At 38.7% G+C, this 51,985-nt stretch overlaps 2 protein-coding genes across 2 annotated transcripts; one reads left to right on the forward strand and one right to left on the reverse strand.

Annotated features, from left to right (window-relative positions):
- Positions 1 to 13,294: 13,294 nt before the first annotated feature.
- LOC108682079 lies at positions 13,295 to 23,803 on the forward strand. Its single transcript, XM_018171192.2, has 8 exons — positions 13,295 to 13,554; positions 14,367 to 14,567; positions 15,678 to 15,824; positions 16,462 to 16,541; positions 17,128 to 17,230; positions 17,764 to 17,985; positions 18,420 to 18,963; positions 19,910 to 23,803. Exons 1-8 carry the CDS (start codon positions 13,453 to 13,455, stop codon positions 23,560 to 23,562), a joined length of 5,052 nt encoding a protein of 1,683 aa, XP_018026681.1. The 5' UTR covers positions 13,295 to 13,452; the 3' UTR covers positions 23,563 to 23,803.
- An 843-nt stretch (positions 23,804 to 24,646) lies between these two features.
- Positions 24,647 to 36,360, reverse strand: LOC108682081 (nuclear receptor-binding protein; the record flags this gene model as incomplete). The annotated part of the gene is made up of 9 exons (XM_018171193.1): positions 24,647 to 28,803; positions 29,843 to 30,041; positions 31,485 to 31,641; positions 32,082 to 32,381; positions 33,221 to 33,304; positions 34,160 to 34,254; positions 34,832 to 34,962; positions 35,352 to 35,492; positions 36,191 to 36,360. Coding segments are annotated over 9 exons (1,877 nt in total), but the record flags the coding sequence as incomplete, so codon positions are not given.
- Between the last annotated feature and the right edge of the window lie 15,625 nt (positions 36,361 to 51,985).

A 51,985-nucleotide genomic window follows, 5' to 3' on the forward strand; every position in this document is an offset into this window, starting at 1 on the left:
TAAAACGGTATTTAATTGGAGTTTCACACACCGGGCTTTCGTAAATTAACATTACTTAAGATGTAAAATTATTAACCTTACTATACTAATATACCTACGTGCATTATAATATCTCATGTCATCTATCATAACATCTCATGATATTACTATTAGATTGTTGTTATAGACTTATAGTTGAACCGTTACAATCAACATACCAGCATCTATTCCGACGTCGTTCGTCCACTCGACACTATCTACATTTTTTTATATTGTTACAAATTGGAGTAGTTAAACCGATATTAAGTGATATACTTAATCTTTTTATCAATAGCTAATGTAGGAGAAGCACCCTTCGCTCTCACGAGCCCGCCCCGTTTAGGTAGCGCAAAAAGGACTGCAGGATCACATGCTCGTCGAGGTGTTGGTGTCCGAAGGAGTAGCGTGGGAAGTGGAGCAGCAAGGACGGCTAAACTAGGATCCCGTTTCGAGAGTAATTATATGTATGGCCTCGGGTTATTTATTTATTAACAATAAAAAGTTTGGTCAATATGAAAGTAGCAATGACCATTTTTCACGTTGACAGGCTGAAAATTCTATATACTACTTAAGTGGCGAATATCTCCTATTTGCTATTGAGAGTTATAAAACTCTCTGGTCGTGATCCCACTACAATAGTTCCAGATCATTGAGGAGATTGATAATCCCACACGTACAGGTCGAAGATGCCTAAATTAATCGCAAGGAATATGAAACGTGGAAGATTTTAATCCAGTTCTGTAGTTTTATAATTTTACCATACAAGTTTACCCGCAGTATGCATGGAAATTAGCACAGCAAATGCAAAATGCGCCGCTTCACAGCGATGATGCATATCGAGGCAACCATAATAGTCCCGGCTAAATGCTGCATCCACTGCATGCATCAAGACCACTATAATAGTCCCGGCTAAATGTTGCATCCACTGCATGCATCAAGACCAATATATAAGAGACCCGGCTAAATGCTATTTTCTTGAGTGCAACTCCGTCTCCCAGCGACCGCTGTGTTGGCAATGGTTCCCCCAATCGTTTTCACTTTCAATAATGATGGTACATTTTTATCGTTGCTCTAACATATAATAAAAGATAATGGCTGACTTTACACGGTCCTATTCGACAAACAAGTTCTTCTGCAACTTTTTCCCTCAGCTTTGGTCTGCACCGTAGCGGTGACACAATTTATTTTTTTTTTGTTACTGTTCTATTTACATGTGTATCGCATCGTGCATTCTGAGTAAATTTTTACGATTAGCTTAATGGAGCCGCACCTCTAAATTACATCGCAGTATGTGATAGAATCCAACCTATTCAGTTTTATCTCACTTTTCGAATAAATTAAATGCAATAAATACGAAATCAGAGTTCAGTCATGAAAGTGTTGAGTCGAAATTTCTCTCAAATATAAAACCTTAATAGACTATAATAAAATAAAATAAAATAAATAAAATATCAGAATTTTCTTGCAGATGCCCGTGGGCGTCAGCCCCGGATGTGCGATCATGAAAGTAATAAACGATCAAATGTAAGCTGTAAATACACATTAATTATTTCGACACACATCGGTATTATAATACGTGCATATATATAATCATGTTGGTCAGTTCGGATAAATTACTGAAAATTAGCGACTTGCAGGTAACTAAAATGTTGAAATCTTATTGTTGAAAGTTTGAAAGTTGCATCTGTGCAATGATAAGAAGTCTTCACAAAGTATTAGTCGAATATAATACCCTGTATAAAGAATATGGCTCTTTGTTCGGGGGATTGTTCAGAATGAAAACTCGTTGTGGATTGTAACGGTTTCTGAAAACAAAGAAAGAACAATTTGAACCCAAGTTGAGATTATTCGAAATTATAAACAATATAGAGAAAATAATCGAGGTTAACAAGCAATAAAATGATCATAACATAAGTAAATGATAACGTACCAAATTGCTGAACAATCTAGGGCAAGTTTGGATAAAACTTAATTTTGCCTGAGCTCATAAACTCTGGTCCTACCAAAAAGGTGCCAACCTTATGTACACGGGAGAAGTATGTTCAGTAAAAAATTCTTTACACCCTGTATTGAAGTATTATACGTTTACAGTATTAACATATTGGGAAAATTTTAATACAATATCCATCGTTTTATGGGCAATAATTATAGGACGAACGAATTAGATCTCAACGCCAACGATAATTTATTTCTAGGAACAGAGACCGATGGAGGACTTGAAAATCTCTGACGCGTTCTGTTAAGAATGCCCTTAAGAATACCCTTTACGTGCTCTTTAAAATGCGGCCAAATTACAAGCAGGAAATCATATAGTAGGACATCATTTCGACTGCATTATATGGAGCGGCACAGAGCATAAATCTATGGGTCTAGACACGCCAAAGTTCGATTTCGTCCCTGAGTACGTGTTCTACTCGGACCAGCTGGCTTCTTTTTCTCGCTTCATAGCTGAAAAGAACATGCAACGCTTGGCTCGTCTTGTACACTTTTCAATAAGATTGTGCTAGAAGAATGAATAAAAAGTGGTTTGCCTTCCTAAGGCACTCGAGCTTTGAAAATTAGAAAGCTTCTCTGCTACCTGTTGTACCTGTGAACTGTTGTATCGAGCAAGGGTTCAACACTGAGACGGATTGCAGTCAGTATCAACAGATAGCTAGCGAGAAATTCTCAAATCAACAAACAAGTTCAATGGTAGAAGAGCTATAGAGAGAGTGATTACTTTGGGAATATACATAATTGGTCTATCATGAGAACACGACAAATTAAAGTCAACCGTCTTCCGGCAACGCACTCTTTTACATTCACATATGAGACTATAATATTTTAAAACATCTAACGATCTTAATCGGGAAATTTAAGATCAATTTTATACGTATTGGGTTCATATTGAAAACTCAGACATCGCAGTCATGTTTCGTAGGTCAAGTTTCAGGCTTTCAGTGTGCTTCACCATATTTAAGTATTTTATGATAAGCAAGTCAAGTATTGTAGTCGGACTGTAGAGCAATTCTTGCTTCGCAATTAATGAGAATATGCTTCCTCATCGTTAAGTATTTAGTGATGAGACTGTCAGGCTGTGTAGTAGGACTTTAAAGCTTCATGCTTCTCATTTAGCATTTGCTTTACAATCATTAGGCATTCGATGATTAGCAAGTCAGGCATTGCAGTTAGGTAGTAAACCTTCATGCTTCTCACTTAGCATTTGCTTACAATCAATAGTACATTTAATGATCAGCAAGTCAGGCATTACAGTTAGGTAGTAAAGCTTCATGCTTCACACTTTTCATTTGCTTTACAATCATCAGGTAATTGATGACAAGCAAATCAGGCATTGTAGTCAGGTAGTAAAGCTTCATGCTTCTCCCCACAGCTCCCGCAAACACCGAGGTAAGCAAGCCGGCGTGCTCGGTATAGCCACATAAATCTCTGAGGAGAAAGCTACGTTCGTGGCTCGCGAACCGGTAGAGAAAAATAATTATTGATCAACTCTGCCGACTATGATAGGCTAAATTACGAGAGAATTCATCCTTCACTTGAGAGAACATGCAGGAAAATTATATTAGAAACAATAGTAATTATATAACGTTAAAAATTATTATAGTTATTCGTAGATTTTGAAGGTATTTTCCGCGTAGGAAAGGTCCTCCTGCTAGCTTGGCTCATTTTTGGTGATGAGGTTCCATGTAATTAAATGGTTCTGTGATTAAAATTCAAGTACAGTAAAAGGCACGTATCCAATTTAAATAGATTAATATATAGCAGGTATAATGGCGTCTTGAAGATACTTCAAGTTTATATCGGTCAAAATCGTGTTTTTCTGTAACTTGGTGGCCTACAACAAAACCTCCATGAAGGCAAATATATCAGCCTGGATACACCCTCTCTCCGGATCTTTCTGTACGAAAGAAGACCTATTACGAACCACCTCAGAACCCTTCAGCAATATGTACGAATACTATGGCTGATTTACTGTCACATTTTGAGTCATTTCAAAATCTGTAATTGTAACATCAAATATAAGCGATCAATTTAAAATGTGAAAATAATTTTTTATTAATCCACGCTGTAGAGAGAAATTCATTGGTTAAATTAATAGAGCATTCGGAAAATATCCTTTAAATTGAAACGATTTAATCGGTGCCTATGTGTGCCGTTCATTATACAAGTCATCGATGTCCAAAGCGTGATCGAAACCCTAGGTGAAATACAATAGACTTCTTTTCAAATGAACTCATCCGCAAAGGAAATTTCAAACCCAAAGCTATTTGTGCATCGAATAAGCGTGACTCGAGCCAGACACTCGCTTGCTCTCTGCAGCAGAACTCATTTTTCTCAGCGTAAAATCGTTCAAGTGCTGCAGAAAGCGGCCTATATTGCCTCCTTAAGAACGCTTGCTTGCCGTCCACCCGGACCTACATCGGACTCCATACGTTCATGATCTTCTCAATGTTACTAAAGTCGTATAATGATAATGTGTATGAAAATGTGGTGGTTAGTAAAATAAATTGGGCAAAATAAAATGTGGAGCCCTGAACCCGATTATTGCGAGATCTTCTACTGTAATTTGGTGTTAAATTTGTTATTTGGTGAAGACTTGGATTGCATGGTTTTTTATAGTTGCATAACGTTTTCTATAGCTCTTGTCTGAAAGCGATAATTTGTCGAATCTATGAAGAAACTAATCGTTTTTTTTAATTATATCAATGAAGGTTGTATTAACAAATTCAAGCAGATTTACCTCTCATAAATTTCCATGATAATAAAATTAATTGACAAAATGTTCACAAAATGTTATTTATAGAATATAGCGCTATTGAATGCGACTTGAACGTTTAACTCATACTGCACGAAAAACCCCATACATTTTAGTATGTTGCATCATAGCACATCATGTGATGATGTGATTTACGCCTTAATTTTGTTCCGAACCTATTTGATTGCTTCGCTTAAACTTCCGTGTGTCTCTACCTTACTTAATCAAGGGTGCTTGTAATTCTTGCTTGCATTTAAATTATCCCAACGTATAAAATTCTCGCTGTCCCCTCATGTTAGCATAAGACGATCCTTCCCAGATACCGGGGAACACGTTCACACCGAAGATCGATTACACAGGAACTTCACACAGATGAGATGTCGAGACTTCGCAGTAAGTCGTTTTCTACGCAAACTTTTACCTAACGCCCATGGCCTGTACTTTCGAAACTCGCTATGTGAACGTAAGTACTTACGCTCTATTTTCTTGTCTATGATTGGTGAATTTTGCTTGAAAGGCCGTCAATGATTGGCTGATGAACTTACTTTACGATCTCTGAACTTTTTAGCGTATTTCCTCATTATGGAAAAAATGCACTATTGTGCTCGCCATGTCCGTATGTCTGTCTGTCCGTCCGTCCGTCCGTGACCACAAGTTTTCGTCGACGAGAAAATGCACTCTCTGTCACTCACTGCAGTGAGTACTGAGTTATATTTTTTTGAAAGTGTAGTCCCATGTGTGGCCGACGGTTGCTCTGCTATGTGCCTCACGTGATGCGCCGCAGTGAGGCTGTGGCCTGGGATTCGCAACTTTCCCTTGCGGTATCCACGCATCGCACGCCCGGTCATTCATCCGCGAGATGTCATCAGGACTTCAAAGTTTCACTCTCATCCAAATTAGGACTTGGTCACATCCGTTCAAGTTAATAACGCTTGAAATTTTGCCAACACGTAATAGTTTGATTCGAGCTGAAGTGCGAATTACATCATATGCCTTATCTCAAAGATAATTAATGATCGTGTATAAACTATTTGAATATCGGGTATTAGATCAAACTTGTGCAGAAACGCCGGAGTCAGTCTGAATCCAAATTTTTCTAAGTGGCAATAGAGCTTAGTTAGACCCAAAGCGCAGATTAAATTAATCAGTAAATAATTAGCATATCTTAGATATACAATAAGGATCAATCCTTATGAAAAAACTTCCTTTACGAGCCAGAAGTTACCGCTTGATCGAAATTGCATTGTATTACACAATGATTGCCCAATATCCATGCTATCCTATCATCTCACCTACGTTATGATTACAACTGATAAATTTCTTCATTCCCAAAAGGTTGGAAATTCGAAATTTATTCCTTCAGAAATCACGGTTGAAAAATTCTCCCAATCCACTTATGGCTCTAAAATATTCTCATAAGAGGACAAAAGTCAATTACAAATATAACACATTGAAAATAATATCTAAGACTAAAATTACAGGGTAACACTACCATTCAAATCAGAGATGCCTCATCACTTGATTAAATATTCACATAAAGACATGGAAACTTTCTGAAACGAACAACTTATCTGCTTCGTTTTCGTTAACGAATAAGCCTGGCCTCCTAAGTGTTTTAAGGCCAGGCTTGTTAAGTGTTTTCGTTAACGAATTGAACCAAATACGCTGAGACCCGACCAACTTAAAGCCGTTTTAACATTCTGAAACGAAAGAACTCCTTGATGATTTATTGCACACTGCTAAGTTAAATAATTTCTGATTGATTTTTCATGGAAGAATATTATCAACTTAGCATTGATTTTGATGTTATCGTAATCAAAAAAATGCATGTCTGTTTTCGTTCATACTAAGTTTTTAAAAGAGAAGGTCAGTTCAATTTCAACTTTATATTCGACAAAAATAACTTTTACGGGCGATTAAAAACTGCAATATTTGGTTATCTTTCGTTACAGTTGCTCCTCACTCTCACTTCATGAAATTGTTTAGTTTACGTTGATTTATACGAGTGACCCTATTTTTCAAAAGAATCTCACACATTTCATTACCCGCTGGAATGCACGCAGTTTTTGAGCACACGCTTTACACGAACCTCACATGATTTAGGTCACATTTCTTGTGGTGTACTTGAGTTAAGAAGCATTTTGTGAACCCAACTTCCTCATGCGACCAACACCACAAGTTCCTGCCTGGGCCGCTACAATGCAGTTATGAACCTCGGTGCGGTAGAGACCTTCAGCGTATGCTAGTGACTTGTTTCAGCAGAGTCAGTTGAGCAAACAAACTCCTTCAAACGTAAGCTAGTGAGTCAGTTCAGCAGAGTCAGTTGAGCAAACAAACACCTTTAGACGTAAGCTAGTGACTCAGTTCAGCAGAGTCAGTTGAGCAAACAAACACCATCAGACGTATGCTAGTGACTTGGTTCAGCAGAGTCAGTTGAGCAAACAAATACATTCAGACGTATGCTAGTGACTTGGTTCAGCAGAGTCAGTTGAGCAAACCAACACCTTCAGACGTAAGCTAGTGACTTGGTTCAGCAGAGTCAGTTGAGCGAACAAACACCTTCAGACGTAAGCTAGTGACTTGGTTCAGCAGAGTCAGTTGAGCAAACAAACACCTTCATACGTAAGCTAGTGACTTGGTTCAGCAGAGTCAGCTGAGCAAACAATGAGCAGCGGCTTTTAGCACGTCTTGACATGGGAGAATAGGCTGGCTCAAGGAAAGTTAATCACATTAGCAAACATGTTAATCCATCAAAAATGTTCTGCATATGGTAAAATTAAAAAAAAAATAATCCATTGTGCACGTAATTGTGCTCAAACTTTTTTATTCTCTCGTGCAGGTTCTATTGGTGACAAAACAATAAATTTTATAAATTTTTTTAACTGTATCGTAGATACAGTTTTTAATTTTCGACTTGCATTCATGAAAACTGATGTTCGTATCTATGTCATTTCGAAATTTCAATTTTAAGCGTTGATAAACCCTAATCGTGCTTTATATTGGAAATTTTGCCTATTAAATCATGTTAATGTATTAAAATATCTTATGAGATCCTACTTTTTGATCTAACAAAGCTAGCGAAAAACAGAGTTCGACTCCTTTCAAAACGAACTATAAATCGTAAACATATGTATCTGTCAGAGTTAGTGAGTGTATTTGAAGGTTATGGGGTGTAACCATGATATATACCGTTTCAGGATTTTACTTTGACCTGTAATTTCATTCGTGGTGGAGGATTGATAGTTCAAAGTAAAGAATTGATAAAAATGGAGGAACGTATTTGATAAAAGTAAAAATTTGATTTTTGCAACAGACAATAATATGTTTATTTTGGTAAATGCGAAGTAGTTTTTCAAGTTGGTGTTTGAGTAAGTCATCATTTAAACAAATTACATAAGCTTAATTATTACCAAAAGATCAATTAATACGAGTGTGTCCGGATTTGCGATAATAGCAGGTTACCAATGTCGCAAGATCCGACACCTCGCATGAATAACCAAGCTCGAGCAACGCCGTGGTAGTTGTTAATTGTTAATTGCGTGCATTTTCTACACTTCAATAAAACTTCCACCAATGAACCACTTCTTTCAAACTAAGCAAATATATCGTATGTGCAATTTTTATTGATGAAAAATAATAAAAGTTCTCAGTAAAGAGTGCGCTATACATTCAAATTAAGTTTCACACGTTGAGACAATCATCGTTATTTGGATTAAAAATTTCAAATAAAGCCAACATATACTCATATATGATATAGCTACACACAATAGCCAATTACATTCGATCAATTCCACTCACAATTGATTTTTTTTCCGCGCTGCCAGAAAACTGACGCGGCAGTTCAAAAAATTATCCGTATTTGAATTTGTGTTCATTGTTTTTATAAAATAGGTAATAATAATAGCGGTTTCAGCGTTTAGTAGGCCGTAGGCCTGTCGCCGAATCTTAACATCGCAGAACATTCACAGCATTTTGAGTTCTCTAACTCGCAACTCACTGCTACAATTCTGCTGTGCTTAACCTCCCGGCCTCCTTGCCGATTCTGAGTTCTGACCAGAAACTGGCGCACAGAGCTGGGATCGAACCCGCGCCTCTCTAGTCAGCAGAGCTGGGCAACGCTACTTGGAAATGTAGCGGCGCTACCGCTACCGCTACATGCTCTAAATGTAGCGGGCACTACCGCTACCGCTACACCCACTAGATTGTAACGGGCGCTACCGCTACAGTAAAATGTAGCGCGCTACATTAGCCGCTACAATGGCCAAAATGATTAAAAATCTCTAAATATTTATTGTTCTGCTATTGGGATTTACTCATTAACATTTAATGATAATAAAACATTTTTGAAACATACCAATGCAACTTTATCGCAATCAACCTAACCCATAGTGGCAAACCAGAGCATTTTTAGAATCAGTTCATTTTTAATTTCCTCATTTACTCAAGATTTAAACCAATTTCTTAAGTATGATAATGCTGGTATCCAGGATACTTTACTGGTCTACATATAGGACTCAAAAATGAACTTGAGGGAGAGTCTAAAAAACTCTCTGCTTTGCCACTATGACCTAAGTACCTAACCGAACTTGTATGGGTTACCCCATGGGTTAGAATACCGTTAGATACAGTAAATGTAAATAAAAGTTACAATTATTTTTATGTTTTACCTTCCCTACATATGGATGTGAACTTTATTCTACCAATCTAAGAAATTATCCACATATACATACCTATAAAAATCAGTCTTTTTTGTATATATATGTGGATTATTTCTGAGATTGGTAGATTAAAGTAGACATCCATGTAGGGAAGATGAAACATAAAAATAAATGTGTAAAAATAACTGTAAGCAAACTGAAAGATGAAAAAAAACCTGTAAGTGGTAACTGGTAACAACTTAGCAAGTAACAACTAACATGTTGACACTAGTAACAGGCTGAGGTTGACAACATTACACCGAAATCTTTCGTACAGTTTTATTCTGTAATTTATATTATGTATGTATCATACTTTTTAATAAATATGGCAACATTTTGTGATGTTTCATCGTTGCTGACGCGTAGTGAAGTGTTTTGAGAGTCATGTGAAGGCAACAGAACTTACGTAACGCATACGGTTTTTTTTTATAGTTTTTCATTTCTCGATGCGTCCTTAAAGTGTCGGATTATACCGCGTTTACCCTATACCAAAAGGCAAAATATAAGAGAAGCTAGCAATAGCATTAGCCATAGTGACATTGTCAGACATAGTGGCAAAGCAGAGTCTGCAGAGAGTTTTTTAGACTCTTCTTGCTGCACTACACTCAGCCTCTCAGGAACAGGATGATGTATGTTTTTGGGGAATTTTCCTGCGCATATTGAGTTTTTGGAAGTCAAAGGTTTGCACAAAATCATCTAAATATTTTCTCTTTGCACAGGTGCTGCCGCACTGCTGCGCAACCCTGGCCATCAATTCTACACTGCACAAGACAAGACAAGAGCAGTTTGTTAAGGAACAGACAAAACACTCAGTACAGTATGCCTTTAATTATCCCTCAATAATATATAATTTTTCTTGATATGTAAATTTGGCAAATGAAAAATCTAGAACTTTATTTTAGAAGAAATTTTCTTCAAATTCATGTAGCAACATTCCATCTGTTTACATTCCGTATGTTTAATAGCCACAGTTTGCTTCAACTTTGCAATTAGGCTAAACAAACCATATTCCAACACTTTGAGGATGCAGCAAGAAATGAATGGCTATAAAAAGATCACATCATCACCCACACTCAGGATGATGTATGTTTTCGGTGAATTTTCCCGCACATTTTCACTTTTTTTGAGCTATTGCTGTGCACAGTTGGAGCAATGTAATGAAAATTGATTATCTTCGCGCACGTGTTCGCGCAATCCCGGCCATCAACTCTACGTCGCGCTGCCGCGCACGAGCAGTTTGTGGAGGAACAGACGTAATACCGTCAACCGAGGCAACTCGGGACTGGCAGGGCAACTTGGGACGCACCTCCGACACGGCGTAAAAGTGTTATAGTAGCGAAACTAATTGGAATATTGCAAAACTAAATATAGTGGCGTAAACGTCAACATTTTTCCTATCTATGTAGTATAAAGGCAGTCGAAAAATACGACATTTACTAGCTTTGAAAAATTCCTGAAAAAAATGGTGAAAAACGCTGTTTTGAAAAGTTACTTCTGCTAAGGTGTGCAGCAAAAAAAATATTCACCGTATTAAAAAATTTTACTTACATAAAAGTTGCACCCAGGTGTCGGCTTGAAAACGTAATTGGCAGATTTTGCCTATCTCATTCCAAAAAAAAACTGTTTACATTTCGTATGTATAACAGCCGCAGTTTACGATTACCGTACGTTCCGTATCCGACAAGGCGGACAAGCGGAAGAGTCAGAAGTAACCCGGACATGTCTTACATTTTATTATTGTCAGTTCGACTCGCGTAGTCAATATACTTGCGTATATTGTCGACTAAAATAGTAGAACTATTTTGACTAAAATAGTAGAACTATTTTAGCTTTCTAAAGTACGGTGCACGGCGCATTTTTTTACCAGCATAGTACGGCGCACTGCGCAGGTCGTTAAAATGACAAAATAAATTCCCACGCACCTGGCACATCTTCCTGACCATGGATCATCACCATATGCGCAACTCAAGTTCTGATTGAGTGATTACTTTACATCACTCTCAAAACACCACACTACGAACTATGTGCCACGGTGCCAGCAATGATGAAACATCACAAATTGTTGCCATATTTATTTGAAAGCCTTTAGAATTCAAATCTACAAAATCAGTGAATTCCGACGCTGTGTTTGACTAAATTTGGCATATTGTAAGACAATTCTGACAACGCTTCAAAACTGTAAGTTGTAATTCTGACGCCCTGTGTTGGAATTCCGACACCCTGTGTGAGCTGTATCGGAATATGACACAGCTTGGAACCAGCTGTGTGTGTCTAATTCTGAGCTGTATCGGAATTAGTTTTTATGTGTCTAAAACCATCTCTCAACTTAATCATCTATTAATTTATTTACCACTTAAAATCAGCAAATACAACTTATACAAGTATACATAAAGGATTCCTAATATATTCAAAGACTTATTTAAAAGTCTCAAACCATAATATTCTTTTTACACAAACAGTTTATCACTATTTGGTAGAGCAAGGTCAACTATCATCTTTGACACGTTTTTTGATGTTCTCACTGGGTGACGTGGACTTTTGCTCTGAGGATCTTAACATTTCTTGCCAGACCTAGTGTTTTGCAGAAATGGGACTCAAAATTGAACTTTGGGAAGATTTAAAAAAACTCTATGCTCTGCCACTATGCTTGCACTATTACACCCAGAATGGAATCCTAAAAATGATGGTTCACATATTATTTTCAATCCACCTCTTCCACTTTTTTGGTCCAAAAATCTTACTTAAGATAGGATAAAATAGGAGGGATTAAAGTTGGACTTTGAATAATCAAGAATGAAGGTTACAACACTTTAAGATTAAAGATTTCAATTTGACTAAATAATAGTTCATTTGTAATTTGTCTGTAAGTCAAACACCACAAAATAACATTCATGAATTGATAACAAATCACCCCACCAAGAAGAGTTTAACATGATGCACATGGTGTGCACACCACAAAAGTGACTTGAGGGAATAAACTCACATTGCTGCTTATGTAATGATAGCTCATGCACAATGGAGCTATATCCAAATTCCAGTTGCCAATGCAGAAGAGAATTCCAATACACACTTGCCAACTATCTCATATTAAAAAGATTATTGGTAAATTTAATCCTGAGTGTTGATTGTTTAATTATAAACTAAGTGAGCAGAGCCAATACGAGAAGCCTTGCTCTCATATGTCACTCATATTTAGGCATTACTGGCGATCTCATTGTTTGATGTAGTAATGAACTGGAATGTATGTTGCAGTGTTAGAGCCTTTAATATACTGCATATTCAGTTTAAGTTATTGTTATTTCACTTATTTGCATAATTTCTGATGAAAGTTTGAAATATATTTGGGCCTTTACACCAAGAAATGAATTTTTTCTTACCAGCTGTAGCTATGGAAATGTGTGCCAAAGATAAAGCCGTCAAACCGACCTGAGTGATGGGTAGCCCCAAAAGTGTTGCATTGTTCTGCCTCAGTACGGTACCACTGATTGGTCAATATAACCTTGGCAAACTTTGAACATTAACATTGCAAATACACTCATGAGACTATGGTAAATATTTCTCAAATTTACAATGCCATATATTTTCATCATTAGCTGTCATGCTTCAGCAAGAAATCCATTGAATTTATGTTGCTGTATGAAAATTTCAATAGTTTTCTTGACCTATTAAAAAGCAAATTTGATACCAAGATCTTCAAAGGCATTAAATTTCATTGTAATTTGTTGCCAAATTTATTTAGGAATTCTGACATTTTGTCTCCTGTACTTGAGAGACTTTGTGGTTACTGTTTGTAAGTTAATGCTTAATTTTTCTTACTCTGACAGTTTTTTTCATCATTATTGATTTCTGAGCCCTGCTTATAGGCTTATGCTCATTATATATATACACAAAATATGTTTGTACTTTAAGGGACTGGTTTGAGGTTACTGTTGGATGTAAATTAATTCAAAATTTGTTTTGGTTTCTTGATTCAACTTGCATAAAATGGATATCTCTTCAAGAAAACGTTTGATGCCAACTGAGAAGCAAGTGCAAGAAGCTTTAGCTGAAGAAATCAGAAAGCAGAGAGTCTCCCGAATCCAGCAGGTTGGTATGATGAAAAAGTTATTAGAGGACTTTTTCTGTGAACAAACTATTATTCATTGTGTAATTTTACTTTTAGAGTGTGATTAAGAGCCATACACAAAGGCAGACCTGTTTAATCCAGCAGGTTAACTGACACAAAGGCTGGCAATGGAATTAATGGCAATTAACATGCATCTAGCAGGGCTTCCAAATTGGGCCAAACAGAGAAGTGATGTGACCTGCATTACTTAGTCAGGGCTCCTAAACATGCCTGAATTTTGATCTGTTAGATCAGAGGAAATAAAATAAAAATTTATATTGTAAATTGTAATTAATTTGATTTTAACCCTATGAAGAATCTAATCTGCTTTTATGCTCTACCACTCTCCTAGAAAACATCTGCCTGCATTATATATATACCTATGTATAATCTACATAGTCTTTCCTACATTGATATTGAACAAATTTCTTACATATTGAACAGATTTCTTATACCTAGTCCAACCAATTCATGAAACCTATCTTTTTTGTTTATTCGCACTATCTAATGACTACTCATTCATGCAGTTAGTGTATTCATGGTCAATATATATATTTGCAATAAATATTTATGAGAAATTATAACGTTTATAATTCCATTTTAAAGTACATGATTTTCAAATTTGCCTAAGTCAATACACACCAGTAAATGATAAATTTTTGTCAGAGGAAATGTAAAGGAAACCTCTTTCAGGAGCTGACTTTATTCTTGGTGCTGTTAAATATGAAATAATGTTGTTGTTCCATGTGACAATTGCCACCTGTGAAGGTGTTTAAACATTTAATTTTTCCAGGTACGTCAGCAAGCCAATGAGTTGACAGCATCGCATCGTCAGGCTGTGGAGCAAGCAAGACAAGAAGAAATATCACGTCTGAGGCAAGATGTCATAAAGCAGTGGCAGCAACAACAAAACGAAAAGCTTTTGATACTGCAAAAAGAGCTCGATGAGGCCATTAACAGCATTGGAGAAGCACATCGAGCTGCACAGGAAAAGGCATGTTTAAATTTTTAAAATTAAGTCAGAAAAATGATTGTTTAATGCTCTCAAACTCGGAAAATTTCATGAGGCACTTAATTTTGCTGAGGACTTGAGATGAATGTTGCCTGTTAATTTTGCAGAAATATTTGAAAAAGCTCAAAATTTCAGCTTAAATGTTGTCCTTTTCAAAATGAATTTATTTGCTTTAGATGTGAAATTTAGTCAATTAAATGAAATTCAGAAGTTTAAATTTATAATGGATCTGAAATTAAATCCATTGAATAATTTTATGTAACACTTTAGCTACAGAGATATCAACTGTTTTCAATCCTATTTGTATCTTTAGCCATGGTAACTTGTGCTAATATTAGTAGATTTTAAGGAAAGTAATTGTCATTATTAATTGAATTTCTTACCAATATTTCATTTGAGTTTGATGTATGGCATGCATATCAATATTGATATACGGCATGCATGTCAACATTTTTAGAGAAATAGGGGAATATAGGTATATTCAAGTCTTGCAAATCATTAGATGATGATAACCGTACTTATTTGCCAACACACTCCACTTGAAAATATTTTAATGTGCCCAACCTTGTTCTCTTGCACACTGATTGTGATAAAAAAAACGATCAAACTCTCTGCATCATTCTACATTTATTTACCCTAGGTTTTAAACCTGCACAAAGTGGTTCAGTGTAAATTGTTCCAGGTTTAAGGTTTAACTAAATTCTTGTGGTTCAAGATTTTTTTGCTTATAAGGAAAGTCAGTTCTGGTCAAAAGGTGTCATGATGATAACAGAAATATAGATTTGGCTAAGAAATGAGCTTGGGTTATATTCGCCATGTACAGTAATTTACTAGTTCATCTGATTTTCGGTTGGGAAATGAACAAATGTAAAAATTAGGCTTATTCTACAGTTGGTACTCTAGAACCAATCATGCCTAATCTGGCGCGAATTTAATATGAGCACAAATACAAATTTACTTGCACTAGATGAGGTCAATAACAGAATGTGTATGTGGTGACCTTTGTGATATGTAGTGGTATATAACTGTTATGTGTAGCGAGCGCTTTAATGTACGGTATTCTGGCACAATTATTATCTCGCAGTGTTGCAGGTGGTAGCTGCTGAAGCAGAGGCTGCACACCGGCAGCTACTCCAGCAGCGCGCAGAGGCCCGTGGAGTGAAGGCCCTGCAGGCAGAGCGGTGTCGGCGACAGCAGCTACAGGATGAGCATCAGAAACAAGCCAGGCTCCGTACACAGGTGGACCACTCATCTTTTGTGGGATGTACTACCGCAATAATTCAGTGGGATATTAAAGTACAACAAATTTGTGGTATGTTACTTTATATTCTTCTGAGTTTGATGTCACAGAATTGATCAAGCTCTCAAACTCCAATTCGTTTGTTTCTCATACTTGGATTAGCGTGTTTCTCATACTTGCATTAGCGTGTTTCTCATACTTGGATTAGCGTGTTTTTCATACTTGCATTAGTGTGTTTCTCATACTTGCATTAGTGTGTTTCTCATACTTGCATTAGCGTGTTTCTCATACTTGGATTAGCGTGTTTCTCATACTTGCATTAGCGTGTTTCTCATACTTGCATTAGCGTGTTTTTCATACTTGCATTAGTGTGTTTCTCATACTTGCATTAGACACTGAATAACGCATGAATAAAATCATAGCACTGCATTATCAAGCACTGAATAACGCATGAATAAAATCATGGCACTGCATTATGAGACACTGAATAACGCATGAATAAAATCATGGCACTGCATTATGAGACACTGAATAACGCATGAATAAAATCATATCACTGCATTATCAGGCAGTGAATAACGCATGAATAATCATGGCACTGCATTATGAGACACTGAATAATTTGTTCGTGGGCAGGTGAAGGCGGCCGAACAGCAGCGAGCCCTGCGGGTGGCACGGCTGCCTCTCCCTCCATCTCTTCAGCCACCGCCACCAAGGTAACGAGTTGCTTCTTAGTTTTTTTATGTACATTTGGTTCTGGAGGAAACATTTCTTATTTCTGAAATATTCCAGAAACGCACGTTGTTCTCAATTGATTATCAACAACTTGTGGTTACCAGAAAAGACTTGGAGTTGTGTTCCCAGAAAAGCGCTTGAAGCATTTAAGGCAATCTGAACAATTTTGTATTAATTTTGTATTGTGTTCATGCATTGAACAAGAAGTACAAAATATCCAACTTATAAGAAATGTTTATGCAATTACTGTACGCACATCGAATTTGAAGTAAAAATACCATTAAATTTTCGAACTGATATTTGAGAAATAGATTTTCTCTCATTATTTCTTTTACCTTTTACTTCATTTGTTGTCTATTCTATTGTATAGATATTTTGATTGATTTTATTCTATTAAGTCAAAATTCCTGACACAAGATTCTGTCAAGTCGGTATTTCTACCGAAGTATTGAGGCACAATTCCTGACAAAAGATTCTTTCTTTCAAGTCGGTATTTGTACCGAGGTATTGCGGCACAATGTCTGATGTGTGTATTATGTACATTACTGACATGTGTATTATGTACAGAGTTGCAGCGCCAGAGCCCCCGCCAGTGCTGGTGCAGGAGGCAGGCACGCTCGTCATGTCGCACTACCGCCCCAAGCAGCCGCTCGTCTCACGCCATGCCTGCGTCAGTTGGTGACCGCGACCTGTAACGAACCACTGAATACTTAAAATTATTAACTTATAACAGTATAATTGAATACTAGACTTACAACAGTATTTCTGTTGAGCTTGACTCCTAACATGATATTTGTTCTATCTGACTTAAAATAGATTAGTTTGGTTAGTGATAGCATACATCGGGATACTTGCATACACTTGAATGTTTTAGCCTTTATGCAGTCTAAACTGGCGGTGTTGCTATTAGTTACTACGTATATCATGACGTACGTACTGTTGGCCCAACCTTTCATCACTTGTTGATAAATATGTAGTCACTTGCTCCATAGCCATTAGTACTCGTGAATTTTGTCTACATTTGTTTTGTCACTTTCCCTCGTAATCCCCCTGAAGATGGGAGTTTCATTTTTAATGTCTGAGGAGACTCGAATTATGTTTTGGTTGTCATGTTATGAGTACGGTAGTTGTGCAAACTTTTTTGAAGTCTTTTTCAGTTATTATTTTCCACTGAAATGTCCTGAATACAATGAATGTTAACAGGTTCCTACCGAAGAGGACAACGCGTGGGCGCGTGCTCAAGCTGAACGTGAGCGTGTGGAGCAACAGAGGGAAGAGAAGCAACGCGAAGAAGCAGAGAAAGAGAGAAGAGTTGCAGAGCGAGGGCGGCTTGCAGAGGAGAAGCAGAAGCTGATCGAGATGAGGGAGCGTCTCACCAGACTCATGAACCGTGATGATCTCCATGCTTTCTACAGGGGAGAAGATGTAAGCAACACAAGCTTTAGCGTTGCTAAAGCTTGTGCATGCAGTGCGCACTTGCCTTTCTGGAGCACTCGCTACCATAACAGAAATATTTTGATGTACATTGATTGAAAAGCGGTGTGTAGTGATGAACTCTTGAATAAGCATTGGAAAAATTTTGAAACGTAACATTATAGGAAAATTTGGGGATAATTTGAATTTACAGAAAAGTAAAAGTAATCAATAGTTTCTGGTAAACAAGATTTGTGTTTAAGCCGATGCCATTAACTTTAATTGTCTCATAGCCGTATCGTTTTTGAGATGCATTTAGCTTTGCCCACTATTAACTCTTGTTTTGATAGCAAAATCCAGGCGCGTTTTCAGATCCCACCCATGTTATCATGCGAATATTTGTATCATGTATGCACGAGCAATATAAGGATATTTTTCTCCATCAGGTTATTTGCATCTTGAGTGAAGAATTCCACACGAACAATCGACGCGAACATGAGTCAATTTCCCAGGACAGGCATCTAATATCGTCTGAGCAACAAGCGCCCAGTGCAGCCTCTTCTGGGCCCCAGATGTGCGATATCACTCATATGAACTCAAGGGGAGTTAGTGACGTGGAAAGTGCCACTGGCATCAGTGGCATGGAAAGCGCTAGTGGCATCAGTGGCATGGAAAGTGTCAGTGGTATCAGTGGTATGGAAAGTGCCAATGGAATCAGTGGCATGGAAAGCGCTGGTGGCATCAGTGGCATGGAAAGCGCTGGTGGCATCAATGGGATCATTGTCCCAGAAAACGCCGGCGTCATAAATGGCACAGAAAGCTCAGATTATTCTGGTGGGACCAGACACACGGGAGGCTCCAGTAGTGAAAATAATAACAACGTTGACAACGTCTGTGAGGGTGACAGAGATGGATCGAAGGCTGCAACAACTACAAGCGCCACTGCAGGGACTGAAGTGACATCGAATGCTGCAGTCGGCTCATACGAAGGTAAATTGGCTGAGCTATACCGATTTAACTGTTTTGCAAGCATTTAATTTTCCAAAATTATCAAGTTATTCTAAAATCGTAGTGATTGTTAAGGATTATGTGCTGTAAGTTCGGAAACAACAGAGAATTCAAAACTAAATATTTTATCAAGATATTTACTGTGAATTTTGTGAAATTAGTTGGGGCTGGGGCTCCTTAATTATGGTACGCGCACCGCTATTGGTCACAAGCCTACTTCCCAAAAAGGATACCTGTACGTTGCTAGTGAGCGCAAAATGACCTGCACTGATGGTTGCCGCCAGCTACAACAACTTTAAAATGTTCTCTGCTGCGTACAAACGTCCTCAGGTTGCTACACTCACTAGTTTACATATAATTTAAATTGGAAGTTACCTATCTTCCCGGAGAGTGACATACGACGGTAGGAGGTCAAGAGGTACCTATAAGAAAACTTTTGGGGTCATGAGCAAAATCAAGTTCGCTTTTTTTCACGAAAGTGTTCAGTAGTGAAAGAAAGATAAAATGCATGCGATTTGTAAGAGATTCCTGACGCCCTTACTTGATAACAGCGACCCGCCTTTGAATTCCGAGACTCAAATTAGCGCATTAAGGAAAGTTGAATGCTCACAATGCTGCTATTGTTGGCTAATATGTTGTATTATTAATAAGCGGCGCTACCTGATTGTAGGCAGTAGCAGTATGGAACCTACACGTGCTGCGCGATCACAAAAAAGTTTGAGAGACCCTGAGTTGGGGAGTCAATTATTCCTACTAGCAAACGGTCGAATTTATTAGTTTCATGTTCCAAAATCCTATTCATGCCTTAGGCATTGAAATTTTCTCGCTTCGCTAACCTAAGTATAATTTATTAGGCTTCAAATAGAAATATTCTCCTCAAATATTGTTCAGCTGATCATGCCCATCTGTCTAAAACTCTAATTCTCAGATGGCGGTAGATCTGGCGACTTGCGGAGCCCTGAATTTGACGCAAAGGCAGCCCTGCAGCAAGCCGAAGATCTCATGGCTAGAGTGCGCGAGATGAAGTTGCAGCGAGACCTTATGATTGCTTGGCCACCTCGCAGCAACACCGCCACAAGTAGTGATGAATGTACTATCGACTCGTCTGGTTCTTGGAGAACAGTTGAAGACAGCCCCAGTGAGGGAGATCCTGTGAACACTCATCCTGCGAAGAAAAGCGCATTGAAGTTTACTGATCCTCGAATTAGAGCTGCTCGACAGCAAACCATCCAAAATTTACGCGAACCATCTTTGGATGAAACGAATAACGAGAAAACAAAGAAAAGTTTGGCCGATTCGAGTAGTTTCGATGAACAGTTTCGCGTTTTATTAAAATTTAATGAAGGCTGTGGGACCGTGAGTGACCTGACAACCACGCCTACCTCTGAACACGTTGATGATAATCTCGAAAAATCCTTACACTATATCGAAGAAATGAAAAATTCACTTGGTATAGAACATAGTGTTACCTTCGAGAACAGCGAGTCGACGCACTCGTCTTCACTTATGCAGGACCAAATATCCAGAAACTTGCAATTGCTCAAACGCAATCGGGAAAATATTGACAAGAAGCTTGGGGCTACCATGCGTGCTCGAAACACTCAAGCAAGGAAATTTCAGAATATCAGAAACAGGAAAAGAGGTGATAATGCGGAGCTTCCTCATCCCACTGAACTAAAGCCCGGTAGCTCGACGTCGGATTCCAGTGCTCGTGTACCGTTACATTTACCAGGGCCTTCGTCGAGTGGTATTCTTCGAACAGAACGTCCTCATCCAAACCCTTTTTCAGGCACTGGAACTTGCGGGTCACTTGCAAGTGTCGAAGACTCGCCACCAGTTTCAGAGCCTACCAGTGTATTGTCAGGGAGCGTGTGTTCCGTTACTACTCCGGCACGCATTTACACAGAGAAGCTTAAAAATGACGGTAGTGGTGCACGACCACTCAGGAAACGTGACAAGTTTGAACTACAGAAAAAAATCCTTCTGCATAATTATGTTAAACGTCTACTGGATACGCACCAATCCGACTTCGGTGCCTTATCTTCTACTTCAGTGGAAAGTTCAGGAATAGACTTGAGTTCAGTGAGAGTGCTTGCTCGGCTTGCAGGAAGAAACGTTATCGTTGACAGTCAAAGCAGTTCAAGTGACTCGCATGCCGGTGATCGAGGTATAGGAAGAGTTCCAATAACAGATGAGGCAGGTTCTCCTGCTCTTCCTCGAGAAGAAACCCATCATCTTGGGAGTGATTTCATAGATGAACTGGATCGCGTACCCTCGAGATTGAGCGACATAGAAGAGCTTTCTCGTAGGGACATTAGTGTCCAGGTACCGAGTGCTCGTTCTTCATTCCGTGGTCACAAGAATACTCGTAGCTTGGCAGTGCAATTTCCGTCTTCTGGCAGTCCCCTTTCTAGTGTGGCTGATCAGAGAGCTCATGTTCCTGGTTCTATCTCCACGTCAGGAACTCCGTCAATCCAGTTGTCTCAGGAATTGAAGAATATTCACGAGCAAGTTAATCACGACCATGTTTCTCTCCCGTCCTCAGTGGAACACATTTCTGGATCCCAGACACATGGCAATCTATTTTCTAATTCATCTGTGACTCTCCCTATTTTTCCATCGTCGTCCACTCCCACGATGGGTGTGGGAGGTGGTAAAATAGAAGGTGCAGTGTCCTCCAACGTTTCTCCTATCGTCGCGGACGATGCTATTTCAACCGTTGATCAAGTTTCATCAGATCAGCTTCATTTCGATAATTTAACAGATCGTCCGCAGTCATCATTTGGTGATGCAGGCTTCCAGCGTCAAGAAGCAACTCGGAATTACGATGATGATATCAAGCCTAGCACGAAATCCGATAACCCAACTGGCAGGTCGATACCTCCGGGTAGTCGGGACGTGTCTGCTGCGTCTAAGGATGTCCCAAATTGGAGGACGAGTTACGATTCCAAAGAATCATTTGACACCGACATGCTAAGTTCAAGTGCAATGGGCTCTGAAGAATTCAGTGAGTATAGCAGCGAAGAACTGCAAGTTAGGAAAGAGGTCATCGAGAAGAAAAAAGCAATTTATATGCGCCTTTTAGAGATTAACGAACTTAAGCGACAATACCTCAAGTTACAGCAAGAGAACGAACCTACTCGAAATGACGTTATTTCGGAAACTATGGAACATGCCGAAATTCGTACGAGAGAATACGAAAATTCAAAGTCTGACGAACCCAGCGCACGAACGAAATCGGGAGAATTAGTACAATTAGGGAGTCAAGCATCTGATCGTGACGATATGTTAACACAAAATAACCCGGTGTCTGTTGACTTATCTTCAGGTGCACAGTCAATTCCCAATGAACCTTCGTTTTTTAATGAACTACAAAATCGTCTGGAATGCCTTAACCTTGAACAAGAGCGATTACGTCAGTGTCTCCGTGAACACTATACGCATACGCGAAAAATTCCCAGTCAGAAAGACGAGGGAACTTCTTCCCAGAGCATTAAGGCTGTAAAAAGAACAGAATCGCATAAGAGTGACAATAGAAGAAGGGAGCCATACTATGAAATGAAGTCGAGTGCGTCAAGTACTTCGAAGCGTGACCAATCCGTCCATCCAGTGTCTCGTCGTGTACCAAATGTCAGTCCCGAGGAGTCTTCGCGTGAGTGGGCCACAACTGAGGACTCGCTAGAATTAGCTACGTTGAGTAAAGAAACTTCAGCAGAAAGTCACCAGCTACAACATTCCTCGCCGGCAAGGTTTGGATCTTGTTTGAAGGAGAAAGTTGCTGGGGAGTCGGTGTCTAATTTTACGTCAACTGAGATGTCCGAAGGTCTCATCTCATCCTCGTCAGCGTTTCATCATAGTCGGCTAATACCTGAACTGACACAAGCATCGTCCATGAGTAATGCCGCTGATGCGTCTATTGAAGAAGGTCTTTTATCAAACTCAAAACTATCGGCTTCTTGCGACTTCGATGATTCAAAGCTTGCTGTAAACAAATCGGCTCCTATTAATGAAAGTTCTAGGTCAGTTAATAACGAGTCTTTCAGAAAACTTATGGAAATTGTCGATCTTAGGAAATTGACTGGCTTAAGTAAGCATCCGCTGATTTCTAGAAACGAGTCTCCCGTTGCAGAAATTTCATCAAACATTACACCAGACCACACTGATGGGAGCGTCCCCTTGCTCGACCATGTCACCGAGAGCGCGTCGTCCGTGAATGAAACATCAGACATCGAGTGCTACGATGCGGACCAGTCGAGCCGAGCAACGAGCAGCGTTCACTCTGAGAATGACGCTGTGCCCGTTAGGTTACTGCTGCAGCAGAAGAGATTGGAGGAGTCGCTACGTTCCGCCAGTGCCTCTGCCGCCACCAGCGGTGCGGGTACAACACACTCGTCCAGTAGTGACGCTCTCGGGGCAGAGCTTACTTCGAGGTCAGCATTGCAGGCTCTTGTGGAAGGCGGCTCATCATCGTCGTCTGATTTAGAGGAACTTCTGAAGAAGTTTGGCTGGGCAAGAGGAATGCTAAACAAAATGAATAGGATTGATCTGGGATATTCTTCCTCTACTTCTGCTGATTCCTGACGAACTGTGTGGACTTTTTAATTTAGTAGAAAGTTCTGAAGTTAAAAGAATCGCCTGATAAGCATCACCACCGAAGTGTTTCTTAGAGGACAGTGTTCACAATTGTGCCTTAAAGAACTCAATGCAAAATCTCGTAAGTACTATTGAGTTATAAGATTGTAATCTGTGTTGACTCAGTCTGAGTGCAATTGTAAAATATCGTGGCTTTTGAGCAGAGCATAGTAATAATAATCGTTGATCATTAAGCTTGTGCATTCATTCTTCAAGTTAATAATTGTTTTCCTATAAAGTGCAGTCCATTTGCACGATGAACTTAGCTTTGCTATTAAAGTTAGGAATTGAAAATCTGCGAAGAAGTGGAGTCGCAGTGTTTGAAATATTTTGGAATCACCATAAATTCAGTTTTTAGCTCTTATTTTTTACTTCCTTCCAATTATTAGATTTATTAAATTTTTAGTTCTAAACCTCTGGAAATCTGCACAAAATTCTGACGACAAGCTGTACTTCAGTTCACTTCACTTTAGCCGTTCTTTAAACTTTTGGCGATCTCTATAGAATGTGTTCATCTCTGATAGAAATGTGTTCATCTCTGCAGTTGAGTGTAAGCTATCAACGCTGAACACATTTCAACCCTTCTCTTGAAACGCTTACCTTCACGTGCACTGGTCCTTGTTGCGATGAATCCGAGCGAATAATTTTTAAATACATAACATTCCTTCTCCTAACAGCAATCGAATGTTCAGAATTTTTTTTTAATTGAACCACATTGCTTGGTAACATTAGAATTGAGGCTAATGCCTCAAAACATTGCCCTCCATTGAGACTTTCTTATTACGGCGAGCACCCGAATGTTTGAGGTTCAGCTAGAGTCGAAGTGACGTATTTAAAATAGAAAGAATGGCGACCACATTGTAAACTTCCTCTTCTGCCTTCATCTTGTGGGTCTAGATCGACAATCTAATTTTCCATGCCTTTTTATTTGTAATTTTATGCCTGCAGCTGTTTTGAAGTCTATAATTCGCCATACAATGAGCTCATGGCTTCGCAACACGAAGTTGGATATTGGAGTAAATAAAATATTTGATTAAAAACAAATTTATTAAACAAAGATAATGCTCGTAATGCCTAATAAGAATACAGCTAAACTGAGAACGCAGCAGAGTTTTACAACCACGCTCAGGGGGACGCAACTGTGGTCATAAAGACCTACGCTTAACCGAAGCATAATGGCTAATTGGCGACGAAAAACGAACTGCAGAGCTACAAATAATACCTCATCACTAACAAAGGTTTATTCTTATCCTACATCATTATCGGCATCTGCAAGAAAAAATGGATCGGCGTTCATCTGATTAGATTTAATGCCACGCTCTAATAACAGTAATTTCAACGATTATCGTGCTAAATTAAAAACCCAATAATGATAACGCAGAATCGGAGCAATCTACATCGGCATCCAGAAAATGACCAGTCAGGAAGAAGCAGCCAATGCTCATCCTGGATATGAAAGAAATGAATATCAGTCTGAATGGACATATTTGGTAAAGGCGCTCGAGATCACTCAATGCACACCAGCCCAGTATAGTGCAATGACGTTGTCTGATAAAATGTCGTGCAATAACAGGATAAATATTCGTTGACCCTAAGAACTTAATTGCAAAACAGCAAGAGACGACGCTGCTACATAAGGAAGGGAATCTTATAAAATTATTTTGAGCCATAATGAACAAAAAGATCGTGTAGATAGATTTAAAAATGATTCGATAAATTTAAATGTCATCTCCAAAATTTGTAACGACGAAGAATAGTTTGATGGCGATTCGACGCTACTGCAAACGCGACTCTTGAGAGTAACAAAAATCGCGGAGCGAATCTTGATGCATAAAAGACCACGTATCACAAGGAGAACATCAAGTTAGCACAAATAATTTCCATCTTAAAATGGCCACATGCATTAAGAATCTTGGCTAAGAAACATATCACATAAACTCTTATTCGACCAAAATGAGACCGTCTAAAAATTTTACAAATCAATATCTCAGTTTGATCTACGGCTCCCCCAATGAAAATAGTGGTCGGTGAAGGTAGGTCTCGCCTGAATAAAGTACGTAAGCGGTGAAGTTCGCAAGAGGGAAGATGGTTGCCCACACTCTGCCCCTGAGCACATATAATTAAGAGCAAACATTTCTGGCAGAGACTATAAGGGCGGAGAATTAACACCAACTGATGTCGACGGAAAGTCAAGTTATGAGCTCGAGTATACAAAGAATTTAACTAAAATGCAATAGCGGCTGCAATGCTTCTACATGGACATGAAGCAAATGTAAGAATGTTCTTAAGAAGGCGGCCAACTGGGCGAGGGGAGAATCGCAACGCAAAGAAAAGGAAGCAAAATAGTTTGTATGAAAGCAAGTAAAAAGCGAACGAAATTGAATGAAATATAACGAAGACACGGAACAACTTGTCACAATTAGCCAAAGCTAATCGAACGGGGGAAAGAACACCACAATATGGACATAGATATCCTAATCCACCATAGAGATTTAGACATATTAATACATCTTATGGATATAGGTATCTTAAACCAACTTATGGACAAGATATCTTCGTCCACCACAATTACATAGATATCTTAATCCACTTAATCGCAGTCATCTTAATCAGTTGAGATGAATGAGCGTCAACGTGACGCTTCTGGAAGTCATCAATGGATGGCTGCAACACTTCTCTTCGCATACAAAAACTAAATAAATGTGGCTAATATGGCTCGTCAAAGCAGAACAACCTGCGAGTGCAGGTCATTTGACTAACTAAACATAGCCGGAATGTCTTTCAAGTTGATGGGAATGGTCGACATCATTGATTCGCAAGCACTCCTCGGTCTATTGACGATGCAAGATAAATGGCAAGTTCGCTCTTACTTCATCAAATTTGATCTTCAAAGCACGCAGCAAAATTAAGTAGGATACGCTAAATCATTCTTTAGAATTTAAGGTTCGAGGTTATTACTAGATTTACAATACGTACTTTTTCCTCAGAAATCTAAGTGAATTCAGCCCAACTTTCTATTGAAATAAATGACATCATCAAACATGCGTCATAAGTAATCATGAAAAATCGATTGCAGCTCCGAACATATGCATGTACATGTTGTAAGGCTATAGCACTAACGAATTTAATCATGAAAGTAAAACAATATCGTAAATTAATAACTCCCCAGTGAGTGACCGCATTGGCGCATTGGAAATCCTGAAGCAGAAAAATATAATCCAAATGATCACAGCTTTAAACAGTAGTTCTCAAGATTACATTTCTACGCTGAGCAAACTCGTCATATGATTACGATTAATTGCAACATTGGCAACGAGAAAAGCAGGAGGCAAAATATCCGAATTTCGATGTACTGCATATATTGCTACCTGATTTTAAATATCGAGGACCACAAATTTTTATACCGACGAAATAATTGAGTATTACGCAGCCACTCCAAGGAGTCACTATATAATCTGAAATCGGTAAGAAACTTATCTTCTCATAATATAATGAATAAAGCAAGTATGAGAATGACGCGCTTGGCATTAAAAACCAGATTCGTTTATATCGATTGGATATAGATAGTATACGGGAATCTAAATATAGTAAACACTTGAGACACCCTGTTTTATAACCACCACTCACGCTCCTCTTACCTATGAATATTTTATCTTCTAGGCTAAACTAGAGTAGTATTTATGTACAAGATACTATCGTAGGTCCACTATATCTCGGTCACAGTATTGAAGTTAATCCTAAGACAGCCAAGTACATAGAACTCTCCGCTCTACCGACATCGCCCATAGCATTATTACCTTCAGCTAGCGACAGCATTCATGAGTCGCATCAAACATATTATTGAGACACAATTATGATCGCGACCAAGAGGACTGACTTGAGTCTTAGGCATGCACGAGAGTAACCGATCGACTCGTTACGAGCTAACAACGGTTGCAGTAAATACGACAGTCAAGAAGTTTAATCTTCGTGGAAGGTAGCACTCCAATTTAGCTGGTGCATTTTTAACACAAGCAACTAGAGCACAAGAGATTCAATATGAATCAATTTAGATTAAATACTAAGCACAATGATTAGGTAATTCTCTGACAGCAATGACAAGTTTGATATAAATCAAAGCTATTAGGCAAGCATGAAATATGACCTGCAAGAAAAGATACTGACAATTACATTTCTCCAACTTTCAACAAATCACGTTACTTCTAAAGCTAAATTTGCATAAACAGAAGACTTGGACATAAATTCGAGAAAGGGTTGTCAAATAATTTTGACGCTGGCAAACGATTAGAGCACAGCCAGTCCCACGGACACATATTCACTCCCACAGCTAGAGCACATGAAACATTACATCGAGCTCCACAAACCTCCCAGTACGAACCATGAAGCAGGCACAATAGTTAATGCTTTTCAACATTCTAGAACACTAATAAGTAACCTACTGACGACAGGCATCGCGCCAGCTCGGTAAATCTACTCTACTCTACAGGATTGAGAAGCTCTAAGGTATACAGTAATGTTAACATAGTGACGGTAAGGGGAAGAAGTTCGCTTAGAATAGAAACACCGCCTTAGGTGATGCCATCCTGAGTGTTATCTTGGCACCGAAGAATTGTGTTGCTGGTGCGGTAACTGGCCATGCTGAGGGTTGCCGTGGACTCTACCGTTCACAAGGGCTGTGTTTGAATTATTGTTTGTGGTATGAACAGCAGTAGTGGAAGTCGTACCTGTGGCTGAGCTACGGTGTGGTGACGACCCATTCATGACATTGTGGTGCTGCTGCTGATTACTATTGATGTTAATGCTGCTGTCATCAGCAGGAGTATTCAACTTACTAGTAGTACCATTAATAGTAGCAGCAGCAGAATTTTGATTATTATGCCGGTTATTCAGGTTTAGATTATTAGGGGCATTCTCCACGCCATGGGATTCGGTAAGCCCATTACTCGTAACGGGCGGGTTAATGTTATTGTCGTTGTTGTTGTTAGCGTTGCTGAGGTCGGGGTGGTGAGGCTTCTTGCGGGCGAGGGCAAGCTGCTCCTCAATGAGGCTGCACACGTTCGCGTGGTCGAGCGCAGCGATGAACTCGTGCTGTACGAGCTCGTCTGTCAACACAACGGCGTCGTCCTCTGGCGTCACCAGGCACACCAACTGACGGTTCATCTTCGTGTCCAGCCGCAGCGAGATCGTCAGCTGTCACAAAATACCCAAGAATATAAGTGGTAGCAAAACTGAGCAGGAGAGATAATACCTGAATTAAAATATCACAATGAAGCCAACATATGATACCGTGTACTATTATATATACATCCAAGCGGTGTGCAAATACTTTTTTAATTATGAACGATTTTGATCTAGTAATCTTTAACTTCATATAAAATTCCTAGATGTAATTCAAGACTTTGGATACGTTCTCGATCACGAAAGGTTTGGGTAGCACTGGAATGGTGCAACAAAATAATCGGAAATACAAAATTTTGAATGAATATTGAATAATTAAAAAAGAAATTGAAAGTTAACAAATTGGAAATAAGAAAAAGCATTGCTGTGAAAGGTTCAAGTAACCTTGAAAAAACGGTTTCTTTCTGCCCACTTGAGGTTATCGGCCGGGATATCACGGCCGGGATAACTAAAAATTAAAGTTCAGATACGAATAGTATTACCTGATAAAATTATACAGCTACATCATATAAGTCCTTGAGTTATAAACAAAATCAAAACCTAACGAAATAAACTAGATAAAAATACACGAGCTTGCACAGGCTGACGAGCTAAAAATAACTGGTGATTGATGTTACTAGCATGGATGACGAGCTAAAAATAAATGGTGATTGATGTTACTAACATGGGTAACGAGCTAAAAATAACTGGTGCTTGATGTTACTAACATGGATGACGAGCTAAAAATAACTGGTGCTTGATGTTACTAACATGGATGACGAGCTAAAAATAAATGGTGATTGATGTTACTAACATGGGTAACGAGCTAAAAATAAATGGTGATTGATGTTACTAACATGGGTGACGAGCTAAAAATAACTGTTGGTTGATGTTACTAACATGGGTGACGAGCTAAAAATAACTGTTGATTAATGTTACTAACATGGACGACGAGCTAAAAATAACTGGTGATTGATGTTACTAACATGGGTGACGAGCTAAAAATAACTGGTGATAGACGTTACTAACATGAGTGACAAGCTATAAATAACTGTTGATAGATGTTACTAACATGGAGCTGCTCTCCATCCTCGTGTGGCTTGATATTACACATCATATTCAGGACCCTGGGATCGACATGACCGCTGCCGCTGCCAGGCGCGCCTCCTTCACTGCGCTGTACAGACTCGCACTCGTCGGGTGACGACCCGCGGTCTTCACTTGACCGGCCACAGTCGATGCCAAACGCAGTCAGCGGGTACACGCCGTATCTGAACCGTGGAGATGCATTAATGCTTTTGTCCAATGGTAAAAATTCTAGCAACAGGCGGAAATAAATCTGGCAACAGGCGAAAATAATTTTAGCAACAGGCGAAAATAATTCTGGCAACAGGCGGGAATAATTCTAGCAACAGGCGGAAATAGTTCTAGCAACAGGCGGAAATAGTTCTAGCAACAGGCGGAAATAAATCTGGCAACAGGCGGAAATAAATCTGGCAACAGGCGAAAATAATTTTAGCAACAGGCGAAAATAAATCTGGCAACAGGCGAAAATAATTTTAGCAACAGGCGGAAATAAATCTGGCAACTGGCGGAAATAGTTCTAGCAACAGGCGGAAATAGTTCTAGCAACAGGCGGAAATAGTTCTAGCAACAGGCGGAAATAATTCCAGCAACAGGCGGAAATAAAGTTACACATCTTTAACACAGTTAATCTCTCCTTGGGAAAATGGTTTAGAACACACTCCTCGCTCGGGGTAAACTCAAACAGAATCACGTGTTCTTTGTCATTATCTTAGCTTGTAGAAATCAAATAGATCTTGGATATAATCTTCTTGCAATTTCGAGGAACCTTTCAGTCATCTAAGCCTTTCCAATCAATAAGATAAACAAATGGTTTATAACGAGGAAAAGAACTTTCGACAACCAGCGGTTTTTTTACTTATCCTATGATATGTAAAAAAAAGATGCGTCATTTGAGAGTACTTATAGAGCATGGAGGTTCTCACTGGTGCATCAGCCAAAAAATCAATTTTGCAGTAGAAGTAACAAAATAAAAAAAACTCGGAATCTTTCGACCATTATACATTTCTTAGGTGGAAAATCCAGTCATCACCACAAAGTTTGGAAGGTCTGGAATGATAAACACGTCAACGACCGCAACAAAAGAGTACCGTGAGAATCTCAGAGGCGAACAAATCAACAGAAAAAAAAGAAAATCTAAATCGGACGAGCGACCGCTCGCACAGAAAGTCCTCCATCACAGAGAGGCGAAATATCATAGCTCATCTCACGAGCAGATGCCTGAGCCTGAAGACCTCTCTAGTCATTCAATTTAAACATAAATTAGAATGTATACTGAAATTAAAATATTAAAATTAAAACATAAATTAGGATGTACGGTATTCTTCGTTGTACGGCTACCTATTGAGTTACGGGCATTGGCTTGTTGGTTGGTTTAGATTTAAAACATTACAATTTTGCAAGAGTAAATACATTTTTACAAAAATTCAGACCTAAAAGTAACAGCAGCAACAAAGCCGTTAACCAAAATTCGCCTTATTTCCAATGGCAAAAATGTTTAATTTCGATGCACCCTCCAAAGAGTACATCCATGCCGAGAGCAACGTTTTCCAACATGTATAAAAATATGTATAACTATGATTTAACCTTGAAAACGAATAGATTTAAAATAAACCTACGAGTTCTCTTACCGGACATCTTCCACAAATTTCTCTAGTTGATCCTTGTCGTTTTTAGTGACGCAAGCGATGGTGTACTGCAGGGGAGCCTCTGCATTTCGCTGCCTGACTTCTGCCACCACCTTCTCAGGGCTGTACTGGTGCTGTAGGATCTCTTCTATGCTGTACTCTGCACGAACACCAACACGTCTTAAAATATTGCACGAATATTCACAATCTTAGGGAAACATTCACTGTCACCTCAGGCAAAACGCACCGCTGTTAACGGTAAATAGAGATACAGTGCCCGACACTGAGGGTGACTAGAGGCAAAATGCACGACATAAACGGTAACTAGAGGAACAAAATTGACTCAGGGATACAAGAGGAACAAAATTGACTCAGGGTTAGAAGAAGAATAAAATTGACTCAGGGTTACAAGAATAATGAAATTGACTCAGGGTCACGAGAAGAATAAAATTGGCTCGCACCTACAAAAGAAAAAAAAATTGATTCGCGGTTACAAGATAAACAAAATTGACTAACTGTTACAAGAGGAACAAAATGGACTTACGGTTACAAGAGGAACCAAAATTGTCTTACGATTAAGAAAGGAAGAAATTGACTCACGGTCATTGGTGCCGTTGAGCAGAGAGTGACACGACAGGAGCTTGAGTGAAGGCACCTCGAAGAGTATGGGATGCAGGAGCAGTTGCCGCACGCCGGGACGCTGGTCGGGATCACTGGCCAGACATTGACGTATGAAGTCCTGTTGGTCTTTGTCTTCCAGGCTATCAATGGTGCGCTTGATGAGCTCTTTGCTGATGTTGTGGCCTGAGTCTCCGTTACCTGAGATCTCGAGTGCAGCCATCTCCAGAGCACACATCCCCAGCGCGTACACGTCCACTGATGAGCTCAATGCTCCTCCATCTGCAGTCACACGGCGGGTTGAACACAAGAACGTGAGAATATTTATTGTGCAACAAGAAGACAATATACAAGCTGAATAAAGACTTTTGATTCCTTGTAGTTAATGAGACTGGACAACAACAACAAAAACAACTGCACACATGGAAATTCAATTAATTCGTCGAATCAAGCAGCATATTATTTATCAGAAGGAGTTCGGGTTTATTGGCCTTGGCTTCTACTCGGTATCTAAGCACAACACCGGTCCAATTCAGTCCAACAAAACCCAATGCGTCTCTCGATATAATATCTTAAGTTGTACAAAATTATCTCAGACTTTATCAGATGCAAGTTTATTACGTTGGTTAAATGTTTCTTCTAACATCGAACTTTTAGATTTGCCATAATCACGTAAAAATTCTTCACCACGTGCGCCTTCATATGTGTGCGAATGGCTTCACGTCGTGTGCCCAACATACTTCAAGAAATATAGCCATTCTACCTACAAAATTAAACAAAATAGAGTCAAATTTGTAAAATTGTGGTAAGTTTTCCAGCGCTTCAGGAAAGAGGTCAAATATGAATACTTGACCAATTTTTGGAAATGCTCAGGTGTGTTTGTCGTGAGAAATTCATTGGAATTCACAAAAACCACGCGCATTTTGAAATATATTAGACAACATAACCATTCCAGGGGCTCTACTATCAAAAAGTTTCGAGTTCGTAACTCTAATTTTATGCTAAGATACTTTTGAAAAATATATAAATTCCAGCCGACTAATATTTAAGAGTAGAAGTATTTAACTAAGCTCATTCGAAAATATTATAAGAAGCATAATACAAGAAATGAACTCACTAACCGGCATACTCTGGAGCGATGTAGTGCATGTTCTTCAAGTCGGTCTTGTAAGTCTTGACATGTTTCTGGATGGCGTCGGGGGCAACTGAGGAGATGTGAAAACGTTACAAGAAATCTCAGCAATACGACCAAGGTAACCGTGAGAAATATTAATAGAGGGATTAGCAAAATATCAATATAGCAAAAAAAATCAAATTAGCAAAATATCAATATAGGCATGTTATGTTTCTCAAATGTCTACCTATATGAATATGCTCCTATTTCAACGCGTCTACTTTGTTCGGCGTCAAATAAAGCCTTATTATTAAATAAATTAAATTAAATCATTATTATTAAATAAATACGGCAGGATTGATAACCGAGTTTGAACTAATGGTATAAAATTATTACATCGTAATAGTAAATCTAATTTGTGGCATAAATGATAATTATTATCAAATACATATGCCTATTATGAATGCAGTATTGAGGCGATGTGATCTATTTTACAACAGATAAATCTTGCAAAATCACCAAGTGTACATATTTATATGGTAATTTGAACAATGAAATACGATTTGGTCATGCATTGAGAACTGGTCATGTCCCGTGACGAGAGCCGACGCATGGAGTAGCGGAGAAACCTACAGGGGCTCGACGAGGTGTTAAGTTTGATACTTTGCATGTACAGTGGGGGGAANAGTCAAGAATCAGCTTGATTTAATGACGAGGCCATTTGTATCAAGGATTGGTCAAGCATTTGTGTCAAGGATTGTTTAAGCATTTTTGTCAAAAATTGTTTAAGAATTTGTGTTGACGATTGTTTAAGCATCTTTCCTGGCCAGATCGCTTCACGATCAGCGTCAGAGAGCTGTAGGATTTGTATAAGAGAGAGCTTTAATGATTTGTGAGTTTTCAACAAACAAATATAACATGGGCGGTGACTAGCAGCACGTGTCACCTGATCCTATCTTGATGAGGCCGTTGGACTGGATGAAGATGGTATCTGCAGTCAGGTTACCGTGCACGATGGCGGGAGTGCACGAGTGCAAGTATCTGCCATACCAAAATATAATGGATACTCTGGTGACCATATTTTCTCGTAATAATGTACCAACTATCAATGACTACAAGCATCAGTCGAGTTTAGTTTCAATATATTTAAATATATATAGGTATATACTTAAGCATTAGCAAACAAATTCTACATACAGGACCTTTGATATCGGAATCTAAAATCGATAAAAAAATCTCACAAAGAATTCACACCGCAGTGGATGAAAGCGACTTATGTGTTGCATGGTATGCCCATGCGGGCCTGCGTGCTGCACCGTATGATCAGTTCGTAAGTTACTATTAATAATAATCTGATAAAATGATCGCACGCTAGCTTTCAATTCAATCGTACAAGCTTGTTTCACAAAGGCAAAAATTAAATAACCGTACGAACTTATAAAAGAACTATTCAGGTAGCGAATCCCAAATTCGAAACCAAAGTTCAAAGAAAATGGAGTTAAAAGACGGACAAACCATTTAAAAAGTAACTCAAAGAATTTCATTCATATCTTAATTACTAAATACTAACGGGTGATAAATTTCTGCAAAGTTAGTGTAGGTAGAGCGGAGCACTCACCCCAGCGCGGACAAGATCTGTATACACCACTTCTTCCAAGACGACACGTTCACCTTCTTATCGTTGCGCTTGGTTAACTTCAAGAACTTTCTTAGCGACCCCGACGACATATACTCTGTGATGAACACGATCTGTACGAGACACAACGAGCAGTTATTTTCAAGTGTGCATTATAACCGAGGGTCGTTAGTTACCCTCAGAAGAAAACCCACGGAAGCCCTCAACTGGCATCCGAGAGTACGTTGGTTGCCCTCAGAAAACAACCCATGTAAGCCCTTGACCGGCATCATAACCGAGGCATCATAACTTGTCAGACAACTATAGTACTCCTCAGAAGTCATACCGGAAAAGCCCTTGACTGGTAGTCGAGCCATGTATATACTGCTAACGAATGCAAATGTGCACAATATTTCACAACAAATTTATAAGCAAACAAACTTATTCAGTGAGGAATCATTCCGTTACTTTATCATGCTTGCAGGACACGTTAATGGCAATAAGGAAAGGATTAGAGACTAACCCTGCGTTTATCAGGGTCTGCATCGACCCAATAGCTGTGGAGTTTGACGATGTTAGGATGGTCGAGTTCAGTGAGGTTGTTGAAGGCAGCCTTGATGAGCTCTTCTCTCTCACGCAGAGTGCGGCGCTCGCTGAACCGCACCTTAGTAACAGGAAACACTTGGTCGCGTTTAGCCTGCTTATATCTTATGAGATAATTCTCCACAAATAAATACACGACTTCGATCGATTATTTTTATTAATTTTGACTCATTTCCTAAGAATTTCTTAAATTCAATGATTAAATTTAAACTTAACCAGTTTGAATGTTCTACGAGGAGTAATTAGATCAAACATGCTCGAGGTTCATTCAAAAATTGAAGTTAATCATACAGCTCAACGAGCAAAAATGGTGTTCAATGTACATCTAATTGAAAATAAAATATGATATGGCGGACTTGTGTCTCGCGCACATGAAGCTTCCTACAGTCAACACTGAAGAATTAGAAATGGGACTGAAGAGAACTGCGGTCATGCACGTCTGATCACGTCAACTTGGTTGGCTGATGAATAAAAAATATAACTCAGTACTCACTGCAGTGAGTGACAGAGAGCGCGTTTTCTCGTCGACAAAGACGTGAAGTCACGGACGAGCAGACGGACATGGCGAGCACAATAGTGTATTTTTTTCGTAAATGAGAAAATGCGCTAAGAAGTGAACGCCAAAATTCTCTTTGAGTCTATTTCCTCTTTCGCCGTGCGGGCTAATTACACTGAACACAAAAAGAGGAATTTCGACACGTCAACGTTGCCCTGCAGTCATCGATGAAGCAGCGCGCTTCACACGCCGCTGGAGCTTACCTCGTTCCAGACAACTTCCATGCCCTCCTCGGTGTCCATGGCGAGGTACGCAGCGTCGATACCTGGCACATCTCGCTGCTGCACCTGCAACAACGATGTGTGGTCAGGCGATGTGTGGTCAGGCGATGTGTGGTCAGGTGATGTGTGGTCACTGGTTAGGTAAGAACAACCTGCAGTCAGGCGATGTGTGGTTACTGGTTAGGTAACAACAACCTGCAGTCAGGCGATGTGTGGTTACTGGTTAGGTAAGAACAACCTGCAGTCAGGCGATGTGTGGTCAGGCAACAACAACCTGCAGTCAGGCAACAACCTGTAGTCAGGCGATGTGTGGTCAGGCAGGCAAGTCATGTGACGTAGCTAGGCAAGTCAGACGATAGACACTCAGGCAATGTACAATCAGGCAACAGCAAGGCAGAGCCAACGCCAAGCCCGCAAACTAGCGCGCATAGACAGGACTGGCTAGTATAAGAAGATCAAAATTGTGCGCATCAACAATTGCATAAAAATTTAATAGCATCACTGCACTGCAGCTTAGCGATGATGCCTCGCACCATTCAAGCACCTTGGGTTTAACATTCAAGTTTGACGCACTCATATGAGCAATTGAATTTTTTGTTTTAGAACGCAATTGAGGCACAGATATTTAAACAAAACCTGACTTCGAGTCTGTAACGAAGCTTTAGTTCGGGAAATAATCATATCGGCTCACGTAGAAGACGTAATATATTCCAAGAAAACGCATGATCAAATACTGCAAAATACTATAAATATGCCTGGCAATACGTACACGTCCCTAATTTATTTGGCTATAAAACTACTCGCAGCAGAAGAAAGCATTCAGGAGACAGAGTCATAGTATCGTCAGACATAATCAGGCTTTTCTATATCTTCATTCCGACCCAGAGGTAAGAACTCGTAATCTAATTTGTGGTACGTATAAATGATAATTATTATCAAATACGTCTGCCTATTCTGAATGAAGCATTGAGGAAATTTCAACAGTGAATTGATTGAGTGAAGAAAACACCACATAGGCAATCATTATTATTATTATTATTATTATTATTCTCCGAAGCATTTATCGCGACGTCTGGTTCAAACGAACTTCGAAGGCACGTCATACAAAAGACTAATAGAAAACGAAAAATAAATAGACGCAATAAATGATGGAAATGGATAAAATGACTAAGCACTAGATTCATGGGCTCTACGAAAAAGTTCCCGTCTTTAGGCGTCGACGAAACACCGGCAACAAAGGAACCGAAGTTACGGAAGCCGGCAGACTGTTGATGCGATTAACCAATTAGGCAATCATTTTTAAGTAGAGTACGTGCAATAGTCCCTCCCAAATTCGACAGCACCTTTATTCAGCATTCCTAATAGAATTATTACACCTAATAATAGAATTATTACACCTAATAATAGCATTATTACACCTAATAATAGCATTATTACAGCTAATAAAAGCATTATTACAGCATCGAAGTAAGGCGAAACAGTAGCCACTGCACAGCGCAAGTGAGAATTTGATGTTTTAAGAGAAATTCTTGAGTGTTGCAAGCACACAATCCGACAACACGATTGTGCATGCAGGCTTCAAGGCTGTAAGGAGCAAGAGCTTTGGCGAAAACAAACCAAAGCATTGCGAAAATAAAACATTTTAGTGCGATCCGTAAGTTTAAAATAAAAGGTAAAATAAATACGGTAGTATTGATAACCGAGTTTCAACTGCTGGTATAAACTTATTACATCGTAATATTAACTGAAATAAACAACATGTATAATCGACTGATAATTAGTAAACTATTATTATGAATGCAACGAATATTCTTGGCACTAACATTTGGAGACATGAAATAACGAGAGATCAGATGAGGGGGTAATATACAGGGTGAACCAAAAAAAGTTGCTAAAAGTAAAGGCTTATAACTCGAAAAGTATTAAACGTAGAAAGATGAAATAAAAAATACATGAAAGAGTATAACTTCAAGTTTTATTTGATATCCATGTTACCAAAGTTCTCTATATATTTCATATTTAAAACTCGTTTTTTTTTAAGATCAAGATTCCCCTACAATGCAGCTAAATTCTGGGCAACGAGTTTTCATTGTCGAACAATTTTACCTGAAAACTTCACCAACCAAAATAAAGAGAGGTTTTTCCACCAAATACAGACAAGAAGCTAGTCTCGACACAATCAAGAAGTGGATACGTCAGTGGAAAGATAAAGGTACGATCCTGAATCAAAACAAAGGTCATGCTGGACGGCGAAGAACTAGAAGATCAGAAAAAACATTGCCATGATTGAAGAAAGAATTAATGAATCGCCTTTGGATTTATTCCTATGAAGTTACGTGAAAGAAAAAGTATTCAGTACAAGACCAAGCAGCATTGACAATCTGAAGATAGCAATTCATGAAGCTCTCGCACTTATTGACCAGGATACCTTGTCTGCAGTAACCGCAAATTTTGAAAAACGTATTGAGCTGGTAGTATTCAACATCAAGGTCATTTTGAACATTTATTATAATCTGAATAAAACTTGAAGTTATACTCTTTAGTGTGTTTTTTTATTCAATCTTTCTACGTTTAATACTTTTCGAGTTACAAGCCTTTACTTTCAGCAACATTTTTTGGGGTCACCCTGTATATGTAGCTGCTGGCGCTCAATCGGCTCATATGACTCTGGCCAGCCTACGCATTGCCAATAACTAACAAAACCGAGACTAGGAAAACTATCAGTTTAATGAATTCAAAGGTAGCCGCGGTTGTGTCGTTACGGACGGATAATGTCGCAACTTGCAGTTGGCAACTTCTCGGCAGCGGCGACGCGACATCGACACGCGGCAGCGGCGCTAACACTGCAAAAAATAGCTTGATTTCTTGCAGAACAACGGCGTAGTTCAGGTACACTTACATTCCCTGTTTCTAGTACTAATTCTGTTAATTTACTTTGAAGCAGATGAGCTTGTGACAAGATGAACTTTGCTCTGAACGTAATTCATGCTTAAGAACTAAAAAAATGTAATCAGAGGATTCTAAAAAACCGACTATTCAGTAGCAGCCGTTTACGAAAACGCAAAACCGTTGCGAGAATAGCAATGGCACAATACTATTAATACGCTCTGCCTTGGATGCTACCTTTGATCATATAATATAATCGTTTATATGCAACCGTACAAAGCGTGTGTGTGGACTACATCAAAATTTACGAGCAATTGAAATTCATTTGATAGGTCGACATCATTAATAAGATACCCAGAAACAACTCAACCGGGTGAATAATATTATAAAAATAAAACATTAAAAACGAGAAAATGGCGCTTGAGCAAAATGTCCTAAAATCAATTGGCTTCCACGCATGACATCGCGGGTTTTAAATTAACATCGTCATTACTTTTTGCGCACAGGTTCGGAAACAACTCAACCGGGTGAATAATATTATAAAAATAAAACATTAAAAACGAGAAAATGGCGTTTGAGCAAAATGCCCTAAAATCAATTGGCTTCCACGCATGACATCGCGGGTTTTAAATTAACATCGTCATTACTTTTGCGCACAGGTTCGGTGAAAAACAACCGTCACACATGAGGCAATCGGAGGCAATGGTCGAGGTAAAGCAGAATATTTTGCTGCGCCACAGCTTGAGGAGCGAATCTTCTCATCTGCCACCACACAATGGCGCCTAAAGAAAAGCCCGGCGCGGTCAGCTACTTGCCAAAACAAAAACTCGCGCACTTCTGTTAAAACATGCAATACAATAACACACGCAAGAGCTACAGAAATCGGCGCACGCTTTTTGCGTGAGAGCAGTGCGCCAAAATGACGCCTTACTTAATTAACGAGCAGATAAAAATTACACATACCATACGCAAACCTTTTTTTCCTTCCTTATCACGGATAAAAAAGCTGAAGGAAAATTCAACCAAATTTTTACGTTTTACATGAATAAGCCTTTTCAAGAAAATATGAGATCAGCACAATGAATTATTCAATGGGACTATACAGGATCCCGCCTCAACTGCCATCACAATTTCTATTATTCGGTTTCCAAAGAAGTTACGCGAAATATTCCGTTAAAATAGTAGGAAAGTACTAAGATCCACAAAAAAAATCATCAGTCGCCAGTCTCAGAGCGGGTAAACTGAGCGAGCGCTGCAGGATCACTCATCAGTCGCCAGTCTCAGAGCGGGTAAACTGAGCGAGCGCAGCAGGCGGTTAGTCTAGGATCGAAGCAAAAACGAATCAATGCGTCATGCAAACTTTAAACAGCCGCTTTGAACGAGAAAAATTCATAACAAAATGGTATTTGTATTGTAATTACGAACTAACTATTTGATGAACACTGGAACTAATTGGAGTCAGGAGTAAACAAAAAGCTCGAGGTTTAACAGAGAATCAGTTCACACTATATAGACTAAGATTATGAAAAGTGAAACATTCGTTATGACATTTTTACAATGGAATAATATTTACCATGGATAAAATCCGTTGTACAATATACAATCACTTAGATTCAAAACCTACACAGGCACACACGTCTTAATACATACATATTATGAGAAAATACATCGAAACAAGGCTCTTCATAAACATGGCTCTGCACTACAACCACACAAACGGAGAACGAGCTGCACAGTCGCAACACACAGGCCTGAGGTGAAGCTTGCTCTCTGAAGTGAGCAAAAAATATATGAGAATATGTTGCAGGTTTTTACTTCGAGACAATGTAACTCGGGCTCCGTCTATTATTTTTCCACGATGTGGCAAAACTCTTCAGTGTTTCTAAGCTGAAATATTTGTGTCGCCATGCCTTTCAAGTTACGCGTAGGCTGTAGGGAAGTAAGAGGAAGTTTTTAGTTTTACCGAGAGGAACATGCACTATTGCCTTTAAATAGGAAACCACATAAAACAAACGAAAAAAGTTAGAAGAGATAATGTTAAGTTAATATAATGTTACGTTAACTTAGTTAAGTTAATGTTAAGTACATACTCGAATAGTGCTGGACATATGCTCGTACAGTAAAGGTTCCAGCAAATACCGAGGCTGCTAGTCTCCTCCAGCAAAACATACCAACGGTGTTCCAAGGACATATATATATGATCCAGATCAAAGACAAATACACCGATGTAATTTTTGTACTTTGAACTTGCAGCTGTGCAACATTGCTATCGATGTGAATAGGATACCAACAAGACGAGAATGGTACAATAGGTCTATTCGAATGACTATTATCGTCTTTCAGATAGATAACAATATTGATAATTAAAAATGCATCTATTATGATCCGAAAGTCGTCGTAAAATAAATTTTTTGTGCTAAAATATTGTCCATTACCCACGCCCATAATATTCTAAGAACAAAGGAATTTTTAATGGAGTTAAAATTTCGATTTTTAAAAGTTAACGTTCGTTTTATTACGTCTGGTAGTTTATAGTCACGCCGCATTTTAAGTAATGGTAACAAAAATTTTATAGTAAATTCATAGAAATAAATTGAGTGATAACATTGCGGGTGATGAAGCTACAGGCTCCATTTATCGTTTCAGAGAATCTTTTTAGTGTCATGAATGTGAAACAAGTTTTCGGCATCGGGTGTCTCAATTAAAATATTTTAACCATACGCTGATTTTTTCTCTGATTTATAAAAAACTGCAAAAGCTCTTCAATTCCTTCAAAGGTGTAATACACTCAAAGTTTTTCAGTTTTCTGTGTTAAACATTGCTAAATGAGAAGGTTGACTAAATATGGAGCTGATTTTACACGAAGTTTTTTCCAAAACTAACGAAAACCAAAATGTTAAAAATTGTATAATAATTCCAAGAATGTATGGTGTTATAGATTTTAAAACATGAGGAGCTGTCAACACCGGGTACTTAGAAGGTCCTTCAGAAAAAAAGTGTCTTTTGAGCTTGAAAATTAGCCAATCTTCACTGCAATGGTAGATAGACCATAGACAGAACGACCAGTTCCACACGAGCATGCAATGCTTCTTTCTTTATCCTTTTATTTTGTACGTGACAAGACCAAAGTAAGTCATGATGATATTTTTTAAATCTCTTCTTTACGAACGGCCTGCGTTTGTGGCAACCAAGGAGCCGTCCGTTTAATGGTGATCGACAACCTCGGCAGCCCGCACGACGAGATCACGGCTGGTCTTGGTCAGACAAAGCGAGCCAAAATACGCATCGTGTGCAATAAATACACGTATATATACGTATAAATATATATATGCGTATATATACGTATAAATATATATGCGCATATATACGTATAAATATCGACGAATCGACCCTGAAAATTTAAATTGACGAATTCTCTGGCCATTAACCACCAGTGTTGTATAAATATACGTATATATATCTCCGTACACTGAAGAATTTGTTATAAGAATCATGCAATATTTGATGACGTCGCACAAGAGTCAGCCGAGTTTTCTGCCCGTCCATCCTTTTGTAGGATAATTATTTTTTTACACATATACACCGACCTTCTTCACGCACACACTAATCCAAAAAATATAGGTAACTCAGTACTCACTGCAGTGAGTGACAGAGAGCGCATTTTTTCGTCGACGAAAACGTGAAGTCACGGACAGACAGACGGACATGACGAGCACAATAGCGCCTTTTTTTTCCATAAATGAGAAAATGCGCTAAATAAGGGGAACCTTTAAATATTTAAATTTTTGTTAGCCGAAAATTGAAAAAAATCTTTAAACAAAACAGGTCTCATATTATACCCAATACACTATAGATACTTCAAGATATACTCGTATAAATATATTGAGAAAAAAAGAGTTTTCACAGATATGTAATGATAAAAGTTTCAACTATAAGAACGGATACTTCGTAAATCTCCTTTCATTTAAGATAATTTCAGAACATCATTGCTAAAACATTCCCCTTTTTGAGGAAGCAAGTGCCTTCTGAATATATTCGAAGCATTTGATATATAAATGCATTCGATATGATATATAAACCTCAAAACGTGTGCAATAATTTGCAGTATCGGACTAGCAAGTCTTCCATAAAGGGCAAGTAACAGAAGCTGATGCATGACCAAGTTTAAATATTCATTTCCTTAGAGAGTTTCCCCGCCACACAAAAGAGGACAAAAAAAAAAAACAGGCCGAGTCACCAAAGAAAACCAGTTAAAAATAGCTCCCCAAGCGGTGCTGAAGTCTTCAGCATTTCTGAAAATGAGGTAAGTCATGAACAAGAAGCGGCCACTACAACGTGTGCACTCTCAAACCTCAAGGTATGTTACTAGAATATTTATTACATAACCACGCCGCTTAGTGGGATACACAGTTTGTGTATAATGTACATGCCGCGGTGCCCTGGACCTTCTATGTCGTGGAAAGGAAAGGCTCTACGGTTTTTTCCTCCGCCGGCCTCATCTTTTCATTGCAGCCAAAAGAAAATAATTCAGTTATCGAACTAAAAAAAATACGCTATCGCGAATGCCTTAACTAGGTGTCATAGAATTAAGGATTCTAAAAATATGGCTTTCTGCTTAGAGTTATTTAAAATTAAAACTGCATTAGTTTAGCAAGTCAGAATAAAAAATATCTATGCCTGTCAATGCTGAAAAGAGAGCTAAACGTGAGCAACCGATGGTCGGGTTGCATTTCAATCATTACAGTTCCACAGCAGCTCGAGAAAATGAGAATTTGGTGTCAATTTTCACAAAAAAAAACTAAGTTCCACTAAGACGATATCGTTCCACTAAGTAATCGCTCCAGACAGATGTGTGTGATGGCCATTAACACGACAGGAGACGGGACATATGGTGGCCGGGCGAGGGGAAGGTTTGGTGCGACTCTCTTGCAGCGGACGGGTGGACACGGAGAGATGAGTTCACTGGGTGCACATGACATTACATACCGTATTTGTGTCGGCGCTGAAGAAATAGGCCTATGGCCTGTCACCGATTCTTGTTCGTGACTTGTTCACAATAGATCTAAAAACTGGCCTTTTGACGAGATATTCTCAAACTGACGTTGCTTCATACGTGTATTCGTTACTGGAGGTTAACGTATAAGCATTTCAAGACTCAATATTTACTCCAGCATAACTTTGTCTAGTTTGTTCTTGAATGCTGAACCTGACAAAATCTTCAAGCTGCAAGGCCATTAACTCGTAACTAAAAACTGAAAACTTAGTTGTACATTTAAAACTGCAAATACTTCGAGTAGAAAATATTGAAGGAAAGTAAAACTCAAAACCGCTATTCACGTACAACAGGTCTACCGTGCACTCGAACGGAAGCTGTCGTCGGTTTGTTTATTCATTCGGCCTAACGGTTGGCTGGTCCCAATGTGCTCATCGTGGATATACCAGAATTATTAGTGCTCTCCACAAGGCGTGAGTGCCCGGGCGTCCGTACACAGGCCACATCAAACCACTTTTTTAGAAGGAGGTATTCGCAGGATCTATTGAGACAAACGCAGTTTAATATAACCATAATTATAAAATCATCCAGGTCACTGTTAGTTCAGACAAATTTTCGAATGACTATCTGGGGGCGATGACACAGTTTTAGTGTTTAACTTTTGTTAAATTTCGCGAGCAATTACGAAGAAATTAACAAAAAATTCATGATGCACACTGAAAAAAATGAAGCAGCCTCGAAATAATTAAGGGTTTAATTCAAAAGTTTCGTGTATTCTACACAATTAATTGGCAGAATGGAGTAAATATTTCTCCATGAAAACTTATGTTTAAAAGTACTGAATTCCCTAATATTAATAGCATGAAATTGATGATTCTAAATGTGTTAATGTGACGAGTTACAACATTACAAATATATCACGATCGCACTGTGAGGTAAGAAAAATGTTTTCCTAGTACATACCACTTGAACCAAATGATGGAGACTCTCGGTATACGAGCATCGATCTGAGAATTAGTAGGGAATTATTCCCTTATTAAAAGTGGGTAGAACGACAAGCGGCTGTGATTGCTTGTAGAGTTATAATTAGAGCACGTATACCATATTATATTTACGTTTATTTCGAGTGGGACGATAATGACACGAGATGAGTGAGTGGCATGTTCTGCCTGCTAATTGATTTACCTATAGATTACAATGATAAATACGAGCCACTTTCAGATTAAATATACAACAAAAACTAAAGCGTCACGTTTTTTTCACATTTCCTACAATTATTTCAACAGTATCAATAAACTTGCTGTTATTTGAAATTCTGAAACGCTAACTGGAAAATAAAATTTTTACCCTGATAAAGTATTAATAGGAACCCTGGCAAAATAAAATATGCGGGTGTGAGAACAAAATGCGGGGAAACAATGCAATAATAAAACATCAGGTCTAAATCACTTACCCACTAAACTAAAGACAACATAATTAATTTACGGAGTCAATATACCAATTTAAAGCCCAGCGTTCGACGCATTCAAGCAGCGTTCGAGGGTACAGGCAAGTTGAAGTTATAAACTTGATGATGAATCACACTCCGTACCAACACAAGACACAATTTTAAGAAGAAAATCTTTCAATGAAAAATGAAATTAGCTCTCTTTGCATCGGTATTTCAATATTTTAAGGGCGGCCCGGCGTTGATTACCTGAAGCAAATCTCAAATGACAAACGAGCCTTCTAACGACAAAGGCTCAGAACATATATTAATTAGTCATCAGGACTACATAAATAGCTTCTTGGCTTCGTCAGAAGTGTAATGTTCAGCGACCCACAAATCCTAGAGCGCAGGTTTGCAATGACATCTGTCAACAGTCAGGAGAAGAAATGCATTTATGTCAATACTAAACTCTTGGAACTAACTCGACAGTTGTCTATGAAAATTACAAATAAAAAATTCTTCAAAACAAACCAAACTCTTCTAACCTAATGAACGAGGATTCAGTCCTAACAGCAATCCAACAGAATCAACACGGCGCGAAGGAAAATCAATCGTATGGAAATAAATAAAAAAAAATAATAATAAAACTAAAAATAAAATCGCCTGACGATCATAGCGGCTGATCATAGCGGCTGCATGGAAGGACTATTAAATATCGAACAATTAAAAGAGAAAATGGTTCTGAGATAATTTAATAAGAACCCTCAGTGGGTTGAAAATATTTTTGCTGCTAATTTCAAAACTGGCTTAGTTTTTTTCTTTAGCACTTTTAGTTTTTGAAATATTCACAATCTTTTGTGAAATATATTTGATATTATACATGTTCAAATAATTATATTGGTACCAAGAAATAAATGGTGTTCTATGGAGCCACTCTGTGCGCCCTACGGAAAAAAGACGGGGGTATTCGCCCCGTAGCGGTTGGGAACACCTTGCGTCGCTTGGCTACTAAGGTTGGAGCATGGCCATTGTCCTGTCTCTTATACACATCTAGATGTGTATAAGAGACAGGCCTAACAGCAGTCAGAGAAAAGTTCGACGTGGGCCCGCTCCTCGCTCGCGTCACAGCTCAGTGACCCTCGGAGTCGGTGTAGGCCACCATCAGAGGCGTTAAGGTCGGGGCCCTGATCATTGACATGAAACCATTCCCTGTTTTTAATTAATAAAATCAATTCCTTTTTTTTTTTGTTGGAATGGTGAGTGTGGGAGGCCTTTTAAAAAAAATAAAAAAAAATAAATACCTCAGCATCCCATGCTGGTTTCACACTTAATTCCAGAGAAATGTGTAACTATATGCAGTATTAAAAAGCAGCTTCTATTTCAATAAGAACTGGACACAGACGCTACAAAGAATATTATATATGTGTATTATATGACAATGACATGAGAAATATAATGCCTTAATGTCATGCCTGGAAGTAGGACAAAATTTACGAAACGCTAATGAAGTTTGCATCAGTACGACGTTAAACATACACATCACATACCTACGGTAAACATACATATCACATACCTACGTTAAACATACACATCACATACCTACGTTAAACATACATATCACATACCTACGGTAAACATATACATCACATACCTACGTTAAACATACACATCACATACCTACGTTAAACATACACATCACATACCTACGTTAAACATACACNTGAAGTAATGTCTGTCTCTTATACACATCTAGATGTGTATAAGAGACAGAGTGTGCACCATGCGCATCAACATCAAGATGCTACTGCGCATCATGCGTATCAATATCGCACAAGCAGCAAGCAGCAAACAGCACAACTTCCTGTATCTGAATGGCCCTCACACTACGCACCATCAACAGAGTAGTTATGCATGCAAGCCTCGTCACATATCTTAGCTCATTGCCATGCTTGCTGCCTCTGGCAGTCATATTATCAGTCAAACAGCTTCACGTGATAAGTGCAAGACAGGACATGCGTAAAATAAATCATACAGTGGCTGCATGTGTTAAATGATTAAATGTGCATTCACCTTTCTGTTACAAATATGAATATCGAGACACAAAAGTAGTCGATGGTAATAGAAAATCTAATAAAATGTATTTATTAACAATTTATTGTCGTGATCGGCAAACCGCAGCATTAACGACTACATTGTTGCTGTTGAGCTCGCAATGATCATTTAATTTAAGCTATGAGATTCATAAAAATTGATAGCTTGAATTTGAAAATTGTTTCTTACAAAATTTAAAGAATTCACCGGTAAAGAAATCGCTCTTTTGTTAAAAGCGAACAAAAGAATGATAACAGCCAAGTATACGTCCAGCCAAAGGTTCAGCTCAGCTGATCGGCTGCAAGGCGAGAAAAACTCGGCCTCGAGCGCCTCGCATGACTAACACCTGCTGTGGTCTAGACTGGGGCTGCGTCCTGTTGAAATGCGCCTCAATAGCACATCGTTGAACAGACCTTCAAGATATAAATCAACTTTTAATATTTCTACAGAGCAATATGTACGAAAGCATGAGAGGAAAAAAAGATTTCCAAATTTCCTAAAACTTAAAAGTTCGAACAAGGAAGTGAATTACGGCGGAATTGATATATTGTGAATGAAGGAGCATAGATATCCGTGTCCAAATTCTCTTTATTGGCAAATTTCGCAAAATAAACAAAAAAAAATTCTACTAAAAATTCAATCAACGAATCATTAAACAAATTAGAAATTCTACCAGAACGGTTAAAAAATGCATCCATTCGTGACCAGCATCAAACACGAATGGATTTATTGCTCCAAATACGAGTACATAGGGAATGAGTCTTTACGTATAGGATATATCTAGGACATCTGTACACATTCTCCCTGACGTCAGCGAGAACACACGGCAAGCTCGCCCACACGCGTCATGCAGAGGGTGACTGTCATTATTATACGCTGAGAATAGCAGCGTCGCAAGCGTCAAGATATTCTTAGGGCTGCTGCAAACATGTACGTAACTTGCATGGTGGATACCAGGCCACCATGACATGCATCGTCTGGCAACCATATCAGTGCATCGGATCCAAGAGGTACATATACGTTTATACAAGAGGTACGTTTAATTACGACATAGTTAAACACATTTAACTATTTGAATACGCAATTACAATCGATCAAAAAAATATAAGATATAAATACGAGCAATACCTCCAATGGCCAGGGTCTAAATAGCTTAATTCATCGAAGGTCTCTGGCTTGTAACGTGACTTCAGGCATGTCGTATCAAATTACCATCTAAATAAATATACGAACTTACACGGGCTATCAACTAATCTCCGAGAGAGGAAAATGTAAAAACTTGTGCTGATAAAGACGGAACCTAAGAGAAGGGCGTTATATAAAATTTCCAATTGTTACCTAACCCATGACAAGGGCATTACATGAACTCGGAATATGTAAAAATTAATCTAAGGTCCTAATCATTACAGAAACACTTAATCTAAAGTGAGGCCTTTATCCAAACTTTTCCTGGCTTAGGCCTAAGATAAGGGAATCATCATGTGAAGGCTACGATCTATCACAGAAAAGTAGTATCCTAGTGATGTATAAAGTCTAGCCCTGGGGAAGAGGCATTAGAGTAAATTAATCAAGTACTATACCATTAAAAGAAAATATCATAAAAAGAACTCAAGTTTACTAGGACATGACCCTACAACAACATTACAGTAACTTGTGGCGTCTAAAACCCAACCACGAAAAAAGTTTATTAGCGAGTCCTGGCAGAAGCTGAACGTTCTAAGGGACAAGGAGCCGCCATAAAGTACCAAGACTTATGGTGGCTAGGATGTGGTGGTAGCTGTGATACAAAAGTGATAGCACAAAACCGTGAGCTGAATAAGCCCAAACTTCACATAGGGGCATCAAGATAACTTATGTTGAATAAGGTATGACATTAAGAAGGGAATTCAATGGAACCAGGGTTTTCTAAAGCTAACTAAGCTGCCTCCAAAAAGAGGTCAAAATCGATGCTGTACAAACTAGCATCAATGCTGCGCACACCTGAGCATATGATGCATACATTTTATTATGCATTAAAATGCGCAAGTAATATATTTAGGTGAAGGTTTAACATCAACACTCAAAAGAGTACGAATATAAAACCGAGACTATTTGCTGCCGTCAACACTGAGATACAGACTATTATCAGTTGCTATTACGGTCCCAAAAAATATATAAGGACAAATATTGAAGTCTCCAAAAATCAAATGCGATTACTAATTAAAATGGTTAGGTCAAAACCGCCGGAGTAGGTAATGAAGAAGAGAATAGCGTGCGTCCATTGGCAGCATTAGGCGAGCTTTGAAGCATTCGGGACCTAAGAGGAGATAATACAAGTGTTATGGTGCTGTTATGTTGTGACTGCGCTGTTATGCTGTCACTGCGCCGTTATGCTGTCACTGCGCTGTTATGCTGTCACTGCGCTGTTATGCTGCTGTCTCTTATACACATCTCGANAGAGAGGAGGTATAGAGGCAGGAATACAGAAGCACAGATAGGCTTAAGATAAAACTGGGTGAGGTAAGAGAGGAGGTATAGAGGCAGGAATACAGAAGCACAGATAGGCTTAAGATAAAACTGGGTGAGGTAAGAGAGGAGGTATAGAGGCAGGAATACAGAAGCACAGATAGGCTTAAGATAAAACTGGGTGAGGTAAGAGAGGAGGTATAGAGGCAGGAATACAGAAGCACAGATAGGCTTAAGATAAAACTGGGTGAGGTAAGAGAGGAGGTATAGAGGCAGGAATACAGAAGCACAGATAGGCTTAAGATAAAACTGGGTGAGGTAAGAGAGGAGGTATAGAGGCAGGAATACAGAAGCACAGATAGGCTTAAGATAAAACTGGGTGAGGTAAGAGAGGAGGTATAGAGGCAGGAATACAGAAGCACAGATAGGCTTAAGATAAAACTGGGTGAGGTAAGAGAGGAGGTATAGAGGCAGGAATACAGAAGCACAGATAGGCTTAAGATAAAACTGGGTGAGGTAAGAGAGGAGGTATAGAGGCAGGAATACAGAAGCACAGATAGGCTTAAGATAAAACTGGGTGAGGTAAGAGAGGAGGTATAGAGGCAGGAATACAGAAGCACAGATAGGCTTAAGATAAAACTGGGTGAGGTAAGAGAGGAGGTATAGAGGCAGGAATACAGAAGCACAGATAGGCTTAAGATAAAACTGGGTGAGGTAAGAGAGGAGGTATAGAGGCAGGAATACAGAAGCACAGATAGGCTTAAAAGATAAAAGCGCTGGCAAGTGTGTCAGTGGGACGGCTCTCGGCCACTTGCTCGCAGTCAGAGAATACGCTCCTACTACCTCAACACTACTGGCCTTGCGGTCTTCCTGTATAGCAACCTTTTACAACTAAAATAATACAAACCGCGATTTTCTCGGTCACCACTCTTTAAAATTCGTGTAAGCCTTCAGCAGTCCGTAATAAAATCCGTAAGCAGTCGCTGTGAAGTCCACCGCTGTTATTCACAAAGATCGAACGTGCGGTAAATCTCAGTTGGTCAATTTTTTTGCTTCATCCTCATCAAAACCATAATTAGTGTCATCTTAATATCCTGATAATATTCTAAATTGTAACTCTTGAGACGTGCATTTTGTTTAAAAAAAACGTTCATTTATGCATTCATTGTCTCTATAATTTGACTTCAACAAAGAAAGTACCTACCCGCGTATAAAGTACGGTATATATATATATACTGCTCCATCATTACAAATTCAAACCGCTAAATTTTCAAAATAATAACAAAATTGATAAAGAACTGGAATAAATAACATTTACTTAACGTGTCACCATCATAATCAATGCTTAAGCTGGAAACAAGCCTCTTTAAAGGACCTATATCTAATCATTTTTTTACAGTATTTACCAACACTAAAATTGGTCAACATCCTTCAAATGTCGCATGAACCTGGCATAAACTTTTTTTCGTGCATTTACAAATTTAGCCATTGTTAAATTTCACTTTCGAAAGTAGAGAGATTAACTACATGTATAGATAGTTTTAGAAGTTACATGAAATTAGTAAAATTTAAAATTTACAATTAAATATGACGATAAATATTAGGGGCTAACATTTAGTTTTATTGGAGGCAAGGTTCCTTTCATCATGGGATAAATGATATAATAATACCGAAAAAATAAATGAATAAAAACGAAGCCGCAATGAATAGCTCGGTACAATGCACAACAGATCATAGCTGACGATGCAAGCACGTTGAAGGTCAGGAACCATCTAAGATAAGGAAAATAGAGAGAAAATCGTAAGTCAACTCGACGTTTATCGCAGTACTGCGCAGCAATGAGATGGTCTCGCATCGCGTTCTTAAAAGTGAATTGTAAGGATGACGATGTTGACTGCAGTAAAATTCTCAACATTTAGGACAAATGCAGGCA

Source organism: Hyalella azteca, unplaced genomic scaffold (genome assembly GCF_000764305.2).
Source record: "Hyalella azteca isolate HAZT.00-mixed unplaced genomic scaffold, Hazt_2.0.2 contig6680, whole genome shotgun sequence".
Classification (NCBI taxonomy): domain Eukaryota; kingdom Metazoa; phylum Arthropoda; class Malacostraca; order Amphipoda; family Hyalellidae; genus Hyalella; species Hyalella azteca.

Coding starts and splice junctions, on each gene's coding strand:
- LOC108682079 (XM_018171192.2), top strand. CDS start 13,453: ATGGATATCTCTTCAAGAAAACGTTTGATGCCAACTGAGAAGCAAGTG. Junction 16,542..17,127: donor CTTCAGCCACCGCCACCAAG/GTAACGAGTTGC, acceptor TATTATGTACAG/AGTTGCAGCGCCAGAGCCCC. Junction 18,964..19,909: donor TGCAGTCGGCTCATACGAAG/GTAAATTGGCTG, acceptor TCTAATTCTCAG/ATGGCGGTAGATCTGGCGAC.